Raw genomic sequence first — 60,184 nt, 5'->3', positions numbered from 1 at the left:
TGTATTTATTTATCATGCCTTTGTCATTATTGCCTGTCAGTTAATAAATTACTGGTGTGTATTTCATAAATGAAGAGTGCTGTTAAATGGAAATCATTGGGTGATCACCTGTAAATCATTTATTAAATAAATTTGCTTAATATTGCAACTTGGTGATTAAGCTAGTGTTTTGATAATTGGACCAGCTAATGAATGAATTCACCATAAGATGATTGCAAGCCTGTAAATATTTTCCAACCTAACCTAACCAAGATGTTTCTTTGCATTAATGCCACAGCTGACAACATCTGCAGCCCAGCGCCAGATGTGTTGACAGGAAATTTATCTTTAATTTGTGAAGCAGAGAATAATTTAAAAAACATTTTCAGCTTTCTATTTAATGCGCATTGTTGACCAATTTCAATGAGGTCGTAATTAAATGGATGATTGTTAAAGTGTACGGTGAAGAAGAACATGTTCTTTCATGTTTGTAAAAGTGAAGAATGTAGAAGGAATATTGCGGTGCGGGTACTATGTTTAACGTTCTGTATAGATGGCCTGTTTTTATAAGTGACTACGTTTAGGGTTACTGCTGTACATCTTCTGACACCTGTTGTTAATATAAATTCAGTAATCCTTTCTGTACTCTGTCAGCAGTTCAGAAGGGCAGTGTTGGTATTTTTGTCCTCTCCAATTAAATGTGAGAATTCAGAGCTATCAAGATCACATTTCATCACCATTCCTTGCAAAGAAAGTAGGTTTTTTTCTTCAGTAGGAAAAAGACAGATCCTTTATTGGATTACTGGTTATACCTGTCAAAACAATACACACCATTCTGACCCACTGTTACAGTTTCCTAAGAAATCACATCTTTGCAAAACATTTTTCCAAGTGCAATAACTTACTCATAAAACAGCACAACACAGGAAAATTGAGTTTGGTAAATTCTCACAGTAATGATGAACACTACTTTGGATGCAGTAACATTTTTTATTGAATGTAACCTAATTGCACCCTTTCCTACAATTATATTTAAAACAAGGCAATTAAAGCTAAAGGAGTTTACAAGGTTAAACTATTTTACAACAAATTAATACAGTAATATTCGAGATTTCCTCTCAGCAAAAGTACACAACACACCCAAACAGATATATTACTCTGAACTTCAACCTTCTACTTCAGTAGTATAAGTAATAGCAATGGGCGTGATTGTTGCAAAAGAAAATGACATTTGAAAACGGTATAACATTTCACTTTTGGTATATTTAGCATATTACACAAAAAAGGATTTTTTTGTTTGTCAGACCTTTTTGTCTTTTTTTTGTAATTGTGTAAACTTTGCAAGATCTTAAGCTACTGTCGCTACTATAGGTCAGTGCCCTGGACTAGACACAGGTTTTAATGTTTACGAACAAGTAACTATTTTTTTGAAGGATTAACTACATAATTAATTTGAACCTGATATCCAGTTTACTTTAAAATATTCTATTAAAAGAAAACGAACCATCTAGAACGAGAGGTCACGGATATAGGTTGAGAGGCACTAGATTTAGAATGGAGATGAGGAGGAAACAATTCCAACAAGGGGTGGTGAATTGGTGAAACTCGCTGCCCCAAAGTGGGGAGCAATCTGAGTCATTAAATGGTTTCAAGAAGGACATAGATATATTTCTGATTTTTTTTAAAAACGGCTTAAAGGGATATGGGGAACAGGCAGGGAGGTGGATTTGAGACCAGGAAGTGATCAGCCATGGTCTGATTGAATGTCAGAGCAAACTCGAAGGGGTGAATTGCCCACTTCAGCTCCTAATTCCTATGAACTTCTCGACCCTTAGTTAAAAGGGCGAGGAGAGCAATGAGACTCTATACCACAAGCAAATATGGGACACTAACAAGACCCTGTAGCCAATACCACTTAAACCCAAATAAGAAAAAGCTGTTACAGTCAATACAGAAACCTCCAAAAACAAAACTTCGTCGATCCATTAAGTTGCAAGATGCTGCATCCAGTATCTGATTGGAATAACAAACCTGTTTGGGATAAATTTTATTTTCTCTTGCATCCCAACTGATTGGTGTACTGTACAGATGTATTTACATTTAGTCATTAAGATCTTGTCAGAGCAATGTCTTCTTAATAGTCTGGGGGAGCAATTTAAGTTTTTCTACGAAGAAAGAATTTTCTTGCTTAGACTTCATAGCCAGTGAACACTGCACTTCTGCACAGTTTTACACCGAGAGCCCTCCGCAGTTTCCTTGAACTGGCTGAATTCTAATTACAGATTTGACTTGACAAAAAGACTTGCCTATCTACCTTCGACTTTATAAGCTTGCCTAAACAAGCAGGATATCAGTTTCAAATTTTTAATATTTTTCAGGATAGCCCTTGTACAGTAAGGGACAGAATATAAATATTTTGAAGATGAAGTAAACCATTTCTAAATCCTACCAACCTATAATAGAAAAAGTGCTGCTTGTAAATCTCCATGCGTTATGTCCTTAGTCCAGCATTATGTAATATTGTATTAATTTTTCAGTGTTTGAATATTTATTGTTATATCAGTCATGTGGCCCAAGATATGGCAGCGCTGTGCTCCTTGGCTTTCATCCTTAAGGCAGCAATGCTGGATGATTTTCGATCTGGTTCATTACTGATATCAAATGCGTTGATGGCAGCTCCTAGGCCAGTGGTGCCAAAGAGACCACCCATATGTGTCTGTCCCACATGGCTACCTGGAGCAGAAACCCCCAGGAAGTCAGACACCCCACCTGGTGCATGTGCGTGTGCATGTGCATGTGGAGACATGCAAGATGTTACCGTTTCACAGGGCACAACACAAGCTGGCACCGGAGAGGACGCACCATTGTTGCCAATCCAAGATGGGTTTTGTATCTGGGAGAGAAAGGAACACACCACATGTTAATCACCCAATACAAAATTTACACTGCATTTTACTTTCTCATTTATTCTTGTTAGTTTTAAGTGCTCTATTTTGATACATTTTAATCCTTTCAGAGTAATTATCCAATAGCTTGTCAGTAAATGATGGTCAATATGCAGTATGTCCGTTGCAAAGTAATACTTCCAATGTTATAGTAAGATTCGGCTTTGCAAATGCAAAATTCTAACATTAACAGTCTTGAAATACAAAGACTTGTACATTTTATATCATGAGGGTAAGGGCATAATGCAATCTGGGTGAGAGACTTCCATATCCATCACCAAAAAGTGGCTCAGTGACACTACTGACTGAACTGGCTGAGTCCTGAAGGGCATTGAGTGAGCTTCCAGCAGGTAGTGAGAGAACCATCAATAGGGAAAAATTTACTTGACCTCGTCCTCAATCTACCTGTTGCCGATGAACCATTTCATGATGTGTGGTAAGAGTGACCACCCCATTGTCCGTGTAGACACTTGAAATGAAATGAAAATGAAAACTGCTTATTGTCACAAGTAGGCTTCAAATGAAGTTACTGTGAAAACCCCTAGTCGCCACATTCATTTGAGTGGTATGATCCCTGTGCTAAATGGGCTGAATTCAGCACCGATCTAGCAACAAAAAGGTGGGCATCTGTGGGCCATTAGCAGTGGCAGAATTGTAGTCCACCACAATCTGTTCACCACAGCTAAGGACCATGCAATCACAAAAGTCAGCCTTCAGCCAATTTCATTAATTTCAGGTGAAAATCAAGAAATGGCTGAAGACACTAGATGCAGCTAAGGTTGCAGGTCCCACTAACATCCAATCCTGCTGAAGACCTGCACTCCAGAACTAGCTGCACATTCGCCCAAGCTGTTCCAGTGCAGCTGCAACATTACCATGTACCCAAAGTGAACATTGTCCCAGTATTTGCTGCCCACAAAATAACTGGAAAAATATAATCTCTGTTGCTGTTCTATCATTCAATCCTCCGGCCTCACATGCAGAAAAACCTGGACAACATTCAGGCTCATGTTGATCGATAACTAGCAGCATTCATGCCACACAAGTGCCAGGCAATAACTATCAACAAGAGAAAGTCTAAACATTTACTCTGGACGTTCAATGATGTTACCACCATTAACATCCTGGCGATGGCCACAGACCAGAAACTTAACTGGACCAGACACATGTACTGTGATCGCAAAGGCATGTCAGAGGGTGGGTATTCTGCAAGAACGGACTCACTTGCTGACTCAAACATTTATCACCACATACAAGGCATACGTGAGAAGTGTGGTATTCCCCAATTTCCTGGATCGGTTCAGGTCCAACAATATTCAAGAAACTCCCAGCATCTTGAGAGAAAGCAGCCACTTGATTGATATCCCATCCACCACCTCAAACATTAAATTTCTCCATCACTGAGGCAGCGTGTCTACAAAATGCACTGCAGAAACTTGCCACGACCCCTAGCATCGCCCAAACTTACAACCTCTAGAGAACCACCAGTTCCAAGTTCCCCTCCAAGTTGCACACTGTCCTCACTGGCAAAAATACTACTATTCCTCCATCATTGGGTCAACATTCTGGAGCTTCCTCCCCGATAGCACTTTGGGAGTACCATCAGCACATGGATTAAAAAGGATGGCTCACCACCACTTCTCGAGGGTAATTATTGATGGACAATAAATATTGGCCTTGCCAATGACACCCACATCCCTTGAATAAGAAATTGCTCATGTATTGCATTTGAATAATTTGACATCTCCTTGCATTATGTTTAAGAATTATTTCAGGTGCATTGTGAAGAACAGTGACTCATGTGCAGTCCATTTTGTGCACCATACCTGTGTCCTGTATAATCAGCCATGTTAAGCGTGAAGTTTTGTATTTGGCGGAATGAGATAACGGCATTGGGAATGGGGGGGGGGGGGGGGGGTGGCTCCAGTTTAGTAGATGGAGTGCTATTTCACTCGCATTTTGTACTTCTGGTCAGTATTATAGGGTTGGATGAAGTCTTTCCAGTCTCGCCATGTAATATACTTCAACTTGGAACTGTAATCTTGGAGCTGCAAGTGCAAAATCCTGTTTTTTTTTATAATTGTTCCATTAAATGCAGTCACTGCCACATTGTGTCTGAATGTGTGCTATGTATATGTACCTCATAGAAACTGGATGATAAAGTTTCATCCCCACAATCTGAATTGAAATCAAGAAAGTCCAAGAATTAAAAGGCATTGTTATAAAGCACTGTGCCATCTAGCCTTAATAAGCAAAATGTTACACAACGTTGCTGAAGAACAAAAACTGTCCCTGGTGGCATTACCCTAGCCAAAAAAAGGAACAACATTTCAGTTATGGGGAAAGGGAGGTTGAAAGACATAAAAATATTGAATATCTTCACAAAAAAAATCTTCCAAAAGTCCTGATGTTATTTACGTCGGGAACAAGATTGTACCATTCGGTTAGATCATAGCTGATATGTATAATAACTCCCTTGGTTCCATAGTCCTTATTACCCCTGTAAGTAATGAATTGAAATGTACTATCAGTTTTGTAAGTTTAATTTGCACCCTTGTTAAAATTTATGCAAGAATTCACATCAGTGAGTTAATTTAAATTGTTAGAACTCTCTTCTGAAGATCAATTATGTAACTAGAAAATCAAACTTATGCGGAGAAGCCACAAAGTTGATTAGCCACAGGACTGTGATTAAATGTTCTGTGGTAATTGGAATATTGTGGCTATTTTGTTTTGTCTGTTAGAAAATGAGATTGTATGTAGCAATTTGGCTTCCCACTTTGAAGGAGGAAACCTCGTGAAAATATTAAATTGATTGATGCACCTCTTTGACCCTTGTGTTTATCGAGACGGAACTGTATTTTTATTTTATTTTATAGTACCCAATTCATTTTTGTCCAATAAAGGGGGAATTTAGCATGGCCAATCTACCTAACCTGCACATCTTTGGGCTGTGGGGGCGAAACCCACGCAAACACAAGGAGAATGTGCAAACTTCACACGGACAGTGACCCAGAGCCAGGATCGAACCTGGGACCTCAGGGCCGTGAGGCAGCAATTCTACCCACTGCACCACCGTGCTGCCCACCGAATTGTATTATGATACGGGCAACATGGTAGCATAGTGGTTAGCACAATTGCTTCACAGCGCCAGGATCCCAGATTCGATTCCCGGCTTGGGTCACTGTCTGTGCGGAGTCTGCACGTTCTCCCCGTGTGTGCGTGGGTTTCCTCCGGATGCTCTGGTTTCCTCCCACAGTCCAAAGGTGTGCAGGTGAAGTGGATTGGCCGCGATAAATTGTCCTTAGAGTCCAAAATTGCCCTCAGTGGTGTGTGGGGTTGCTGGGTGATGGCGTTGGGCCGTGGGCTTGGGTAGGGTGCTCTTTCCAAGAGCTGGTGCAGACCCGATGGGCTGAATGGCCTCCTTCTGCACTGTAAATTCTATGATTCTACAAGGCAGATAACCTTGTTAGGGCAGCATGGTAGCATGGAAGGGCAGCATGGTAGCATGGTGGTTAGCGTCAATGCTTCACAGTTCCAGGGTCCCAGGTTCAGTTCCCGGCTGGGTCACTGTCTGTGCGGAGTCTGCACATCCTCCCCGTGTGTGCTGGGTTTGCTCCGGTTTCCTCCCACAGTCCAAAGATGTGCGGGTTAGGTGGATTGGCCATGCTAAATTGCCCGTAGTGTCCTAAAAAAAAAAGTAAGGTTAAGGGGGGGTTGTTGGGTTACGGGTATAGGGTGGATACGTGGGTTTGAGTAGGGTGATCATTGCTCGGCACAACATCGAGGGCCGAAGGGCCTGTTCTGTGCTGTGCTGTTCTAAATTCTAAATAACATACTATTTAATTTGACAAGTTAAAATATCTGAGAGTTTATTTTTCGAAGCCAGTTGGTACACCCCAAGGAAATTAACGAATTGCCTTCACACAAAGGTAGAGTTGGGAATGCACACTGGAGCTCTTTGGATCGCTATATAAAGGAACCAAAGTGGATGATGGCTTGTGTACTGAAGGCAGCTCTAATCACTCGGAGGGACAGGAACTTCCTTGAGTTGGGAACTGGTAGTGGCAAAGTACTCAAAGGATATGGTCTTGTACAAATTGGTATTGGAACTTGTGGCTGGGGAACATGGCACTGGGATATTTTGATGTCTATGAAGATGCAAATCACCTTTTACGAGGAACTCGCATTGTGTCAGACTTGGTGCCTGTTGTATTAAAAAAATTATTCTGATGACACTCCGATGAATGCTCAATGTTACAACTTCTTGTAATGCATTTCCCTTCTGAAAGTATGAAAACGTAAAAGCCAGCGGGTTATCCTGGGCCTGTGGGCTCCTGTTGCAATCTTCTGTATTTCCAGTACAGAAGTGGTCACTCCCACCTGTGCTCGTTACCTGGAGCTGGTGCACATTCAAATCAGGCCCCAGCCCGGCTTTTCTCCTTTTTAATGTTCCTTTCTTTGTGCAATTTCCTTTTACACAATACAGCCTCTTGCCTCAATAATGACTGGTGTTCAATCCTTACAGGTCACTTCGCTCCTATTGATTTCTAACCCCACCTACCCAAGGTTGGTGCTGAAGGAAATCATGGAAAACGCAGATTATTTGACTTTGGTCACGAGGTCAGCACTGAAGCAAATAAAATTATTTTATGGAATAACACTTCTACTATAGTTTGACCAGCATTGTCGGAGGAAAGACTTAATTATTATTGCAGCAATTCTCTGGGGGGTGGAAATGGGGGCCTTTGCAGGGGAGTGAAGTGCAGGCAGGCTGGGATAGACAGGAATGCAATTTCTGCCTTGCTCATGTTTGAAGGTCTTTTTTTTTTTGCATTCCTCACAATTCCCTCTGCATTTGGCTTTTGTTTCCCATTGCAAAATTGATTCCTCTCAGGTCAGAGTTTAAGTGTGCTGTGCATTGGTGGGAGTAATGATTTAACAATAGCCTTTGCTGGGTTCCTCGTTTACTTAGATGCACTTTCCCCTCGATGATGAAGCGCTGTTGGGTTAACTGCAGACTGTCCCTGTGACGAACACAACGAAATCGGTGACGGACAACACAGGGGAGCTGGCTCTCCTGAAACTGGGGACATGTCACCTGCGACTGACGAATTTCTTTATAGCGCGGGCGAAATAACAAGTTTGATTTCAATTCTGGAGTCCCAAGCATGCCGCATTGTGCAAATGTTGTCAATTTATTTTAAAACTATTTATCATCATACGGTGGGATCAGCAATCCCGAGGGGAAGTGAAATTCACCAAGTGTTTGTAGTTTAACGAATTAAAGCCATGCGGTCTTTTTTTCAAAGCGTTAGATCATGTTCTACAAGCGTCCACCGTTATATTGTGCAGCAGCAACCTGTTTTAAGTATATTTCTGGAAAAATAAACACGCGCCGCTCATATATTTTAATAGTGTTTGTAATCAGTCTCAATTTAGCTCATTTCAAACACACTCCCTCTCGATTTGGCACTAAATAAACATTAAGCTTGCATACCATTAAGGTCGTTAGCAGGTGTTTATTGAACCCCGGTGACTTCAATCTGAAAATGTGGCCAGCTTTGTTCCTTCTGTTTATAGTTGCTAATCTCGAGCGGTGGGATTTGCTGCTTTATTTTCAAATAGGCGGTTTCGCCACCATGGACATTAAAAATAAAAGCATGATGAATAAATAGCCTCAGAACCCCGCACATTTGACAACATTAGTTCAGGGCACTATTGCAGTTTTGTTAAGATTCTAACCGTAAATGGGCGAGACGTTGCTTTTCACAGCAAGAGCTCGGAGAGGACTTGATTTTGAAATCCCTACTGAAATTTAGCGTCTGCACAGTGCTCCTCTCCAACCTGGCATTGGCTCTGCCTTTTCTGATTTGGGGATGGAATCAGAGACATGTTCTGCAAAATTGGACCCGATTGCAAAACGCTGTAGGTCGTTAAAGGCAAAACAAAAATAGTGTATATCAGATCTGCAAATATCTACATTATGCCAAATATCTACAAATGTATAGAGGGTCTAAATCTTTGGCGTGAACTGCAGTTTTTAGCCATCCCCTGAAGAACCTATCTTTGGAATAATTTAATAACATCCTTTAATTTTCCGCAATTTAATACATTCGTACTGCCGAGATATTTGGATGTAGAAAATCGATTCCCAATATGAAATTTTCACTATCTTCATTGCAGTGTTAATGTAAGCCTACTTGTGACAATAATAAAGATTGTTAATTAGAATTAAATATGAATTGGACGACGTTGGCGTCTATTCAAATATATGGTATTTGGTTTGAACTGGTTGGTACATTGATCCATGTCGGTGTAGGAAAGCTGTGTGCTTAAATTCCAAAACTGCAAAAGAAGCAGTTTATCAACTGCCCAATGGCACAAATATTGTGTTTGATTTTCCAGCTCGCTTTTAACTGATCACAAAAAAAGTTGCATTTATTGAAGTTCTACTTGCTGCTTTCTCCGTGGCGAGTTGATTATTGCTGACGTTGAGACACAATCGCTCCGTGCAACCGGGTCGCTTCCTCAGCCAACACAGTTGCAATAGTGTTCTCTTAGTCACCCGCACCCCAGCACAGCAATGATAAAGGTGGTGAGGTGGAATTCCATTGGATAACTAGCTACAAATTGTGCATTTTTCTCAAGTGAGTTTGCGGTTCAAGTTTCCACCCAAACTCATATGCATAATAAATGTAAGACCTCCTACGAACCGGCACAGTCGGTCAGTATAATGGAATGTAATCAGACTTTTCTTCGCATTAAAAATGTATTGATATATTTAAGAAGAATAACCATATGCAGTTTATTAATCCAGTTGATAAAATGGATTTAGCTCAAAGAAACATTTTATAAGTGACGAGGCCTCCATCAGTGAGTGACGCGATTTCAAATCACTGGAAATGGCTTCAAAACTACACCGAATATTTATTAGTTTCACTGGCGGACACTAGTCAGCTTAGAGCATGAAGTGCTTTTTGTAACATGTTATTAAACATGCCTACTGGAACCTGTACCACATGATATTGCCTGTACCACATCTCTACTAGTGTCCGTACCACACGTCTACTAGTCCGTACCACATGCCTACTACTGCCTGTACCACATGCCTACTACTGCCTGTACCACATGCCTACTACTGCCTGTACCACATGCCTACTACTGCCTGTACCACACGTCTATTAGTGTCCGTACCACATGCCTACTACTGCCTGTACCACATGCCTACTACTGCCTGTACCACGTGCCTACTACTGCCTGTACCACATGCCTACTACTGCCTGTACCACACGTCTACTAGTGTCCGTACCACATGCCTACTACTGCCTGTACCACATGCCTACTCTAGTCCATACCACATGCCTACTACTGCCTGTACCACATGCCTACTACTGCCTGTACCACATGCCTACTACTGCCTGTACCACACGTCTACTAGTGTCCGTACCACATGCCTACTACTGCCTGTACCACATGCCTACTCGAGTCCGTACCACATGCCTACTACTGCCTGTACCACATGCCTACTACTGCCTGTACCACATGCCTACTACTGCCTGTACCACATGTCTACTACTGCCTGTACCACATGCCTATTACTGCCTGTACCACATGCCTACTACTGCCTGTACCACATGCCTACTACTGCCTGTACCACATGCCTACTACTGCCTGTACCACATGCCTACTACTGCCTGTACCACATGCCTACTACTGCCTGTACCACATGTCTACTTGAGTCCGTACCACATGTCTACTCGAGTCCGTACCACATGTCTACTATTGCCTGTACCACATGCCTACTACTGCCTGTACCACATGCCTACTAGAGCCGGTACCAGCCTTCCCGTAAGAGCCTCCCCAAACAGGCGCTGGAATGTGGCGACTAGGGGCTTTTCACAGTAACTTCATTTGAAGCCTACTCGTGACAATAAGCGATTTTCACTTTCACTTTTCACCACATGCCTACTCGAGTCTGTACCACATGACTACTCGAGTCCGTACCACATGACTACTCGAGTCCGTACCACATGACTAGTGCCTGTACCATAAGACTATAAGACATAGGAGCAGAATTAGGCCACTTGGCCCATCGAGTCTGCTCCGCCATTCAATCATGGTTGATATTTTTCTCATCCCTATTCTCCTGCCTTTTCCCCATAACCCCCGACACTCTTATTAATCATGTCTGCTGGTGCCTGCACCACATGCCTAGTAGAGTCCGTACCACATGCCTACTACTGCCTGTACCACATGCCTACTACTGCCTGTACCACATGCCTAGTAGAGTCTGTACCACATGCCTACTAATGCCAGTTTGCCCCCAAAAAAAGCTAAATTGAAAGAGCTTCCTCCAATGTCGTCACATTGAAATGAAATGAAAATCGCTTATTGTCACGAGTAGGCTTCAAATGAAGTTACTGTGAAAAGCCCCTAGTCGCCACATTCCGGCGCCTGTCCGGGGAGGCTGGTACGGGAATCGAACCGTGCTGCTGGCCTGCTTGGTCTGCTTTAAAAGCCAGCGATTTAGCCTGGTGAGCTAAACCAGCCCCTGTGGAATTGTCATGTTCATTATTTCAATCTCAGATTGTGACCAGTTTTGTGGGTAACACTGCTTCAATGAAGGTAATTTTAAACTACATAAAGAATGTGCTTTATGTTTGATGGGGCATGAATTTAAAATTCCGTGTTCTTTTGCGCTGTGTCAGCTGATTTCACACTGATGAGGCTCCTGCAGCCTAACGGAAACTCTACTCAAAACGTCTGACACCAAAGCAAATATTCGATGAAGGGTTTGAGTCTGAGGAGCACTCTCGTGGAGGTCAAAGGAAGCACTACAAGGACATTCTGAAGGCTTCACTTAGGAGTTCTGATATCGACTTTGAGTCTTGGGAGAAGCTCGCCCAGGATCACTGCGCCTGGCGCAGCCAAATAAAAAACATTGCAGTTCCCTTTGAAAAGAGTGTGCGTTGAGAGGTAGACAGAAAACACATGGTGAGGAAATCAAGTGCTAGAAATTCATTCAAAACTCAAGAGTCTGTGCTATCCTATCCTAATCTTAGCAGAACCTTCAGAGTGCAGATCGACCTTAAGCAATCACCTACCTACCCACCGGAACCCTACCAAACACCCCAGATAATGAACATGATTATCATCACCTCAAAGATTGTAAACTCCAAGGCTGTGCTTTTGACCCATTGATCTCAATGAAAGAAAATTATGGGGAGTAGAATCATAATTTTCTGATGAATTACCTACTACTGCCTGGTGCAAAAAGTTAAGCGGTGACATTTGTGCAAGTGGTTTCGCTTTGTACCAAAAATGCACATTTAACTCTAAGTTGGAGCTTAACAATGGCAGAGTGAGAGACACTTTAGAAAGCAGAGTCTTGTGCTGCTGAACATAAGGATGTGCTCTTGCTAACCTCACACCAATACAAAAATGATAATGTTTATGATTCATTAACCCTACAAGTTAAACAAATTGACACCAAGGCAGAGTAGACCTCCATCCTGCAAGGCGTATCGCTCCATTTGGAGTGATACGGTGACACGGTGATTAGCACTGCTGCTTCACAGCGCCAGGGACCCGGGTTCAATTCGGCCTTGGGTCACTGCCTCTGCAGAGTCTGCACGTTCTCTGCACGTTCTTCCCGTCAATGCGTGGGTTTCCTCCGGGTGCTCCTGTTTCCTCCCACAGTTCAAAGACGTGCAGGTTAGGTGGATTGGCCGTGTTAAATTGCCCTTAATGAAATGAAATGAAATGAAAATCGCTTATTGTCACGAGTAGGCTTCAATTAAGTTACTGTGAAAAGCCCCTACAGGGAGTGGCCTTCAATAGTGTGCTCTATCGGAGGGTCGGTATCGACTAGATGGGCTGGATGGCCTCCTGATGTACTGTCAGGATTATATAGATTGTCTTCTATATGTCTTCTAGGCTGTGGATCATTTTGGCTTCCAAGACACTTTTTACTAATAGTGTGCACTCGAAACAGAGCCTGGAAACAGCGTGAGGTTTTTGAGGGAATTGTACCGCACTGCAAGTACACTATCTAAATTGCATTTAACTGCATCTGTAGCCATCAGCACTATACAACATTGCTTCTCAATCTTGTAGTTGGTGCAATTGGAGACTGAATTTAGTGTCTGGTTTGAAAGAGTGAAACCTCGTTGAGTATGCTGGATACCTAACTGTCGCAGTTTAGCATCAGTTCAAACAGTTTGAACTTTGCACCACAGTATTAATTCAGTGCGGTCAATCTCTGTTTGACAAAGTGCTTGGGGTCTTTTTAGGCCTCTCAAATAGTTTTGTAAACATATCTGATCTTAATTTGAGTTGTTTACAGAGCATTTGCTCTTGACATTTAAATTCCAAACTTCTGGGAAACTTGTGTGTTCCCAGGGCACTCCTAAACAGGAGTTCCAACAAGGTTCTGACTGGAACTCAAACTACAGCTATTAATCCAAGACTGGAAGCTACAGTGTAAATGCACATGTTCAGTTATAATGTACTGAACAAAGGTCGTTCAAAATAAATATGATTTAGCTATTTCTATTACCATTGTTGCTGAGACGTTTATACATTGTGATGTTGCCTTGGTTTGTGAAGAATATTAGCCCAGGCGTCAGATTCTGAGGATGAATGCCGAACTGGATTTTTGTTTTATGTCTCTCACAGCATTTGTTTGTTTGTGCACATAAATCTTTTCTGACAGCATGCAATCAAATTTATTTTATGACTGCATTAAAATGGCAACTAGTCATTGTGAAAACCTTGACAATGTAGACATGTTGCTTTCTCGCTCCACAGTTGCTGCCACACCTAAAGAGATCCTTGTTCACACATTTTCAGCATCCACAGTCTTCCGCTTTTGTCTTATCGACAGATTGATTGTTGGAAATCAGTCCCGACTTAGCACTTCCACTACCTGCGTTCGTCAATCGTTCTCCTATAGGTAACTATGGAATGTGGGGTTAAAACTACGCCAGCTTCAATATCCGGCCAAGGTGTTTTGTTTAAAGCTATGCTCGACGGTGTTCACCTCAGTTTGGAAATTCTAAACATAGGCCAACACCGAGTTTTCCTACATCACCTAAATCGGAGCAGCAGATGTGGGCCATTCAAAGAACAAAGAAAAGTACAGCACAGGAACAGGCCCTTTGGCCCTCCAAGCCCGTGCCGACCATGCTGCCCGTCGAAACTAAAATCTTAAAGAACAAAGAAAAGTACAGCACAGGAGTTCGGCCCATCGTGTCTGCCCACAATATCGTATGTAGCTTTGAAGCAGGAACAACCCCACAGAAACACAATAACTGAGCTCTGGGATACAGGCATATTGCACAAAAAGGGAACTTCGAGCAGTTTCTCTTTTAATTTTATTGGCAGTATAAATATTTAGCCAGACACTGAAACTATTTTCCACTCCACTCGGAGCCTTGGAATCCCTATACTGCAGAAGGAGGCCATTCAGCCCATCGAGTCTGCACCGATCCTCCGAAGGCACACCCTATCTAGACCCCCCCCCCCCCACCTCCACCCTATTCCTGTAAGTCCACCTGACCTGTGCACCTTTGGACATTAAGGGCAATTTATCATGGCCAATCCACCATACCTGCGCATCTTTGGACTGTGGGAGGAAACCGGAGCCCCCGGAGGAAACCCACGCACACACGGGGAGAACGTACAAACTCCACACAGTCAGCCAAGGCTGGAATCAAACCCAGGCCCCTGGTGCTGTGAGGCAGCAGTGCTAACGCTATCATATTGAGGCTAGTGTGATGTTGTTGTAATGCTGTATTTCAATCCCGGACCCTGAAAACCCAAAGACTGCATTTACACGGTGCACAGAAATTCCACTCGGCAACCACCCAGCTGCTGCCAATCATTTGCCTTTCATGCTAAAGTTTGGGTAAGGGCTCCTCGAAGTTGAGGCCCAACATGTACCATTCAGCATTTAGCTTAGGGTGTGGGACCACCTGGACTGCATTACTTCAGCCTCACATTAGTATCTGTATAACCACAACCTCAGTGAAGCTTTTTTTTGTTGTTAACCATTAAAGCCCTCTCAACTCTTCTCTAATCTTAAATATTGCTCCAGCAATGTCGGTGACCAACATCTGCGTATGCATTTAACTACCAGGCTGAAAGCACCTCAGTTGTGAGGAGATGAGGGTTGAGTGGGGGGCTGGGGAGGGGAAGGGGGGGGGGGGGGGGGCAGGGAGTGGAAAGTCTGGCATTGGTTACTTTGGCAAAGTAATGGCTCGGGGAGATATTTAAGCATTCAGCATCCCTGTGGGTGGGTGGTGGGGGTGGGATTGGATAACTTGAACCCTGATAATATGCTGGAAATTACTACTCCAGAATATGGTGGGGTGGGGAGGCACGGAGAGGGAGCTCCGTGGGGGGGGGGGGCGCGGGGCGGGGGGGGGGGGGGCTCAGAGGAAAGGCGTACAGACCTTTTTCATTTAAGTCCTTCATGCAGAAAACAGTGCAGATACATCTCCGTAACTCCTTGGGAAGACAATGTGGAATAAATAAGGTGGAATTAATAGGAGGGCGGAGGGCGGCACGGCGGCACAATGGTTAGCACTGCTGCCTCACGGCACCGAGATCCCAGGTTCGGTCTTGACCCCGGGTCACTGTCCACGTGCAGTTTGCATGTTTCTCCCAACCCAAGGATGTGCAGGGTAGGTGGATTGGTCACCCTAAATTGCCCAATAATTGGAAAAGAAATAATTGGGTACTCTAAATTTATTTATTTTAAAATAGGGAGGGTGGAGGTCCTTTGGCACAGTGGGTCGCGTCTATGCGTCTGAACCAGAAGCTCTGGGATTGAGTCCCATCCCAGGACTCGATGGCCAAGGAAGGTGCGTTCATAAAGCAACCAAGCAGTTTGAGTGTGTCAACCTGCAAATCCTTGCAAATACGCCAATGGCTGGCCACAAGAGCGGGAGAGAATCCTGATCAGCCACCCTTAATGTAGAGTGGCACCCCTCAAGCTGTAAGCCCCTGGCAACAGACCAGTAGCTGTCCCAGAATGACTAGTTATGGAAACAGATGAAAGTCTGCCTTATTACATAACTAGGGGCGGGAAGGGAATTGAAATTGGAATATGTGGTTAGGTAACCGAGCAGCGCAGTTTTGGGGGCTTTCCGGATGATATGGAGTTTTCATCTTCTGCTGAAGCCCTCTCCCATGTCTTTACTCCCCCCAAGACTCGACTAGTCCAACACACCCCTTGGCATATCTTCCACATTCTATCCTCCATAAACTTGAAGTCATCCAGAGCTCTGCTGCTCGTTTCTAAACTTGACCAAGCTGCGTTCAGCTATTCCCCCTGTGTTCTCTGGTGCTCCGTGAAGCAAAGTCCTGACTTTAAAATGCTCATTGTAGTTTGAAAATCCCTCCATGGTCTTGTCCCTCTCTATTTCTGTCATTCCCACCAAGCCCATAACCCTCCGTGATATCTGTGTTCCTCCAATGCCGACCTCCTACGCATTCCCACTTATAATTGCTCCACCATCAGTGGCCAGAATTCTCTCACTCAACCTCTCGTCCTGACTTTCCTCTTCTTAAAACTTCTTAAAACCTACCTTTGACCAAGTCTTTGCACATCTAACATATCATCTGTTTACGCGGTTCAATGTCCTACTTTCTTTTTAATGATCCTGCAAAGCACCTTGGAACACATTTTGTTGCATTCAAGGTGATGTATAAATATAACGGGTGGGATTCTCTGACCCTCCGCCTGGTCGGAGAATCGGCAGGGAGCGGCGTGAATCTGCCCCCACTGGCTGCCGAATTCTCCGGCGCCGGAGATTTGGCGTGGGTGGGAACCGCGCCGCGCTGGTCGGCGGCCGCTTGCACCCCCCCCCCCCCCCCCCCCCCCCCGATGATTCTCCGGCCCACGCTGGGCCGAAGTCCTGCTGTTCTATGCAAGTACCGCTGGCGTAGATCGTAGTAGGTCCCTTACCGGCGGGACCTGACGGCGCGGGCGGGCTCCGGGGTCCTGGGGGTGGGGGGGGGAGGGTGCGGGCGATGTGGCCTGCGAACGGGGCCCAACGATCCGCGGGCGGGGCTGTGCTGTGGGAGCACTCTATTCCTCCGCGCCAGCCGTGTATGCCTCCGCCGTGGCCGGCGCGAAGGTGAACCCCCCCCTGCGCATGCACAGGGAAGACATCAACAGCCGCTGATGCTCCCGCGCATGCACGGACCCGCGCCGGCCGGCGGAGTCCCTTCGGCCCGGCTGGCACGGCACCAAAGGCCTTCCACACTGGCCGGCGGGGCGCAAACCCGCCGGCCTAGCCCCTAAAGGTGAGGAGGAGTCCGCACCTTTGGGTCGGCCCGACGCCGGAGTGTTTCCCACCACTCCACTGCGCCGTTTCTGCCCACCCCCCTGATTCCCGGAGAATCCCGCCCAAGGTGTTAGACTTTCCAGTCCTGTGCTCCCTACATAAAGTTAACATGCACAGAGCTCTACTTTCCCCGAATGTTTAGAAGACAGTAGAGCGTGACATTCTTACTTGGTGCTTTCCTTTCTCACCACTGAGTTGTGTCAAACAGTAGATGATGTAGAACTTCAGTATTAGGGTGTTTTTTTATTATTTGACACTTCTACTATTTATACCATGTAATAGTGATGTCCAGGCACTGGGTTCCTATACTGCATGGATTTACAATTTTGGCATCAGAATCATGAAGCCACCTTTCACCTTATTCAGTAGCACGGGGCAGAGGGGACCCGCTCAATCATGGTAAAGAAAATAGTGCAGTGTAAAATAGGCGACTACTGAACTGCCAACCTGTTTTACTCTGCTAACCACACACTGTGCCAAACCTCGCTCCACCATTTCAACAGCAGAAATATGAAGCCACGAAAATGTAGATCTGCCATTGTTATCCGGTAAAGAATTGGCTTTAGGATGTTAGGGAACATTTTTATTTTAGAATATGAACATAGGAAAGCCTTAATGTTGTTGTCACTGTTTTCAAACAGAGAGTATGGTGCACAGCCCCGAACTCCTTATCGATGGAGGGATATGTTTGTCTTTGATTCGAGACAGTGCAGATAAGGGTTATCAGAGTGATTTCTGGGAGGAGGAGGTTGCCCGATGATGAGAGATTGATTAGAATGGACCTACGCATACTGAAGTTTAGAGGAGTTGTTCATCCCACAGAAACATAGAAAAGAGTTTGACCTCCACTTGACAAGGTTAGGTGTTAAGTGTTTGCTTCCCCTGGCTGCAGAGGATAGAATATCAAAACTCGATGGCATAGTTTCAGGATAAGAAGCCGATTATTTAAAACAGAGATGAGGTATCACTTCTTGGACTTTTGGCTGTGGCCAAGCGTCTGATCAAGCCCAGGATGAAGTGCAACACCTTTTCTTGTCAGCTTGGATCTGGCATGTCTCTCCTGTGGAGACCGTGGATTGGATTCTCTGATTGCCAAAATCGCAATCGGCGATCTGCCGGAGAATCCCCGTTTGCGCTGAAGTCGGGGGCAGCGCTGCTTTTACAATGCTCCGCCCCCTCGAAACAGCGTACTCTCAGAGTCCGGTGCACACCATCGGGACGGCCTCAGGATGTCTGCTGAGGGCCCCGATGCTCCGCCCCCGATGGGCCGAGTTCCTGACGGCGTGGAACAGGCGTCCTGTTTATTTTTGTGAACCCGGTGTGGTGGCTGCGGACTGAATTCAGCGGCGCCGCAGTCGGTGAGAGAGCTATTCTGCGGGCAGGGGGGCTTTGGCAGGGGCACTAGTGGGGGGTGTTCCAGGGGTGGTGAGGCTGATTGCAGGGGGGCAGAGTTTGGCAGCTGGGTCCGCGCGCGGTTGGCGCCATGTTGCACGGTGCCGTCACTGCAGACTGGCACAAGCGCGGCCACGGACCCGGCGATTCTCTGACCGTATCCGCAAGTAAAGTCGGGGGCTTTACACTGCGCACCTACTAGCCCCCCACCAGGCGGACGATCGGTGCAGATTTTGCACTTTTTGTTTGGGCATAAAACGCCACTGTTCCCACCCCGGCGTCGGCACTTAATCTTCAAATCAGAGAATCCAGCCCCATGAATTAGATTGAATTTGAATATGAATTGTTTTTTGGAACAAGCAATGAGCTGGTTTCCCCCGTCCACTTTGCGCATTGGTTTTGTAACTTTAACAATGGGGTAAAAAAATTCAAATAAAGAAAGATCTAAAAAACAAAGATGAGGGAGAAATTTCTTCACTTGGGTGGTTGTGAATCTTTATAATTCTCTACCCACTGGGCAATGGATAACCAATTATTATGAATATTCAAGACTGAGATGGATAAGTTTTTGGATTTGAAGGGAATCAAGGGAGAGGGACATTGGACAGGAAAGTGGAGTTGACATCAAACATCAGAAATAATCTTACCAACGGCGAGGCAGGCTTGAGGGGCCAGAAGATCTATTCCCTTTCTTATTTCTTAAATTCTTATAATCTCATGCCATCCAAGCTAAAGGATGGTCAATATAAAATCATTTTGATTGACCCATCCCGATTGACAACAGGCCAAAGGACTGAGTGGTTAAGGAAATGGTAACCACTGTGTTGAAGAAGGGTCCCTGCAACATTGAATTTGGAGTTTATTGTTGCAGTCGAAGACAGTTGGGCTTTATTCGTACATCTGACTGTCTAACCCTTGAGTCTTTGTTTTAGTCATTCAGCGGATGTGGGCATCGCTGGCAAGACCGCATTTGTGGCCCATCCCCAAATGCCCTTGAACAGAGTGGCTTATGAAGCCATTTCTGAGGGGCATTTCAGGGTCTGGAGTCACATGTAGGCCAGACACAGATGGCAGATTGTTTAACTTCTCCCCAAGGGGCAAACGGCGTTATGCCAATCAACAATGATTTCATGGAAAGTGGGAGGAAGGGTTGGGAGAGGGTATGGAGGAGGTGTGAGGTGCTCCGGAGGGTGAACGCCTCCACCTTGTATGCGAGGTTGGAGTTGTTACAGCTGAAAGTGGTGTATAGAGCGTACCTTACAAGGGCGAGAATGAGCCGGCTCTTTGAGGGGGTAGGTGATGTGTGTGAACGTTTGCAGGCCCGGGGAGGGGGGGGGGGGGGGGGGTTCCACAAATCACATTTATATGTTTTGGTCCTGGCCAAAGTTGGAGGATTACTGGAAGGTGTTGTTTAGGGTAATCTCTAAAGTGGTGCACGTGAAACTGAACCCGGGCCCTCGGGAGGCCATATTCGGGGTGTCGGACCAGCCGGGGTTGGAAACGGGCGAGGAGGCAGATGTTGTACCTTCACCTCATTGATCGCCCGAAGGCGGATCCTGTTAGGGTAGAGATCAACCCCTCCACCCTGTGCCCTGGCGTGGCAGGGGGACCTGTTGGAATTCTTAACGCTTGAAAAGGTCAAATTTGAACTGAGGGGAAGGATGGAGGGGGTTCTATAATAAATGGGAGTTATTCATTATGCACTTTCTAGAATTGGATTGCATTGAACATTAGTGGGGGAGGGGGAGGCTGGGAGGGTTGGGGGGAGAGGGACTGTGTGTGTTAATGGTGACTATGGGTGATTCCTGATTCCTTTTTGTCATTTGTTTATGTTAACATGCGGGCTGCTGTTTGGGGTTTGGTGGGAGGATGGGATCATTGTTATTGATATGGGGATTCCATTCATTACTGATTCTTGTTTATTGTTGGGTGTAAATTTGGGAGAAAATGTGAAAAAGGTGGAGAATAAAAAATATTTTTTAAAAAACCAATGATTTCATGGTCATCATTAAAAGTTTCGTCCAGATTTTTAATGAACTCAAATTTCACCATCTGCCGTGATGGGATTCGAACCCCTGGATCTCTGGATTACTAATGCAATGACAATGCCACAATGTCTTTGCCTTCATTCACCACAACAATTCTGAACCATATCCTCTGCTTAATATTTGATGCCTTAGTCTGTCCCTGTCTCCATTAAAATCATTACTTTCTGTAACCTGGCCACAGACATCCCCCCCCCCCCCCCCCCCCCCCCCCCACCGCCCTGTATAACTTTTACCTCCATTCCCTCAAAGCCAAAGGATGTGGTGGACAACCAGTCCAGCCATTCAGTGCCAGATCTTACTGTACCACGTAAAGCATTATTTCATCTTGCTCTGATTTGCCAAAACTGCTGACTATTTCAGGATGACCCTGGAATGCAAAGATAACACCACCACCCCACAACCTGCAGCTTCTTCCCTCTACTGCAAACCAACTTCCTAAACTCCGGTTTCCTGCACCTTAACCCACAACAAGTACGAGGAGCTCATGGATATCTTTGTCAATAAGATCGAAACCATCCAACCAGCTGCCTCTGCCTCTTCCTACCTTTCCTTTCGCCCACTGTGTCAAACTCCCTTCAAGCACCACCCCCCCCCCCCCCCCCCCCCCCATACCCAAGCCTGGAATACACGTTTTTCCAACTCATCTCACGAGCTCCCGCTCCAATGATTCTATTCAGACTAAACAGTTGTAAGAGTCCTTCCTTTCTTGTTCCTTTGTTCCCATTTATTTTGTTTTATTGTTTTGGTCCGTGGATCAATGATTGGGATGTGCCTTTAAGCACAGGGAGTAAAGCAGAAGATTCCCTAGTTTAAACAGCCTGCTTACCAGGATACTGTATCCTCAGACTTTGTGTTTGGGAGAAAGAGGGATCGGACCCTTGGACACCTAGTAGGAGAGGAACCGACTTTGGAGGGAATCATTGTTTGGTTAACTGGCAACCAATGGGTTGGCCGGGACAGTGTTCTGCCTGACAACAGTCAGTGATTGGTTCCTGCTGGGTGATGTTTCTCAGAGAGCTGTCCAGAAGTGATCAGACCTCAGAAGTGAAGGGAGCTGTTTTCTCTCTCTGTCGGTGGAGGCTGCAGCAGCTTGTTGCTCTTCAGGGGCTGAAGAAGTGTAGACATAAAAAATAAAAGCAGGAGGAGGCCATTTGGCCCTTCGGGCCTGCTCTGCCATTCATTGTGATCATGCTGATCATCAGGTTTAATACCCTGATCCCGTCTTTCCCCACACCTCCCTTGATCTCTTGAGCTACATCTAATTCCTTCTTGCAATTACACAACATTTTGGCCTCAATTACTTTCTGTGGTGGAAAATTCCACAGATTCACCACTCTCTGGGTGAAGAAATTTCTCCTCACCTCAGTCCTAAAAGGTTTGCCCCTTATCCTCAAACTATGACCCCAAGTTCTGGACTATCCCACCATTGGGAACATTCTTTCTGACTCTACCCTAATTCCAATGAATATAATCCTAACTGACTTGCCTCCCGCCATCCCAGGGATCAGCCTGGTAACCCTTTGCTGAACTCCCTCCATAGCAAGAACATCCTTTCTCAGATAAGGACACCAGAACTGTACACAATACTCCATGTGTGGCCTCACCAATGCCCCATAAAATTGCAGTAAAACATCTCGATTACTACACTCAAATCCTCTCGCTATGAAGGTCAACATACCATTTGCCTTCTTTACTGCCTGCTGCCCTGCCCGCTTACTTTGAGCAGCTGATGCACGAGGACACCAAGGTCTCACTGAGTATCCACTGCTCTCAATTTACACGCGTTCAAATAATAATCTGCCTTCCTATTTTTGCTACCAAAGTGGATAATCTCACATTTGTCCACATTATACCGCATCTGACATGATGTGCCCACTCACGCAGCCTGTCCAAATCCCGTTGAAGCATCTCTGCATCTTCCTCACAGCTCACCCTCTCACTCTACTTTGTATCATCTGCAAATTTGGAGATAATACAATTTGTTCCCTCGTCCAAATCATTAATATATAATGTGAACAGTTGGGGTCCCAGCACAGATCCCTGCTCTACCCCATTAGTCACTGCCTGCCAATCAGAAAAAGATCCATTTATTGCAACATTTTTCTTCCTGTCTGCTAATCACCTTTCTATCCATCGCAAGATGCTACCCATAATCCCATGTGCTTTAACTTTACATATTAATCAGCTATTTGCGACCTTGTCGAAAGCCTCCTGAAAGTCTAAATAAACCACACCCACCGGTTCTCCCTGATCAACTCTACTAGTTACATCTTCAAAGAATTCCCGGAGATTTGTCAAGCTTGATTTCCCTTTGGTAAATCCATGCTGACTTTGTCCGATGACACCACTGATTTCCAAATGCTGTGCTATGAAATCCTTGACAATGAACTCCAGCAACTTCCCCACTACCTGTGTTAGGCTAGCTGTTCTATAGTTCCCTGTTTTCTTTCTACGTTTTGAATAGGGGGGTTACTGGTCTGTGGTTCCCTGTTTTCTCTCTACTTTTTGAATGGGGGGGGGGGGGGGTTACTGGTCTATAGTTCCCTGTTTTCTCTCTACTTTTTGAATAGCAGGGTTACATTCACTACCCTCAATTCTGTAGGAACCATTCCAGAGTCCAGAGAATTGTGGGAAATTACCACCAAAGAAGCCACACTTCTGCAAAGCCTCAATTGTAAAATTCTCACCCAGCCTCGGTTTCCGATCCCTCCATGGCCCTCATCTCCCTCAATCTCTGTCGCCTCCTCCAGCCCTCACAATCTGTGCCCCACCAATCCGGTTTTAATGGCTCCACTGTGAGCGGAGGTTTTTACCACGTTAGGTTTTTTTTGTTGTTGTTGCCATTGGCCGGGGCTCCTCTTGAAAGATTGTTTGATGCCGACAGAAGTGAAAATATCCCTTCCCCGGCAGAGTTCCACCCTCACTTCAGCGAGTACAAATATGAACTGAAATGCGATTTAAAATGTATTTATGGTAACTCCCTTCTTCCAACAAGAAGCTACGGGTTTTTTTGTTGTTGCAAATTCCCTCCCTGTGCTGGATGGAAAGGAAAGGAATCTTAACATTAGCTGCAATTTTATTTAACTTGGGAAACTAGGGAAACACAGGAAGCCTGAGCCATGGTAAATCAGGTAGCTGATAAAATATAAAAACACACACCCTAATTCATTCGATAAACCAGCACAGGTCATCATTGATGTGGATGTCTCGGTGTGTACAAGGCACTTGCAGTTTGCCATGTGCTGGCGCCTACCTGTGCATAGTTCTCCCTGGTGAGGATGGGTAACTCATAGGCAGTGGAGAAGTGATTACGGACTTGCTGCATTTGTCCAAAACGCTCTCTTTTCCTCCATTTGGCTCTCCTGTTCTGAAACCAAACCTGGAACCGAAGAGAAAGTAGAGGGTATAAACGGCTTCCACGTTTCCCACAATCGCGGGGACTCGGGACAACATTCCACCCCCCCCCCCCCCCCCCCCGGCAAAACCATTCTGTTTTGTCCCGTTAGAGTGTTAAGCAGAGAAATCACTTTACTGAACTTTCTAACTTTACTGCGAAGCATTGCCTATTCATTGGCATTAAATGCAACAAGCAGAACCTCTATTTAACAAAACAAGATGGGCTTGATTTATTTATGGGTCTTCCCCTAATTGCCCAGAGGAATAACCCGGCTGAATCTGTACCTTTAACAAAAGGCTCCGATTTCAAAAGGACATTAATTCGACTTCAAAGGCGCGAGTAAAGTTGTAAATCACCGATCTCGCCGCTGCGGAATGGTTTTCAGAGGAGCAATTTTATATTAAATCAGGAGAGATTTTATGAATCATTTTGAAAGGTTGTATTTCACCGGATTAATTGGCTTTTAACAGATTCCCAATTGCAACAGATTTTCTGCAACATCAGTTTGAGTTGAAGGTGGGGGAAAAGCTTCCAATTCGCCTGGCTGAGTTGATGAAGGGATGTGTGGACACTAATAAACAGTCAGGTCCAGTTGAAGATCAGGTCAGTGCCATTTGAAGCGGATTAAAGTCCCTAATAGCTTCACTTCGCACTGAGTAAGAAGTTGCTGCCTTTGATGTGGGGCTCGAGTCGGTTTGAAGGGAACATTTCTCTTTGCCACGTGGCTTTTCACTGTCATTTCATCTTCCAGTGGGATCTTACCAGGGGGATTGTTCCAGTGGGATAGTTCCAGTGGGATCTTTCCAGGGGGATTGTTCCAGTGGGATAGTTCCAGTGGGATCTTGCCAGGGGGATTGTTCCAGTGGGATCTTTCCAGGGGGATATTTCCAGGGGGATAGTTCCAGTGGGATCTTTCCAGGGGGATATTTCCAGGGGGATAGTTCCAGTGGGATCTTTCCAGGGGGATATTTCCAGGGGGATAGTTCCAGTGGGATCTTTCCAGGGGGATATTTCCAGGGGGATAGTTCCAGTGGGATAGTTCCAGTGGGATCTTTCCAGGGGGATATTTCCAGGGGGATAGTTCCAGTGGGATCTTTCCAGGGGGATATTTCCAGGGGGATAGTTCCAGTGGGATCTTTCCAGGGGGATATTTCCAGGGGGATAGTTCCAGTGGGATCTTACCAGGGGGATTGTTCCAGTGGGATAGTTCCAGGGGGATAGTTCCAGTGGGATCTTACCAGGGGGATTGTTCCAGTGGGATAGTTCCAGGGGGATAGTTCCAGTGGGATAGTTCCAGGGGAATAGTTCCAGTGGGATAGTTCCAGTGGAATCTTTCCAGGGGGATAGTTCCAGGGGGATAGTTCCAGTGGGATAGTTCCAGGGGGATAGTTCCAGTGGGATCTTTCCAGGGGGATAGGGCCAGTGGGATAGTTCCAGGGGGATAGTTCCAGTGGGATCTTTCCAGGGGGATATTTCCAGGGGGATAGTTCCAGGGGGATATTTCCAGGGGGATAGTTCCAGTGGGATAGTTCCAGGGGGATAGTTCCAGTGGGATAGTTCCAGTGGGATAGTTCCAGGGGGATAGTTCCAGTGGGATCTTTCCAGGGGGATAGTTCCAGTGGGATAGTTCCAGGGGAATAGTTCCAGTGGGATAGTTCCAGTGGAATCTTTCCAGGGGGATAGTTCCACTGGGATATTTCCAGGGGATGGTTCCAGTGGGATAGTGCCAGTGGGATCTTTCCAGCTGGGAAGAGAGGGAATGATTCATTCCCAGGCAGAGGAAGGGCAGATTCCCAGCTCTCCGCCCTCAGTCACCCAGTTTAGCAAATGTCAACCGTAGTGCGGCGGGAGGCTGGGAGATGTGAGGAGAAAATGAGGAGATCCAGTCCCCCCCCCCCCCCCCCCCAACGTGGGACGTTCGTTTGTGTTGTGTAGTGTTTGAGGTGTGTGGGAGATTTGTGTTGTGTCGTGCTTGAGGTGCGGGATGTTTGTGTTATGTAGTATTTGAGGTGTGTGTGAGGTTTGTGTTTTGTAGTGTTTGAAGTGTGTGGGAGGTTTGTGTTGTGTAGTGTTTGAGGTGTGTGTGTGAGGTTTGTGTCGTGTAGCGTTTGAGGTGTGTGTTGTGTAGTGTTTGAGGTGTCTGTTGTGTAGTGTTTGAGGTGTGTGGGAGATTTGTGTTGTGTCGTGCTTGAGGTGTGGGATGTTTGTGTTGTGTAGTGTTTGAGGTGTGTGTGAGGTTTGTGTTTTGTAGTGTTTGAAGTGTGTGGGAGGTTTGTGTTGTGTAGTGTTTGAGGTGTGTGGGACGTTCGTGTTGTGTAGAGTTTGAGGTGTGTGTGTGTGAGGTTTGAGTTGTGTAGTGTTTGAGGTATGTGTGAGGTTTGTGTTGTGTAGCGTGGAAGGTGTGTGGGATGTTTGTGTTGTGTAGTGTTTGTGGTGTGTGGGGGGTTTGTGTTGTGTAGTGTTTGAAGTGTGTGTGATGTTTGCGTAGTGTTTGAGGTGTGTGTTGTGCAGTGTTTGAGGTGTGTATTGTGTAGTGTTTGAGGAGTGTGTGTGTATTGTGTAGTGTTTGAAGTGTGTGTGAGGTTTGTCTTGTGCAGTGTTTGAGGTCTTGTGTGAGGTTTGTGCTGTGTAGTGTTTGAGGTGTGTGTGAGGTTTGTGTTTTGTAGTGTCTAAGGTGTGTGGGAGGTTTGTGCTGTGTAGTGTTTGAGGTGTGTGGGAGATTTGTGTTGTGTAGTGTTTGAGGTGTGTGTGTGTGAGGTTTGATTGTGTAGTGTTTGAGGTGTGCAGGAGGTTTGAGCTGTGTAGTGTTTGAGGTGTGTGTGAGGTATGTGTTGTGTAGTGTGTGAGGTGTGCAGGAGGTTTGTGTTGTGTAGTGTGGAAGGTTTGTGTTGTGTAGTGTTTGAGGTGTGGGAGGTTTGTGTTGTGTAGTGTTTGAGGTGTGTGTATGAGGTTTGAGTTGTGTAGTGTTTGAGGTGTGTGTGAGGTTTGAGTTGTGTAGTGTTTGAGGTATGTGTGAGGTTTGTGTTGTGTAGCGTGGAAGGTGTGTGGGATGTTTGTGTTGTGTAGTGTTTGAGGTGTGTGTGAGGTATGTGTTGTGTAGTGTTTGAGGTGTGTGTGAGGTTTGTGTTGTGCAGTGTTTGAGGTGTGTGTGAGGTTTGTGATTTGAAGTGTTTGAGGTCTGTGTCGTGTAGAGTTTTGAGGTGTGTGTGAGATTTGTGTTGTATAGTGTTTGAGGTGTGTGAGGTTTGAGTTGTGTAGTGTTTGAGGTGTGTGTGTGAGGTTTGAGTTGTGTAGTGTTTGAGGTGTGTGTGTGAGGTTTGGGTTGTGTAGTGTTTGAGGTGAGTGTGTGAGGTTTGAGTTGTGTAGTGTTTAGGTGTGTGGGGGTTTGTGTTGTGTAGTTTTTGAAGAGTTCTGTGTTTGAGATGTGTTGTGTAGTCATAGAATCCTACATGCAGGAGGAAGCCATTCGACCCATCGAGTCTGCACTGACCCTCTGAATGAGCACCCCACATAGGTCCACCCCTACCCCATCCTTGTAACCTCACTCAATCTTTGGTTACGAAGTGACAATTTAGTATGGTGAATCCATCTAACCTGTGGAAGGAAACTAGACGAAGCAGACACATTGGTCTAGTTAACCAGAGACCCAGATTAATGGTTCTGGGGACCCAGGTTCAAATCCTGCAGATGGTGAAATTTGAATTCAATAAAAATCTGGAATGAAAAGTCTAATGATGACCATGAAACCATTGTCGATTGTCGTAAAAACCCATCTCGTTCACTGATGTCCTTTAGGGAAGGAAATCTGCCATCCTTACCCGGTCTGGTCTACATATGACTCCAGACCCACAGGGGTTGACTTGTAACTGCCTCCTCAAGGGCAATTAGGGATAGGCAATAAGTGATGGCCCAGACCTGTGACTCCTATGTCCTATGAACATATGTTTTAAAAGGACAAGAGGAGAATGTGCAAACTCCTCACAGTCACCCAAGGCCAGAATTGAACCGGGGTCCCTGGCACTGTGAGGCAGCAGTGTTGATCACTGTGCCAATACGGTATTGCCCCATATGTTGTGTGTAAGGTGTGTTGTGTGCGAGGTATGTGTATTGTGTGTGAAAGGTGTCTAGTGTACCATGTCTGTGCTTTTTGTGTAGGTGTGTAAGGTTTGTGTCGTGTGGGGGTCTGTGGAGGGCTTCACCCAGAGAGGTGGAAACTGTTGATTGATTTTTTTCAAGGTGAATTAATGGGTTAGCAGGGCTGGGGGGAGATGAGGGGGTGGGGGTGCAATTAGGAAGGTGGGTGTGTTAGGGTGTCGCCATCGGGGGATGGTGAGCGCCTGTGATTTCTGTTCATATTGAGGTTTGGTCTTCTGAGATTTTCATGTACATGTATCCAATATCTTTAATAAAAATAGTTTTTAAAAAAAGATTTGTGTAGTGTGTAAAATGTGTCGTGTATTGTATGTGTAAGATAAGTGTGTAGGTGTGTAAGGTGTATTGTGTGTGTGTGTGTAAAGTTTGTTGTGTATGTAAAATGTGTGTAGGTGTGTAAGGTGTGTTTTGTGTGTGTGTAAAGTTTGTTGTGTGTGCAAAATATGTGTGGTGTGAAATTGTGTTTTGTGTGTGTGTGTGTAAAGTTTGTTGCGTGTGTACAATATGTGTGTAGTGTGAGTTTTGTGTGTAAGGTTTGTTGTGTGTTACAAGGTCTGTAATGTGTGTGTGGTTTGTGTACAAGGTGTGTGTGTACAATCAAGGTATTTAAGGTGCTAATAACCATCGCAACTTTAATAATGCGAGGTTTAAAGTTTTTCCCATTGCTGCCCAGCTGACTAAACATTTCAAACCTAGAACATGCCCTAGCCTTGAAAACGCTTGTGTTCCCGTTTATAATCGCAACAATTGTTCCTTTCGAAGAAAAAAAGCGTCCACTCATTTCCAGCACTTCCAGATCAAAAGTAATAACGTTGGCTCGGTAAATGTGAAACTGGGCTCAATGTTTCTGATATGAAAAGCTGATGGGTGTGAGGGTGGCGGCACCTATTTGACTTCACCGGGGGTGGGTGTGTCTGTGGGTCACATTCTGATTAAATATAGCGACCGGGTGCTCCAGCGCCTCTTGGGCAGGACTTTTTGCATTTTGGTTAATGCTGTGCCCCCACGATGGATCCAAGACTTGTGACACCCAACCACGCCCCCCCCCCCCCCCAAAAAAAAATCAGGGTGAAAGAATCTGCTGTGAAAAGATTGTGTGGAGTTGGTTAGAAATAGTGAAAGGGGTCAGATCTTTTTTTTTCAAACGGGGGAATGAAACTCGAGGCTGAAAGCAGAGACGCTTTATCTCCAAAAAGATCGGGAATAGGACTTGATGGGAGAGTCCTGAAACTGAGCTGTGTTTTGATTTGTGTGTTTAATTTCCTTCCCTTTAATTCGCTCGCAGTTTCGATGGAGTTCTATAAATAGGGTCTTCACACGATTCATTATTACAGTTCAGCACAGAGTTCGACTGTTTGGGGCTCCGTGGCGAGGGAATATATTTACTTTCTGATGAAACGGCCTCTGCCAGCGAGTGGAACATGTAAAGCAGAAAGATACTGATCACAGAGAGGGGCGGGAAACTCGGGCTGTGGAGGGGGAAGTTTTAACCTGAATTAATTTCTTAATCCGAGTCCTTAATCCGAAAAAATAATATAAAATGCATGAAATAAAGATTCCAGAAACAACTTCCATTCCCAAAAGTAAACTCCTCCTTGTCCCAGGTTAGTTTGGGACTCGGTTCTGATTGAGTGGTTTATGTGTTTGCAATCCCGGAGTTTAGGTTTCCCAGTGCAATGAAACATGTCACAGGGCTAACATCAGCACAAGAGTTCCACATGAATACCAACCTCACTCTACATCAGGCCTCCATCCCAATATCCAAACCTTCCAACCGCCAGTCCCACCAGTTACTCTAATCTTCCTCAATTCCCTTGAATGATATCCCAGCTCCAGCAGCCTCACGCTGATCTTGTTGGATATTTCCAAGGATGTGCCTCTCTGATTTTACACTGTGCTGCTTTAGAAAGTCACGGTGCCAAATTGAATTTTGCGCTTCCATTTTTAAAGTGGGCGCTACATCACTGTTACGAATGAGTTTTGAAGCTGCCGCCTTCTCTGACAATCTATTCAAACAGCTTCATTTCTTTATTCTTGTTCACTTTGCAAAAAAAAAAATAGAACTTGACGGAAGCGAGATTTGCGGAGTCCGTTTCAAATACAATAAAATATTGGTTAAAGTTGCCAGGATTGGGCCCTCCTTAAAGAGCCGATTGGGACCCTCCTTAAAGAGCCGACTGAGACCCTCCTTAAAGAGCCGACTGCGACCCTCCTAAGGAGCAGGCATGGGACCTTACTTAAAGAGCAGACTGGGACCCTCCTTAAAGAACCGACTGAGACCCTCCTTAAAGAGCAGACTGGGACCCTCCTTAAAGAGCAGACTGAGACCCTCCTTAAAGGGCAGGCTGGGACCCTCCTTAAAGAGCAGACTGAGACCCTCCTTAAAGAGCCGACTGAGACCCTCCTAAGGAGCAGACTGAGACCCTCCTAAGAAGCAGACTGGGACCCTCCTTAAAGAGCAGGCTGGGACCCTCCTTAAAGAGCAGACTGAGAACCTCCTAAGGAGCAGACTGGGACCTTCCTTAAAGAGCAGGCTGGACCCTCCTTAAAGAGCAGACTGGGACCCTCCTTAAAGAGCCGACTGGGACACTCCTTAAAGAGCCGACTGAGACCTTCCTTAAAGAGCAGACTGAGACCCTCCTAAGGAGCAGACTGGGACCCTCCTAAGGAGCAGGCTGGGACCCTCCTTAAAGAGCCGACTGAGACCTTCCTTAAAGAGCAGACTGAGACCCTCCTAAGGAGCAGGCTGGGACCCTCCTTAAAGAGCAGACTGGGACCCTCCTTAAAGAGCAGACTGGGACCCTCCTTAAAGAGCCGACTGGGACCTTCCTTAAAGAGCAGGCTGGGACCCTCCTTAAAGAGCAGACTGGGACCCTCCTAAGGAGCAGACTGGGACCCTCCTAAGGAGCAGACTGGGGCCCTCCTTAAAGAGCCGACTGGGACCCTCCTTAAAGAGCAGGCTGGGACCCTCCTTAAAGAGCCGACTGAGACCCTCCTTAAAGAGCAGGCTGGGACACTCCTTAAAGAGCCGACTGAGACCCTCCTTAAAGAGCAGGCTGGGACCCTCCTAAGGAGCAGACTGGGACCCTCCTTAAAGAGCAGGCTGGGACCCTCCTAAGGAGCAGACTGAGACCCTCCTAAGTAGCAGACTGGGACCCTCCTTAAAGAGCCGACTGGGACCCTCCTTAAAGAGCCGACTGGGACCCTCCTTAAAGAGCAGACTGAGACCTTCCTTAAAGAGCCGACTGGGACCCTCCTTAAAGTGCAGACTGGGACCTTCCTTAAAGAGCAGACTGAGACCCTCCTAAGGAGCAGACTGGAACCCTCCTTAAAGAGCAGACTGGGACCCTCCTTAAAGAGCCGACTGGGACACTCCTTAAAGAGCAGACTGGGACCCTCCTAAGGAGCAGGCTGGGACCCTCCTTAAAGAGCAGACTGGGACCCTCCTTAAAGAGCCGACTGAGACCCTCCTTAAAGAGCAGGCTGGAACCCTCCTAAGGAGCAGACTGGGACCCTCCTAAGCAGCAGGCTGGGACCCTCCTAAGGAGCAGACTGGGACCCTCCTTAAAGAGCCGACTGGGACCTTCCTTAAAGAGCAGGCTGAGACCCTCCTAAGGAGCAGACTGGGACCCTCCTTAAAGAGCCGACTGGTACCTTCCTTAAAGAGCAGGCTGGGACCCTACTTAGGAGCAGGCTGGGACCCTCCTTAAAGAGCAGACTGGGACCCTCCTTAAAGAGCAGACTGGGACCCTCCTTAAAGAGCAGGCTGGGACCCTCCTTAAAGAGCAGACTGGGACCCTCCTTAAAGAGCCGACTGAGACCCTCCTTAAAGAGCCGACTGAGACCCTCCTTAAAGAGCAGACTGAGACCCTCCTAAGGAGCAGGCATGGGATTCTCCTTAAAGAGCAGACTGAGACCCTCCTAAGGAGCAGGCTGGACCCTCCTTAAAGAGCAAACTGAGACCCTCCTAAGGAGCAGGCTGGACCCTCCTTAAAGAGCCGACTGGGACCCTCCTAAGGAGCAGGCATGGGACCCTCCTTAAAGAGCAGACTGAGACCCTCCTAAGGAGCAGGCTGGACCCTCCTTAAAGAGCAGACTGAGACCCTCCTAAGGAGCAGGCTGGACCCTCCTTAAAGAGCCGACTGGGACCCTCCTTAAAGAGCAGACTGAGACCCTCCTAAGCAACAGACTGGGACCCTCCTTAAAGAGCCGACTGGGACCCTCCTAAGGAGCAGGCATGGGACCCTCCTTAAAGAGCAGACTGAGACCCTCCTAAGGAGCAGGCTGGACCCTCCTTAAAGAGCAGACTGAGACCCTCCTAAGGAGCAGGCTGGACCCTCCTTAAAGAGCCGACTGGGACCCTCCTTAAAGAGCAGACTGAGACCCTCCTAAGCAACAGACTGGGACCCTCCTTAAAGAGCAGGCTGGGACCCTCCTTAAAGAGCAGACTGGGACCCTCCTTAAAGAGCCGACTGAGACCCTCCTTAAAGAGCAGACTGAGACCCTCCTAAGGAGCAGGCTGGGACCCTCCTTAAAGAGCCGACTGAGACCCTCCTTAAAGAGCAGACTGAGACCCTCCTAAGGAGCAGACTGAGACCCTCCTAAGGAGCAGGCTGGGACCCTCCTTAAAGAGCAGACTGAGACCCTCCTAAGGAGCAGGCTGGGCCTCTCTGGGGTGACAGACACCTCTCCCTCAAGAGCAAGCAGCATTTTTATATCGAATAAACTCATTGTCAAATCGACGCCACATTCTCTCTGGTTGGTTCAAAGATTCAGCACAATTATTAATTTTGAAATTGTTTTACGCCATCAGTTCAATTATGTAAGTGTCAGCTGTAATTCTTGGATAACCGTGTCCAGTAGAAATGCCCAATCGGTTAGTTCTGCGGAGAGCGATTATTTAAAGTTGTCCCAATGTTTACCCGGGGAACATGAATGAAATGGACGGAGCGGGTTAACCCGGTTTGGAGCTGATATCCCACGCAAATAAACTGTGCTGTTGTGTTCCTTATGTTAGTGATAAAGCTGACTTTCCGCGGAGGGAGGGAGGGGTGGGGGGAAGAGAGAGGGGAGGAGGGAGAGAGAGGAGGGAGGGAGAGAAGGAAGGAGGGAGGGAGAGAGGGAAGGAGGAAGAGAAAGGGAATGAAGGTGGGAGAGAGAGAGGGAGGGAGAGAATGAAGGAGGAAGAGAGAGGGGGAAGGAGGGAGAGAGAGCGAAGGAGGGAGGGAGCGAGAAAGAGGGAAGGAGGAGAGGGCCAGGGAAGGAGGGAGAGAGGGATGGTGAGAAGGAAGGAAGGAGAGAGGGGAGAAGGGAGGGGGAAAGGGTGAGAGAGAGAGAGAGGGAGGGAGAGAGAGGAGGGAGGGAGGGTGAGTGGGGGGTGAGAAGGGTGGAGGTAGGGAATGAGGGAGGGATGGAGGGAGAGAGGGAGGGTGAGAGGGAAGGAGGGAGGGAGAGGAGAGAGGGAGAGAGGGGAGAAGGAAGGGGAAAAGGGTGAGAGAGAGAGGGAGGGAGAGAGAGGAGGGAGGGAGGGTGAGTGGGGTGAGAAGGGTGGAGGTAGGGAATGAGGGAGGGATGGAGGGAGAGAGGGAGGGTGAGAGGGAAGGAGGGAGGGAGAGGAGAGAGGGAGGGAGAGAGGGGGGCTGAGAAGGATGGAGGGAGCGAATGAGGGAGGGATGGAGGGTGAGAGGGAGAGTGAGAAGGATGGAGGGAGTGATCCTCACTGTTTACCTGTACTCGAGCCTCTGTCAGGTCAGTTCTCAAAGCGAGCTGCTCCCTTGCATAGACGTCAGGATAATGAGTCTTTTGAAAAACCTTTTCCAGTTCCTCCAGCTGGTAACTAGTGAAGGTGGTCCTGTTGCGGCGCTTCTTGCCCTTGTTACTGTCGCTGTCTCCTTTCTCCATAACGTTGGGCATTTCGCTATTGCTGCTTTTATTCCCGCTTCCTTGACATTGAGGTAGGGACTGTCCATGACGGCAGCGTCAGGGCTTTGGGGCAAGTCGGCCTCTCCCAGTGAACTGTCTTTAGCTGAGGAGGAAACAGATACAAAATTGAGATTGGATATAGATTGGACATCCCATTGCAATGTTTAATAATCTCTTCAACTTTTCCAGTGGCGAATCCAATTGCAATTAAAACTTTTCTTCAATATTCCCAATTACTATAAATTCCAATGTGTTGGGACCTCGCCAGAAAATGTTGCAGAAAGCATTTAAAACGCGTGGAATTGATTCTACAGCCTCGGGTTTTCCAAAGGTTCGTGACTTTGCCATATGTTTATGCAGCTGTGACCTTGTCCAGAAATGTTACTTTAGGCGCAGAATAAACAGGGCGCCTGTTCTGGTATCGCTCCAGTTATACTTCCAATGTGCACAGTCTATTCGTTAATCCCGGCTCAATATCCGCACAGCCTGTCCCACAGGAATGGCCCAGGCAGGTAAACCTTTCTTTCGCTGTTCCTTGGACTGTGACTATTTGAGTTTGTACAGGATAAAGACATTGGACTGTGCAAAGTGGGGGAAACTCTCCCTGGTTAGAATTAAAACAGATTTGCACTCATTGAACCCCACCATCTGCTGACAGATCCTCAGTGTTTTTTTTATGCACATCTCACTAGATTTCAAACTGGTACCAATCGCCCTGCTGCCGGTTAATCCCAGCGTTCAAACAGGATTTGATAATAATCCTTATTGTTGTCGCAAATTGCACTAACACTGCAATGAAGTTACTGTGAAAATAACGCATTGTCTTCAAAACAGGCTTCATTGAGAGGTGCACATGGGTGTGGAGGGGTAGGTAACCCACTGGAAAACCGTTTCGAGATTAAAACGCTCCTAATATGTGTGTCTAGGCGCCGTGTCCGTGTTTCTAACACGCGTCCCACACAAAGCAGCTTCGCTGCTTCTTCGATGACCCCATCGTGCATTCATTTCACTGTTAACTTGCTAACCTGGCGGTGGAAATTTCCCAACACTCTTCATTGCACAGAACAGCGGAGTTTATTGAAGAAATTGAACTTCAAATTGAACAAAATAAAAAATGGCAACGTCTCTTCATACCACAACATAATTGGGAAGGGGAGGGGGGGGGGGGGGGGGGGACATGATATTTCAATGAGTGACACTTAACCAGATTGTAATTTTGCAAGATTAGTTTAAAAGGCAGTAAATGGGAATGTTAGAGAATTCTAATCATTACATTATTTTGATCCGGTTAAAACAATGTGTGTGTGTGTGTTTGTGTGTGTAAATACAATTTCCCCGGATATATGATTATAGTCCATGACTTGTAGGATATTTTGTGCCATTCCATAAAATGTTAAAACCTTCCACGCACCGCACATTCTGGGCCATGGCAATCACGGCCTCTCTCTCAATCGCCTCCCTTTCTAATACAGGCCCATTTCAGTCGTTGGCAGCCCGCACAAATTCCTTGCCTTCCTCTGGCCCACTGCAGGCCCTGAGCTTGCACAGGGAAAATGAGGCCAGCCTTCAAAATGTTGGGGAAATAACTCGTCTTTGCCACCCTGGCGATCTCGGATGGTTTTAGGTGAAGTTGGGAAATTCTCTTTTAAGCAAGTCCTTCAATGGGCAGTCTGAAATTGTTCACCCCCCCCCCCCCCCCCCCACCCAAATGAATACATGTTGCGATTCTTGTGTATATACACGAATTATTGAACATTGCGGTGAAAATACCGCTGACTATCAGTACCGCTGTGCAATCTGGAGAAATCACACAACCAGTTCATTCTCAACTCTTCCTATCGCTCTCTCTCGTTCTGTATTTAATATAATTCGATATTGATCAATGATCAAATCCGGGGCGTGTTGTGAAACGTTGATATTGAAACCACGGATGTAACAATTTGCAAGGAGGGATGTCTGAATTCCTGATGTACTGGGCAGCGATTTGCTTGGGCAACACCTTCCAACAAGTTTTATTGTCTGAATAAATGTATTGTTTACCAAGAAACGTCATTTTCTGCTAAACTCAGTATGTTTCCCCAGTAATTGGGAGAATGGATCAATAACAGAAAGGTCCCCGGGAATCATCTGAAATCCAACAAGACCCTTCAACGAGACGTTCCTTATTCCGATTGTCTCAAACGCTAAATCATCCCTTCGTGCCCGATAAGGGCAGGCAGTGCTGCCTAGAGTGTTACTGCAGGAAACATATGTGTTAAGACACAGCCGTGTGCTAACTCTGGGAGCCCCCATTGAGACCCCAAACCCTCAATGTGTGTTCATTTTTAAATTCCATAATTCCAACACAGAACAGACCCTGGAAATGCAGAAGGTAGCAATTTATACTGCGGGTACAAAATGTGTGCGTGCACTGAACCAGGTACAAAACAATACTGCCGAACGGATAATATATGTTTCACAGTCTCGGAGAAACATTGGTGTAATGATGGTCGCTTCTATAAAGCTGGTATATGTCCAACCCTAATGATCTGAACGCATATGGAAATATACCCTGAAATTTTAATAAATATATCCTGAAATTTTAATATACCCTGAAATTTTAATAAATATACCCTGACATTTTAATAAATATACCCTGAAATTTTAATATACCCTGAAATTTTAATAAATATACCCTGACATTTTAATAAATATACCCTGAAATTTTAATATACCCTGAAATTTTAATATACCCTGAAATTTTAATAAATATACCCTGACATTTTAATAAATATATCCTGAAATTTTAATAAATATATCCTGAAATTTTAAGAAATATACCTTGACATTTTAATAAATATACCTTGACATTTTAATAAATATATCCTGAAATTTTAATAAATATATCCTGAAATTTTAATAAATATACCTTGACATTTTAATAACTATACCCTGTCGTTTTAACAAATAAACCCTGACATTTTAATTAATTAAGTTTCGTTTGGAGAGCTACCCGTTTTAACATATGACATAAGGCTTGGGTCTGCTGCACTTTCAAAAAATAAATCTTTATTGTCCCATTAACAGTCCCGCTAGAGAAGAGGCAGAGCGAGTAAGGTAATGGCCATGGGGAACATAGCTGGGCCATCCCTGCTCCTCAGCCCAGGTTTCAGAGAAGCTTCCTGATTGTGGCCCACGGGGTTCCGTGGTTGTTTTTTTTTTTAAACAGACAATAGTCGGCGTCAAAGGGACCAATTGATTGGAAAAGAGCAAATCCCAATGTACCCGCATTTCCCTGCTGTCCCACACACTGAGCAACTTGACAGGATGTCCAGAATGAGGACGGCTCTTACCTTCTAACCGCTGCCGTACTCGGCAAAATTCAATTACAAAAAAAAGCAAATTTCCGCACTCCGGGTTTCGCAGTCGAACAGCTGGGCAGACCTTCTCCCGGAAGTTTGGAGATTCCTGTTAATTTTTGGTGCAAAGGGTTTGATGAGTGAGAAGGAGGACCTCCTGCCAGATACAAGGAGCCAATGTGGGTTTGATCAGAGTTTTGTTTAGGGGGAGGGGAAGGGGGGTTCAAAGTGAAAGTGAACTCTCTCTCCCTCTCTCTCCCTCTCTCTCTCCCTCCCTCCCTCTCTCTCTCTCCCTCTCTCTCTCCCTCCCTCCCTCTCTCCCTCCCTCCCCTCTGTCTCTCTCTCCCTCCCTCCCTCCCTCTCTCTCTCCCTCCCTCCCTCTGTCTCTCTCTCCCTCCCTCCCTCCCTCTCTCTCTTTCTCAGCCCAGCTCAGCTCCTGTGATTTAAGGAGCGGAAAATGGCCCAAGAAACTGCGTCATTGCCCCATGTGTGCTCAATCTCCCCAAATAAACCCACACATCGCAGGATCAGGAAGGACGTGGAGCGTGCAGCCGCTCCCAGGCTTCAACTCACAGAGACACAATCATTCACAACATGTTACAGAAGAGGGAGGGAGGGAGGAAAGGGGAATTGGAGGCGTGTTTCAAAAAGAAAACGCACAATGAACTCTCGAACCAGGCCGGTAATGTGCAGATAATGTGCACAGACTCCCATTCTACATTGCAACTTACCAAGTGTGTTTTAAGTGGTCGAAATCCAACAAGAATACAACACCCACACCCCTTCCTTATATTCAAACTGAGATTGTAGTCATAGCCCCTTTACCTGGGATCAGATTAAACGCGCGCACTTTGAAGTGATCACGCTATCTTGTCGAGAGATCCACGCCTTTTGACCAGAGGTGCAGCCAGATGTTCAGGTACAGATGTGCACCGCTGGACTCTCGCTTGAACCGAGTTATATTGGACCTTGGGGGCAACGCCAGTTGAAGGAAGTTTAATACGAGTGCAATTGTTGCGAGGAGTCTGCGGTTAATTGTAACAAAGTTGTGGAAATCAATCCTTGGTTGCCTTTACCGAATCGGAGCCTCTGCGAGCGAAGATGTCCGCGCGGTTTAATCGCTAAATGGTGTTCAAAACGGATTCGGAAGAGTGGGCGGGGGAGAGAGAGAGAGAGGGGGGGGGGGTGGTTACAGATATCTGTGCAAGGATTCACACAAACTCTCATCTTCAGATATGCCAGTGTAAAATTTATAACATGTCTTCCCGACCATGGTTAGATTAACATTTGGCACAGATTGTGAACTCAAGTTTCTTTAATATACTCCAGAGGAAGTTGTTACTATTCTAGCCTTTCCAGTGAACCCGTCCTGTAATGATCGAAACTGTAAAGTTTGCCTATTCAGTCACATCATCCTCATCTACGCCCTGGGTTTAAACCTCTGCAGGTATTATGGACAAACCGAATTTCGATCCAAGGCACTGACTCACCCCCCCTTCTCCAGGAGGGCCGTTTCTTGACCATGATTGTGTGACACTGGAATGCATTGTGGTGTTGGCACATTCCCAGTCAGCTGGTGGGCATTCCCTGTTTCGCGAAACTTTTGAGAGTCGAGTTTATAGGATCCAGGATCCCTCCCAACAGGATCCAGGATGTCGCCCCCCCCCCCCCCCCCCCCCCCCCCCCTCCTTGCAATCTGAGTTTCCCGGGGTACACTGAAGATAGGACCTTTGATCAGAGTTGGGGTTGCAGTGTGAAAACACCAGTGGTGTAATGCCAGCCATGGAGTTAGGCTGGCGTCAGGGGTGCCCAGCAGAACACCGATCAATGATTGAGCTTCCACAGCCCTCTGGGGTCAAGAATTCCAAAGGTTCCCCACTCACCGAGTGAAGAAATTCATCCTAATCTCAGTCCGAACGAGCCCATCTCCTATTCTGAGACTGTGTCCCTGGTTCTAGAATCACAGACAGAGGACACATCCTATCCACACTCACCCTGTCACACTCCCTTTAAGAAATTTGTAAGTTTCAATCAGATCACCTCTGATTCTTGGAAACTGCAGAGAATCCAGGCCCAGTTTCCCCCAATCTCTCCTCATAAAACAATCCCACCATCCCAGGAGTGGGCTGGGGAACCTCCATTGCACCCCCTCTATAGCAAATAGGTAAGGAGATCAAAACTGGATACAAACCTCCAGGTGCGGTCTCTCAGAGGTTTTTTTTACACAATTGAAGAAAGACATCTTTACTCCTGATCTCAACACAATCTGATTGTTCCTGGTGGGTGGTGGGTGGGGCAGCATTTCCTTGGTTTCCCCCCACCCCCGGTTGTTACACATCACTTCTCATCACATGTGCTGTGTGTAACTTTGTATGTTGTTATTTTTACACATTGACCAATTGTTCTTCTTTTCAGCTGAAGCCTGTATAAATTTGGGAAGGCTTTCTCGAAATGCCAACAGTCACTATGTCCTTTTTCTTTCATTTCGCACCTAAAATTTACACCCCTGCCCCCATGCTAGTATCAGCGTTCTTTCAGCACCAAATAAGGAGATACTGAAGTAAAATCATCAGTGGAGGGGTATCCAAACTGAGACCTGACTGTACGTGTCACTGATCTGTACTTCATGTCTACTGGCAAAACGGGTTGAGATAAACAATTCATTGGTCGATTTGATCAGAATAACAACCCCTATCATTTTCCCATTGCACCATCCAGTGTCTGTGTGTGTGTGTGACTTTAGTGTCCTTCTATGCTTAACCGACTGCCTGACCAGCTGTTGAGCACTGTCTGTGTAAATAAATATTTTCTCCATGAACATGTCCTTCATGACATTGAACGAATGCCACTGCCCCGAGTATAACCTATGCCTGGGTTGACCTTCCTCTTCCATTACACGGTCCAGGATTATTCCATTTGAATGGCATCTAGCGGTTCTTCATAGTCTCTCACACTCCAAAGAATCTTGGAAGGTTACAGCGCAGAAGGTGGCCATTTGGCCCATCTTGTCCATGCCAGCCTGAGGACACCAGATGCCCTTTCTAATCCCACTTTCCTGCACCCGGTCCATAGCTCTTTAGCTTAGAGCATTTGAGGTGCAGATCCAGGTACTTTTTAAAAGAGTTTAGGGTCTCTGCCTCTACCACCAACTTGGGAAGTGAATTCCAGTCTCCCACTACCCTCTGCGTGAAAATGTCTTCCTCATGTCCCCTCTACACCTTCTGCCACTTATCTTGAATCAATGCCTCGGCCAATCTCTTTGCTATCTTCACTCTTTCTAGTGCCTGGGTTCTTGTGCTCAGTACCTCAGGTTTGCTCAGAACATTCTGAAGACAGTTTTTAAAACCCTGTTTTTTTGTGATAAATTTATATAGATCATGTTAGTGCATACTGGATTTGGTGAATGATTCACGTTCCACAAGCAATCCTACTTAGAGAACATTCTTGAATTTATATATACAGTCAGGAGGATGACCTGCTCGTAGTGCATCGCTTGGTCTTTCAATTTGATTGCAACTGTGGACTCTATCCTGAAATGTTGTTGCCACATTTGGGAAACCCGCCCTCAGCACCTGCATCACAGGGACTGTAGTGGTTCAGGAAGGTAGCTCATCACCACCTCATGGGCAAATAGGAATTGGCAACAAATGCTGGTCTAACCACATCCCGTGGAAAAATTTGAAAGCAAAACTTGTCAAATGTCTTTTGGAAGTCTACGCGTGCACAAAATCATCCCCTTCCATCATTTCATTAAATAAAATAATGAAGTTATTCAAACACAATTTGCCAGTAACAAATTCATGCAGCCGTCCATTTATTAGCCCTAGTTTTTCAAGTGTTAAATTATTTGTCCTGGCTAATTATCTCTTGAAAGTTTCCCCACCATTCATTTTAGGCTGTTGTCAAGTTTATCCTAATCTTTTAAACGTGGATGCAACATTTGTAATCCTTCAGTTTTTTGGGCACCATGTCTACCCTTCCATATCCAAGGAGAATTGGAAGATTGTGGCCAGAGACTCTGCAATTTTACCCACCCTCCCCCACCTCCGCCATACCTCTTATTTCGCTCAGTCACCCCATCTGGATTGGGTGACATTCCTATTATTGAGGACTGACAATGTTTTAATGCATCCTCTTGTATCCTATTAAATATTTCTATTGCCTTTTCCTTTACTGCTACATTGGCAGTTTCATCTATTGAAGACAGATATAAAGTAGTGATTTAGTACCTCAGCCATTCCTCCTCTCTTCAATAGAACTTGTCCCTGATTGCCCCAATTTCCTTTGACCCTTTTGCTATTTGTGTTTCTTTGGAGATTCTATGTTATTTTAGCCACTAGTCTATTCTCAGATTTTCTCCCTCTTAGTTTTATATTTTTGCTGTGCTTTTTCTTTATATGCAGCTTTGTTCTCTACTATATTATTAATGTTATAGTTTCTATAAGCCTTCTTTTTCTGTCTCACTGTTATCTCTATATCTTTCCTGATCCTGGCAGCTCTAGCTTTGGAATCCCTTCATTTCCCTCTCATGGAAATGTGTCCGCTCAGTAACTGGACTATTTCTTCTTTGAAAGGCGCCTATTGTTCAATTACTGTTTCATTTAACAACTTTTTAATTCCAATCCATCTGGTCCAAATACCTTTTTAACTCCTCAAAGCTGGCCCTCCAACAGTTCAATATTTCTTTTTACACATGATCACATCTTGTCTTTTTTCATAAGTATTTTTGGCATTATGATCACTATTCCTGAAATGTTCTCCTGCTCAAACAGCACCTACTTCAATTTACACACAGAACTAAGTCTGGCACCGCTTCCTTCCTGGTGAGTTTGGGACCACATTGATTGAAAAAAATCTTGTACGCCTTTCAGGAATGGTTCCCTCACTTTTCCCTGTAAATTGTGACTATCCAATTCTATATTTGGATAATTGATATACACCCACCCCCCCCCCCCCCCCCTCCATTATTACTGCACTGAATTTCTGGCCTGGGGAGGCACTGGCATAGTGGTATTGTCACTGGACTAATAAACCAGAGACTCAGAGTCATGCTCTGGGGACCCAGGTTCAAATCCCACCACTGCAGATGGCGAAATTTGAATTCAATAAAAATCTGGAGTTAAGAAGTCTAATGATGACCATGAAACCACTGTTGACTGTTGCAACAACCCCAAAACTAAGCCCTTTAGGGAAGGAAATCTGCTGTCCTTGCCCGGTCTAGCCTACATGTGACTCCAGATCCATAGCAAAGCTCTTAACTGCCCCTTCAAGGGCAATTATGGATGGGCAGTTATTGCACCTTTCTGTAATTCATCTGCATTATCCAGATCTCCTCTTGATAGCTTATTATATATCAGCAGTGGAAAAACCTAAATGTTTCTTAACATACAAGCATTAAATTCCCAATTGTCTCGTCTGAGCCACGTCTCTGTTATTGCCACTATATCATATCCTCTGTGGTGCCTTGTGCCTGCTGCTTATTTACCCCATACCATGCATTGGAAAACATGCCCCCCAACCCTCCCAAACCCATCTTGGACTGCTTTGCATTTGCCGCCTGTCCGATTTCCTCCTATTTCTGAACCATTCTTTACACTGGTGTGATTTGCTTTTCTCGGGTCCATGATGCTTCATCCCCCTGCCAAACGCAACCTCCCCCATGGTACTAATTAGCCTTCCCATGAGGGAATTTTCCCAGCTCTGAAGTACAACGTATCCACCTTGAACATCTACCTCTGACATTAGTACCAGTTCCAAAGCCCCCACAAATTTGCAGCCCTCCTTGCTGAACTATTTATTCTGATACATTAACCTGTATTATCCTGAAATTCCTATGCTGAATTGAGATTGCCACTGGGATTAATCCAGAGATTACTTGCTATCTTTAAAGAACCTGCCTTTGAACTCCCTTCCTAGATCCTGACTTTAGAACAGCATTCTACATTCCTTCCAGTGCCATTCGTACCCACTTGGACCACCAGTGTAGACTAAATGGGCTGAATGGTTTCCTTCTGTGCCATAATGGCAATGTCTTCTGGCTGTTCCCTATCTCTCTTTCCCCTGCCCCCATCCCCACACAAAATCTTAGGCACCCTCTGTTATATTCTTTCCCCTGGTACTAGAGAGACATCTCACCATGTGGACAATTGCTAAAGCACCTCACTGTTATTAAATCACCTATGACCACTACATTTCTACATTTTGATGTGCCCCTTTGTGCAGTCCTTTGCCCCCCCCCCCCCCCCCCCCCCCCCCCCCCCATAGTGCCCTGGATGTGCTGTAGACTGCACTCTCCCACAGTGCCATCACCTCACTGGTCTGTTCCTTGTATAAATGTGGCTGGTTTCCAAAAGTATACTCGATACTTTACATCTGTAAACAACTCAGCAGGACCAGAGGAGATCAAATAATGGGAATAATTGGATTGTTTTGAATGAGAATCTGGACAACCCTGGTTGTACTTTTAAGTCAGGAGATAATCAAATGCTTTGCTGATTTAAGGAAAAATACATTTAAAAACAATTATTCTGGATAACTTTAAATACATTTTTCACTTTGCAATGATATGTTTTGAAATTTAAAATACTTTGGAAGATGTCACAAATTAATGAACTACACAAAACAATATTTGCACAGTCACCATCTTGTTCACTGAGCGATACTGCTTATCTACCTCCCCTCCAATTCAGATCTCTCTTTCTCCCCATTTCTTTCTCTCTCTATTTCTCCCCCTCTCTCTTTCATCCCCTCTCTACTCCTTTCTCTCTCCCTCTCTCGCTCACTCTTTCTCCCTCTCATTCTTTCTGCTCCTCTTCCTCTCTTTCTCCTTTTTTTCCCTCTGCCTTTTCCTTCTCCTGAACCACCAATGATCCTCACTATGTTCCTATGTGTAAGTCTCTACCTGACGTTGTTGCTTTTGTTTTGGAATTATTAAGCCAGGAATTCCCATTTGCTGCCTGTTATAACCAAACAGAAACCTCGGCTGCAGCTAGAGCCAGCAGGAACACAGTCATTGGAAGGAGAATATCAGCAATCTTTGATACCACAACAGATCAGAGGATAAAGACGGTTAGATCTGTGCACGGTGCATATACTGAGATGCTCCCACCCTCTTCTCACTGGCAACATTGAGAGTGCTGATGACCAGCAGTAATTCTGACCATTTTCACCTCTCTTTTTTTAGGGGTGCTGGAGTCAGTTTCAGTATAACCTGCTGTATCATGGCTGAAATTGACGAACTCAAAACAGACTGAACTCGCAACATTCACAATCTGGAGATCTGAGCTGTCTATTGGAGAGGATTGCCAAACCATTGTGGAAATAGTTCTCTTTTTTTGTGGGTTGATTAAAAGAATATAATAAAATGTACAGTTGCAGCACAGGAGGAGGCCATTTGGCCTCTTGTGTCTGTGCTGGCCCTCTGAAAGAGCAATTCATCTAGTGCCAACCTCCCCAACCCAAAACTTAATTTACAGATAACAATCCAATTCCCTTCAGAAAGCCTCAGTTGACTCTGCCCTCATCACACTCTCAGACAGTGCATTGCAGATCCTAACCGCTCACCGTGTGAAAACATTTCTCTTCATATCATCAATTCCTCCCTTGCCAATTGCCTTGAATCTCTGCCTCTAGTTCTTGATGCTTCAAACAATAGGAACAGTTTCTCCCTTTCAACTCTGTCCAGACCCCTCATGATTTTGAATACCTCAATCACATTTCTTCTCACCCTTCTCCTTTCCAAGAAAAACAGTCCCAACTTTTCCAATCTATCTACACAACTCAAGTTCCGAGGACCCAGGTTCGATCCCGGTCCTGGGTCATTGCCCTTGTGGAGTTTTCACATTCTCCCCGTGTCTGTGTGGGTCTTGCCCCCACAACCCAAAAATGCGCAGGGTAGGTGGATTAAATTGCTCCTTAATTGGAAAAAAAACAACTGAAGTTCTTCTTCCGCGGAACCATTCTCATGAATCTTTTCTGCACCATCTCAAACATCTTCACATGCTTCCTTAAGTGTGGTGACCAGAACTGGTCACAATACTCCAACTGAGGCCAAATCAGTGTTTTAGCCAGGTTTACCACAATGTCCTTGCTTTTGTAATCTCTGCCCCTATTAATGAAGCTCAGAATGCCATTTGCTTTAATCACCACTGTCTCAACCTATCCTCCAACCTCACCTTCAACATAAATACACTCCGGACTCTCCCCTCTTTAGAGAATTGTACCATTTATTTTGTATTGTTTCTCTGCACTATTCCTACCAAAATGAATCAATTGATGCTTGTCTTCATTGAATTTCATCTGCCACGAGTCTACCCATTCCACCAACCTGTCTATATCACGTTGATGTTTTACACAATCCTCCTCCTTGTTTGCAATACTTCCATGTCATTTTGTATCATTCACAAATTTTGAAATTGTGCCCTGTACACCGAGCTCCTGGGCCATTTGTCTCAGTTGGCCAGATGGGTGGCACAGATCAGATTGGTATCAACAGCATGGGGTTTGCTCTCTGTTCTGGCTGGGGTGGATTCAGGACCTGCCCCTTGCTCTACCAGTGGTGGAGGTCATGGCACTGTGGGCCAGATCTACCTTGGGCAGGGAACTGAAGAAGAAGATTCCAAGGCCTAGGTCAGAAATATACATCAGGAAAAGCAGCAGTCCTAACACCGAACCAGAGGAATTCCGCTATAAAATTTCCTCTGGTCTGAAAAACAACTGGCCACCAGTGCTCCTTGCTTCCTGTCACTCCACCAATTTTGTTGCCATGTTGCTGCGTCCCTTTTATTCTGTGAACTCTAACTTTGCTCAGGTCTGTTGTACAGCACCTTATCAAATCCTTTTTAAAGTCCATGTAGATCACAGCAACAGCATTACTCTCATCCACCCTCTCTGACATCTCTCCAACAACTCCCGCCAGTTAGTTCAACACAATTTTCCCTTAAGAAATCCATATAGGCTTTCCTTAATGAATCCACATTTGCCAAGAAACTTTTAATTTTGTCCTAAATAATTGTTCTTAAAGGTTTTCCCACCACAAATGTTAAACTGACTGGCTTATCTTCACACCTTGTTTTGAAGAACATTTGTAATTCTCCCATCATCTGGATCCACCCCAGAGTTTAAGGAATGCTTTCTTTTTTAAGTTGAAGAATTGCAGAACTTAGTAAATGTGAATAATAAAGGGTAAGTATCCTTTAGAGTAGAACTGAGCCAACAGACAGAATTCGAACTTTATAGCCATGTGCTTTGTCAATGGCATGGCTCCCTCTCCACATAACTTTCCCAAGTGTGTTTTCTTTTTTCATGGAGCATTGGAATATCAACACAAAATAAAAATACTCCATAAAATGGAAAAGAACCCTTTCCACCTGCCTCTTGACATCCTAGTGAATATAATTATGCATGACCCCAAACACAAGACAGTGTGGTGACATGTTTCTGTTTAATTTGGAAAATATTTCAGAATGGCAGCTGACAATGGTTTCATGGTCATCATTAGACTTTTATTCCAGATTTTTTTATTGAATTCAAATTTCACCATCAGCCATGATGGGATTTTGAATCTGGATCCCCAGAACATTACCCTGGATCACTGAATTACTAGTCCAGCGACAATACGATTAGGTATTTTATCACCCTCACCCTTTCTAATAGGTATGTAACTATAGCACAAAACCACTCCCAATTTCACACTAATTGTCACTTGCTGAGGTCACAAGATGGGTTGGCACAAGATAAAATGTCACACTGATTGTGACATGTGGTAATCGTCTTAGTGTGGAACAGAGATTTGCTGTAGACTAGATAGAGCTTTGCTTTGTATCTGTGCTGTAACTGGCCTGAGAGTGTTTGACGTTGAAATGGGGAAAACTTCATTCTCCAGCTTGAAATAGTAACAAAGAAAAGAGGAGAACTGAGTGACTTTGTAACCTGGTCTAGCTTCACATTGGGTTGTTTTGCTGATTCTTCTCCAAATGTAAAGATAAAAAGAGACATTTTCATACGGTATAACTTAGTTTCATGTTTAGAAGATGTGGGATACACGTTTCGTAAAATACTCAGTGAGGATCGTTCTTCTAACCAGTCACTTCAAAGTATCAGATACGTGCGATAGGCTAATTGGTTTTCTTTGTATAACTTATTCTATCTCCCTCCCTTCTCTTTTGATCTAACATATATCTGACAAGGTATACAGTCATTTTGATGTATTTACTTGCATTATGTGATGTAGCATAAATGTTACTGTGGACCTTTTAATAAATCATCAAAGAACTAGACTCAGTTATTGGAATTGTGATATTATAAAGTAATTTTTTCTTGTAAATTTTATCAATCGGTATATATAATTAATAGATGGCAGAATTAATCTGGGAAAACTCGTGAATGGCAAGGTTTTGCTTTTGATTTTATGCACCCTGTCCAAAGATGTGCAGGTTGGATGGATTGGCCCTGTTAAATTGTCCCTTAGTGTTCAAAGGTTAGGTGGGTTTGTGAGGGAGTGGGTCTAGGTACGATGCTCTTTCAGAATGCAGACTAGATGGGCTGAATGGCCTCTGTCTGTACTGTAGGAATTCTAAGACTAACTCAAATTGGAATGAGATGAGGATTTGATTGAAGATCAGCCTCAGGGTGACAATTGTCAGCCCACCATTTGAAGATGGTCTCACATTTTTCAAATTGCAAACCATCTCCGGTGGTGCCGGTTCCTTCATCAATGAGCAGAGCTAGACACTGAGGGTCAGCAGTATAATGGGTATGCCAGTCTCACTGTCCAATTACTGCTCTCCTGTTTAGGACCTAAAGTGCCTTACATGTGAAGTATTGTCTGGAAATCAGGCCCGAATCTGGTCTGTCCTCAGTTGAATTTTCAACTGAACTGTTTTGAAAGAAACTGCTAGTCTGCCCACAGACAGATCTAACCTCACTGTATTGAGAGGACAGCTTCTTGCCTGCACATACTAATCTAAAACTAAAAAAAACCTCAGCACCTGACTGTTTCAACCCCTACCTCCTCCCATTAGCTACACAATCTTACTAAACCGAACACAGTGTCTCTAATGATCTACTCTTAATATGAACAAAAGTCCATTCGCCCAAACGTTTACGATGCTTCAATTGCACTGCAGACACCAAACGGTCTAGCTGCCTTTCAAACTAGGATTAAAAAAAACATGACTACAACAGTCACGCACTATCCCAGGCTGCTGACCCTTACTGCACCAAATATGTATAATACAAATATATCAGAAATTCCCACATTCGCCACACTGATCCCTCATTCCTTGTGTTTCTCTGAGTGGCTGATACAGTGTTCTGATACAGCAAAAGTCCAGTACAAGATTTTGTCGCTTCATTTTCCCAATTGCCCAAATTGGGAATGTGCTATGTTACTGATTATGTTCTGATGTGGTCAAAATAAATGCGGACCCCTGCTCTCTCTCTCCCTCTCCTTTTACATTAAGACTCTGATAGCACTGCACATATGATGCACAAGAGCTCCTTTGTCATGGACCTCATTTGGGAAGGGTTGTTGTGGTGATTCACCATCCCACAAATCCCAGAGCATAACTCCAGCCTCCAGCTTCTGTGATTCGGCACCATTCACCTTTGAATCACACTGCTGAAAATTCGGTGTCGTACTTGCGAACGGCTTTCAGCAAACCGTTGGCCAGGCCCAAGGAAAGTTACAGGGAAACCCAGAGAAACACTTTAATATTTAAATCAAGAGTTGTATCCATTTGCTGAAGCTCCCATTTGGAAGTGCCCCCACCCCTCACGCTCCCCAAAAGGGCCAAAATATTTCAGCCACTCATGCTGCCCACTGTAAATCGTGAAGATGAAATTACATTTTCAGAACTGATGTAACTTTCCGCTACAAAAATCTTGGACCTTAATGAGCAGCGTTTGCTCACTTTGACAGAACGTTAAGAAGATTGAAGCGTCTGACAACAGTCTTCAGAAAGCCCGTGGTGTTGATTTGAATGTTAGTATCGCTGAAAAAACATTTTGTCTTGACGCTCAGGATGACATTTGACAAGAATGCCAGTGTCAGGGGAAAGGACAAGGGTAGACTGTACGACAGGAGAGTGCTGATTGGTTGGGCCAGTGGGCTCTTGGGTGGAAAATGCACTAGCTGATGAGTGCAAGATAATAAGCTTCGACAAAAAAAAACTCCTTTTGCAATATTCAGTACTCCCAAACGTCTATTTTGTTTATATTGATGATTTCCCGAATGATTGCCCATGAGAAGGTGGTGGTGAAGGTCAGTGGGCATCACGATAGCACAAGTGGATAGCACTGTGGCTTCACAGCGCCAGGGTCCCAGGTTCGATTCCCTGCTGGGTCACTGTCTGTGCGGAGTCTGCACGTTCTCCCCGTGTCTGCGTGGGTTTCCTCCGGGTGCTTTGGTTTCCTCCCACAGTCCAAAGACGTGCAGGTTAGGTGGATTGGCCATGATAAATTGCCCTTAGTTAGGAGGGGTTATTGGATTACGGGGATAAGGTGGAAGTGAGGGCTTAAGTGGGTCGGTGCAGGCTCGATGGGCCGAATGGCCTCCTTCTGCATTGTATGTTCTATGTGATGCTCTTGCACCGCTGCCCTCCTAGTAGGTCCAGCCACAATATATGTGACTGATCCAACTGAGCGGCTCTTTACAGAGGACAGGTAACAATAACCCACCCTGCTCTGGACCTGGAATTATGTGTCGTCCAGAGTGGGTGAAAGTGGCAGATTTTCTTCCTTCTCTGAAAGTCATTCGTGACCCACATGTGTTTTTTTTTAACAATAATTATTCTTAGGCCTAACATTTTATTCCAGGTCAATTGATTGAATTGAACCCCCCCCCCCCCACCCAGTTCCCGAAGTGGTGCTGTGAGCTCTTCTCTCCCAAGCATTTAGTCTAGGCGCCTTGGTCACTGGCTCGGTAACATTGCCAGGACCTTACCGACTTGTGTCATCGTCTAGAAAACAACGACGGGCAATCTAATTGGTTGTCATGGGACACCAGGCTGCACCGAAGTCTGGTATTCTTGCAACAATTACTCGAAAAACTTGGTTCCCGGTCACTTTGTGTTTTAATCCGTGTCCCCAGGCGAGCATTGAGCGAGCTGGATTCTGCACTTGCCAAAGTACCCGAGCATCAATCCTGGGAGCGAGGAGTCGTTGCAAAGCACAGGATCAGGTCGCAGTTCACCCCAGACCCTGCATATGACCGCATGCAAACACGCCTTAGGGTAACTTTTATCTTTTGATGGATACATTCGATTTCAATTCTTTGCATATCATTACGGGCATGACACCGAAATTGCTCTATTATGAAAGGAAATAGCGCAAGAATTACGCGCTCTGATATCTCCCTCAATGTTGGACAAAAAATTTGGCGTTCGGTCTTTGGTACTGATCCAGGACTGTTCTATGAATCATTGCACCATCAAGAATTTCTTAAGGCATCTAGTAACGTGTCAGTCCTGGAATAAGATTTAGAATGAACAAAATATGAACATTCTTTTGCAAACCTTTCTTTCCCCTCTGTGTTTCTTAAATTAAAAAATAAACATCCTTCGGTATCGCAAATGCATTATTTCCCCACAGAGCACAAACATATCTGCTTTAGCTGGGCCTTCACAGGAGAGGAGGTTTCATTCGTAAAAGCGTAAAACTTGGAATGTGGAAATAATCTGTCGAGAACTCAGAGTTACTGCGCTGCACATGGAGTGGGAACTTCCTGGGGTGCTGCAAATTAGCGCTTTCTGCGGCGTTAGTCTGGGACCCAAAATGTAACCGCGCAAACATGAACTTCAGCCAATTAAAAGGAGGACTAGTGTCCATGCGAGAGAGTATTTACCCTTTGAACTGCTCAAGGTGTCTGCATATTTATCTGTCTGTGGCTGGTTGCAAAATGCCAGCGTTCCCCTAAATTGACGGGCAAAGAAATGCCAGGATTCATTCCAGTAGCCAGATTATTGGACAGTGAGGGCCGGTTTAAATGTAGTTTGGTTGTGGGTGGAAAGGATAAAGCTAATTCGATAATGTTATAAGCACTAAAATGCAAATAGTCCAATTTGCTGTAGGAAAAAAAGGAGATTCGCAATGAGTACTTTGGACTAAAGAAGTCATATTTCGACATGAATACAACGGTGCTCCAAATCAGTATTTACTCCAAGGGCTGGCAAATACGTTCCTAAGGTATTTTGACGAAAGTAGTTGGAGTGTGCCTCGTCTATTTATGTGAAGGTTACATGGCTTCGAATCTGTCTGAAAATATCCGTAAGTTTGATGTTGTGGGCAAAGAGATGGTCTTGAATTCGCTGGTCTGCTAATGGGGCCACGACTTGAGATTGGGACAATAAGATCAAATGAGCCTTTCCCACAAATGAGCTTCCGGGTGCAGGTTTTATTTGCCCGGAGCCTCGTGATTTGTTTTGTATCTAAATATCCAGGGGTTTGGTTTGAAATGAACATCTGGCGGAATTGTGTACGGTCGCTGTAAGAATGTTTGGAGATGCCACACTCACTTTACAACGGGGCAATGTGCAACGAAATAGCAAACTCATGTCCCAGCAGTGGGTGTAACGTTTGCTGCTCATGTGGCTGGTATCGATCAGGGGAGAAGTGTAATTCGGACATTTAAACCCGTTATAACGGTGTGTGTGAGAAATGGCAATTTGGTAAGACGTGGTGATATTAACTTCATGATTAATTCGGTTTACAAGATTGGCCCAGAAGTACGAAGAGTTATTTTAAACTATGTATTTTTGCGCAACTATTTATCTGCTCTTGTGGGATCCTCCTCTCCCTCCACCAATTTGACTTTGTCCAAAATTCTGCTCCACATTGTGACCCCCCCCCCCATCCCGTACTCGCTGACCTGTACCCCCTCCATGATGAGCAATACTTTAAATTTCCGTCCTCATGTTCAAATCTCCCGTATCCTGGCCTTCCCTCTCCCCACAACCTCCTCCACCAGCTCTCCCAAGATTCTGCATTCCTCCATCTCGATATTCCTGTCCATCGCCCACTTTCTCCCCCTCCCGAGGGGATAGTGGGGAGGGGGGGGGGGGGCGGGGGGTAGAGGGGAAAATGCCTCTTAATTCTTGAATCTCCCCCAAATCTCCTGCTTGATTGAGACCCTCCTGAAAATTGCCCCTTCGCTTTTCAATCACATCTCCTAACAACCCCCCCTCTCCCCCCACTTTACCTGGACTGCGAAACACCTTATGTCGTCTCCCCCTGTTTAAAAGGAGAGATAGGTAAATGCAAGTTGTTGTTGTAAAGCCAACGCTTGACTTTTTGAAACCAACAACAAAAAACAGGCTGCAAAACAATTTCCCGCCGAGAATAAAGGGAGGTTTCTAAAACAAACCAAAGGGCAAAGTACAGCCCACCCTTTTTTTCTGATCCCCCAAATTAGGGCGCGAAGATAGAAATGAACCCTTTTTTAACAATCAGATATTTTCACTGGAACATTCCTGAGAATTGTGGTTCAAAGAACCGTCCCTGATTGAAAACGCTGGCGGTTAAGTCATTGGAAACGGGCGCATTAAATATTAATTTCACATCTCGGTTGTGATTGAGCCACAAATGTGCTCCTGAGCTCTAACTTCAATATTCTTCAGGCGCACGACCTGATTGCATCGCGCGAATGTCAGAGCAAGTGTGCGTGGGGAGGATGTCCCTGTGACATACTCGTGGTAAATCTTCACTACACTGTTTTTATTCCCCCCCCCCCCCCCCCCACGTTGTGAATGGATTTGCTTTCATTACTGAATAATGGAAATAGCGTGGAGTCAATATTTTTCGCAGTAATAAAACTCAGAGAGTCCAATGGACGCTGGGCAGCACTGAAAGTGACATTGACCTCTAGTGGGAAATTAATCGTCACTCAATACATCACCGAGTGACTCCAGCAGAAAAACAAAGTTAATCTTTTCAGTATAAATCAGCCCAAAGCACTCCGTTCTTTCACTTTCACTTGTGTTGGGCGCTGTTTGTTTTGCAACCTCTGATACTGGGGTCATCTTTTTGTTTCAGTCTTGCTGCTGGGTGTTGGGAGAGTGGGCAAAGTTTATTTTTTTTGGGGGGGGGGGGGGGGGAGAGGTTCTGGGGTTTGAGGGGGTGAGGCCGGATTCTGATCTGATGGCAGCTGGGGTTTGAAGATGGGAGCTGTGAGCTGGGGCAGCCCTCCGCCTGTCCTGGGCCAGCCGGCTGATGGATGGGTTGTTAATGTAACCCGGCACCACTCGGGGCTCCGCTTCTTCATCAGCTCAGCTGGTTTTGACTTATTGCCCCGACGATGTACACTCTGGCAAAGGCGATTTAGTGGCAAGTGGAAGACAGGGCAGGTGCCTCTGGCAGGAAACTAGCGGGGGGAAAAGTGTGGCGATGGAACAATAATATTACAGAGTGCAGTCTGACATGAATGGTTTTTATTGTGTGCGGCTCGCTTGCCTAAACACTAACTCAACGTCCTCGAGTACAACACACATCCCGTCCCCCCAGGTCAGCGCTAACCTCCCCCCCCCCCCCCCCCAGGCAGCTCCTGAGGAGTAATCCTCCTTCAATGGAGCTATTTCTTATTGAAGAGATTCCACATATCGCCTGCAGATGTTCGAGTTTAGTCTAAAGCGCCGCAGTCAACACAGGAGACAAAGACTGACGGTGAAAATGTGTCTGTAAGGATAGATAACACACACACACATCCAGCGAGCCTTACTTCTGTCTCGCCAAATAACAAAGGGGGGAAAAAGTTAAGTTATATTAAAGTACTTTTAGTTCTACTCAACGAATATTTACTCCCCCAGCCCTCACCCCAGCATCGTGAAAGTACGAGTTTGTAACCTCTCAGCGTCCGGGAAGTAAGTTTTCCCCCTTTAAGGAGTAACTCACCGTAGCAGGAGATCAAACCGCCGTTGTGAGTGACTTCTTGAATCTTGTCCTCTGCCGGGGACTTGGCCGCTCGACCGGCGCTCTGCATATACAGATATTTGTTAAAGGCGCTGTCGCCGGTGGCGTTTTGAATGCTGTTGTCCAGTGGCTCACATTCCTGCTGGAAGGGGGTCCTCGACTTGTCACCATAACTTTGGCTTTTGTTGGCCAGGAAGTTGGGTGCGAACTTGTCACCTGGCTGGTATGTTCTAAAAGGAGAGTGCTGATGCTCTCTCCCCTGCGGAGGAGCCGGGTTGTAGTATGAATCCATACTCGCTATATCGCAGTAAGACACGCACGTCTCCCCGTTCATTCCCAAAAATAGGTTTCGAGCACTTTCCAGATGCAGATCTGCCGCCTGGCTCCAACAGGGAACTAGCTGCCGAAGGCTCGCAACCTGGGAGCGTTAGAGGGGAGCCGACTTGAACTCCAGTCCTTTTGTGGGCTTTTTTCGTGAGAGGCAGGGGCTTGTAGATATAACAACTCGCTGTATCCCAGACCCTCTGTGTCTCCCACCTCCCCCCCCCCCCCCCAATTAATATGTAGATCAGATAAATGGGGAGGTCAGAACCTCCACACAAAACACTTCAAAAGAGGAACAATTAAACACATGACAGAAATGTAATTAGGAGATGAATATATATCTGTTCTTATCTCAAACCCCAACCGGGGACAATTTAATGGGCATGATGCAGTTGATTTGTAACGCCCTTCTTGAGTACTGGCTTTGTCCAAATGTTGCAGCCCAGTTATATTGCACGGTCATGTTTACACTGAGGAAGGGTACACACAAAACCCGTCTAAGAGAACACGCCAATGAAAAAAAATCCTTTATAATCCTTTATCCTACAGCAAAACATTCTGAGCTGACATTGACTTGACAAGGGCGCCTGCACTATCAGGAGATATTGACACCAAGAGTCTTCAATCGAATTGACAATTTGAAAAATGAAGTGGGGAATATTTTCTCCACACCTCGACATTCTAACCCACCAAATATGTTTTTTTTTTAAATGAGTTACTTTCACTGACTGCCCACAACTGCCCTCGCGGTCAACCATTTCAGCAAAGCGCTACTTCTGTTCATGCTCCGAGATCAAGTCTATCTGTGTTTGTGGATTGCGATAAGAAACTTTTTAAGGAACCCGCTCAGACTCTCGCTCCCGAGCCATCACAGTCGGGAGAACGTTTTTACTTACCTAATTTTATTCTTATTTTATGTTGCCATAAATAACCCTGGATCCTTAATACAAACCGATTCAGAAGTTCCGATTCAAACTTCCCTTTCCTTCACACCACCCCCCCCCCTCTCCCAACTCACCCCCGCCCCCACCCACCCCAGATAATTCAGTGTTTAAGAGCCAGTTTCTGCAAACATCTTTAACAAATTTGTAGCTCCACATTTGTACTAATATGTTATAACTAGTGTGTTTGTAATGACCTCGTCATAAAGTGGGAAACTTTTTTTGGGGGGGGGGGGGGGGGGTTGTGGTTGTTCTGGTCGTGGAAACAATGCGAAGCCGAGAATAACTTTTCCCAAAAAAAGGCATCATAACTCCTAGTATTGCAACCCAATTGTGAAACATGTTTGCTGTTCCCCGCATCGCTACCCGATTCTTTTCGGATCAGTAAAAGCAGAGAGTGCAGAGGAAGATCTTGGTGACTATTTTTCTTTTACTGGTCAATAAATTGACGCTCTCAAAAGGGGGGTTGATAGGAAATGTGACACAGATGAAAACGCCCGCATGAAGGAGTTTTATTTGAGCGTTTTCTCTTTGCAATTGCTGTATCTTTGTGATCTAAGTGTTCCTTCCACGTGCAGGGCCAATCTGCACTGCAAGAAAATACAACCGCTGGCCCAAAGGGTAGATTAGTTCTTTTTTTTATTGTCATCATCTTGTTAATTTCAAAAGCGGTTCCATTTCTTAAAACCCAGCTCGAGTCTCCATCTTGCTTGTTGATAACAAAAATACACATTCCTTTACATATATGTAGTTTTATATCTCTTACAATTCTTCACCATTTTGGAAGTGTTAACAAAGAGGATTTTTCCCCATTTCTTAACTTGAGCCTTTTTTGAAAACATGCTTGTTAAAATGAAATGATCTGAATCTCGCTACATAGCGTGATATAAGAGATTGAGCCTGTGGCCATGGAACCATTTGAGGAAATAGTGCAGGTCCTCTCCTAGAACCACAGTGAGCTTGAGAATCTTTTACAAGGTAAAATGCAGCGTTGTTTGTGTGTTTTCACTTGTACTTTGAATCGCAGTTCGATTACGTGTGGTTCCACAACCCTTTGCAAAGATAAATGCCATTTGAAAGTCACGATGCAAGAAGGCCTGTAGAAGGATAGGAGGGCTCCGGGGGTTCAGCCCGTCTGCGCCCTGCACACAATTTGTCGGGAAGAAGGATTTTGTATAATGTTGAAGTGACAGAAGCCTTTCTGTGTAACTCAGTGACAGCTTTGAGTTGGCAGCCGCACTCCCCAAACCTTTTCTGCTGGCGTGACCTTTTCGGCAAACTGATTTAATATGAATGCTCATCACATGAATAATCAGCGTGAAACTGCACATCTTTGTGAGAGGCCACCTAGGCAGGTAAATAGCCTGGAATGGGAGATTGTGAACTTGCACTTGGAACTGGAACAGCTTTGCAGGCGAACGAACCAAAGTCAAAATGATAACACGTGGCCATTTGAACTATTAGGCGGAAACGACTGAAAGAGCGCTTCAAAAGTAACAAAATGGGTCCTAAATTGTATTCTTTGGAGTTCCTCACACATATTCCATCTCTTGGTTGCAGTTTAGGCTCTGGGTAAAAATATACTCCACAAAGTTCAGGCAGGAATCACAAATGTAGTCGCCAGATTTCAGTTACATAGCTATCGTAGATGGGGGGGGGGGGGGGGGGGGGGGGCTGCAAGGAGAAACTTCGCTCTCAACAGAAATGTCAGCCTAATAAAGCGAAATTCTCCACAATAAATCAAGGTTATTCCTGGTTAACCTGGCTCTCCACGTTAGCAGATGGAATATAAACATTTACACGTCTGTTATATCCTTCTGTCCTATGTGACAAGCATTGGATATTACAGCGGTAATACCAGAGTTAATAAAGTTTTGATGATAAGGATGTGTTAAAAGAACCCTTCCCAACTTTAATGAGGGCGTTGGTAATGGTTTAAGTGCTGATTAATTTATTTCGCAAGCCCCTAATGCGCTTGGGTTAATGTTAAAGACGCACACGTTCTGTTATTTGAATGCTCGATGCTGAATATCATTCTGGCATCAGAGCTGAAAAGATCGGAGAAGCCTGATTTAGCCTGAAGATTCTCTGAATTGTGGTTACTGAGTTATATTGATAAAGCTGTATAACAATCCTCCAGAGGTAAACGATATGTCTGAGGTTGTAAACGCTGTCAAAAGAGACAAGGATATATGCGAGCTTTGATGTAAACGACATGCTATTGGTGGAATATAACACAGAACCTTGAGCCATTGATCAAATCTTCAGAATTGATGTGCAGGCGATTTCAGCGAACTGCACAGTTAAAGATGGCCAACACTACAAGATGGCATGTCATTCTAATGGAACTATGTTTCTCTATCATTGCACACGCACTCTTAAAACGAAACACATATTGAGGGACGTGTAACAATATGGAAGTTACCTGTTGGAAGAACCTGATTGTGATTGTGTGCCCACTGATTTTGCCATTGCTGATAGACATTTAGGAGTAACGAGACTGAACGGAATCATCCCGCAAGACCTTATTTATCGGCCGTATCGCTGTTTCATGGCGCGCTTTTTGAAATTAAATATAATTTTCATCCTTTTTAATTTCACCGAATCTCCCAGGGCGGTAGGATTTGGGAGCTGCAGCCCCGTACCTGGACCTCAATGCACAACTGCCCTTGCCCAGGATCGAGAGGAGCGAACTGAAACACGAATTGCGGGTTACAGATTCCTCAAACAGAGGCGGTGGGAAGAAAAGGGGTTTATTTCGGGTCACAGTGTGTTGAATTCCAACAGTAACAAAATACCTTTCGCCTTTATTTGTAGGACAGGGGCTGGTGGTGGGGGAATATCCCTTATAAACCCGAATGATTTTCCAGTTAAATAAATATGCAATTTCATCAGATACTAAATGCAGCAGTATAACAAACCGGGCAATGTACACCTTCTGGTAAAGGGTGAAGTTGGCTGCTGTGTAAACTAACGCGGCCAATTCACCTCTCTGAGAATGAGTAATTCTGCCTCTGAATCTATCTTTCCACCTACTCGAGAATTGTCCAGCTGATTATTAAAAGGCAAATTCGCTGACCCAATTGCCCGAACATCAATGAGCACAATTTTACATTGATTATAATTGGCAATGAATAAATATATTATATGTGTATCCTTTGTGTCAATTAAGAAGGGATTTTGCTTCAATTCTCTCTCTGCCTGCAGAGCAGCATTTTTGGAATGTGGTCCGCCGTGTTTCTGAGCACGAGTGAATTCTACACGGAGCCCACTCGCTATTGTATGGATGCAGGGGATATATATCACGGTCGTATTTTGAGCTAATGTCAAGGCTGCTTTTTGCCCAGGGGGTTCCTATGGTAAAGTGGCGCGCCCAGGGGAACTGCCACACACAATCTTCTTGGGCCAAAGAGCGAAAAACGCCTGAAAAGTCAGACAGCAAACGGCACCCCTTTTCACGGTAGCTTCATTGAAGCCTACTCGTGACAATAAGCGATTTTCATTTTCATTTCATCGCGTAGGGCCAGTTCCAGGATGGGTGAGGACTTGGAGGAGGACAGAATCTAAAAGGTAAAGCAGCATGCGAAGGAAAGTGAATGCCCTCATGAAGTCCCTGCGCAGATTTAATCAGGATTTCGATAAAACGTAATTATGGATCATCACAGCCAGGTTTCCAACAAGCGCCAGATCCCCTGAGCAGCTTCCATCCCAATGCTGCAACCAGTGAAACGGGCTGCAATTTAAATTCGGATCGAATTGGACGTTGATCCTCAATTATCTAAAAACAATAAAATAATCATAATGTGGCACCTTTCTGTGCCGTATGGACCCCCCTCTCCACCAAACACAGTCCATCACTTAAATAGGAGGGTTTCGCTTCAGTCTGCACTGTCTGTCACCCTGGCTTTCTCTATAGCTGGAATTGTGAAGCCAGGTGAACCGCAACAGCACGTTACTAGTTAACGTTAACCACGTTATCGTGACCCCAAAGGTGCCGATGATGTTCTATTTCCATTTGAGTTAGATTGAATAGCGGGCCCGAGCCTGTCACTCTGTTACCGAGTGCCGCGGTTGAAATTAACGAAGGATTGTGTGTTTCAACCGAATACAAAAGCCGAAACTTTTGTGTGGTTGTTGGGAATGGTGGTGGTGGTGTTGGGGGGGGGGGGGGGGGGGGGGGTCTTTAGTGCTAAACTTAGATTACATTGGGGGGGGGGGGGTGAGGAGAGGGGATATATACGGTGTACAGAACTAAAAAAGGAAAATTGCCCCCCAGGAGTAACAGCTGTTTGAGGCCATGCCCAGTGATACTCACTATACATCATGCTTCATAGATCAGAATGTCATCTTGCATTGTAACATATGGTAGCTATTGCACCCAGAATCATACACTTAGCAATGTGATGGACACTATTGGACCGCCCTACATCCTGAATGGTACACACTTCGAATAATAATCTTTAATCGTGTTACAAGTAGGCTTACAC

General features: G+C 45.3%; 1 protein-coding gene across 1 annotated transcript; it reads right to left on the bottom strand.

The window, feature by feature from the left end:
* Nucleotides 1-1,930: 1,930 nt before the first annotated feature.
* Nucleotides 1,931-54,921, bottom strand: LOC119971944 (homeobox protein aristaless-like 4). Its single transcript, XM_038808293.1, is given in 5 exon segments — nt 1,931-2,872; nt 23,975-24,100; nt 33,998-34,191; nt 34,194-34,295; nt 54,415-54,921. Coding segments are annotated over 5 exon segments (1,104 nt in total). The 5' UTR covers nt 54,767-54,921; the 3' UTR covers nt 1,931-2,542.
* Between the last annotated feature and the right edge of the window lie 5,263 nt (nt 54,922-60,184).

The sequence above is a fragment of the Scyliorhinus canicula genome, chromosome 9, assembly GCF_902713615.1.
Source record: "Scyliorhinus canicula chromosome 9, sScyCan1.1, whole genome shotgun sequence".
In the NCBI taxonomy this organism is placed as follows: Eukaryota; Metazoa; Chordata; class Chondrichthyes; order Carcharhiniformes; family Scyliorhinidae; genus Scyliorhinus; species Scyliorhinus canicula.
The sequence above is the reverse complement of the archived record's forward strand: the minus strand, read 5'-3'. Positions and strand labels throughout refer to the sequence as shown.